Source organism: Tympanuchus pallidicinctus, unplaced genomic scaffold, assembly GCF_026119805.1.
Source record: "Tympanuchus pallidicinctus isolate F22 unplaced genomic scaffold, pur_lepc_1.0 scaffold21, whole genome shotgun sequence".
In the NCBI taxonomy this organism is placed as follows: Eukaryota; Metazoa; Chordata; class Aves; order Galliformes; family Phasianidae; genus Tympanuchus; species Tympanuchus pallidicinctus.
Genome location: NW_026294733.1, coordinates 1078594 through 1150682, shown reverse-complemented (window position 1 = coordinate 1150682; position 72089 = coordinate 1078594). Strand labels below are relative to the sequence as shown.

The 72089-nt window shown below is 41.2% G+C and overlaps 1 protein-coding gene and 1 long non-coding RNA gene across 2 annotated transcripts in view; both read right to left on the bottom strand.

Annotated features, from left to right (window-relative positions):
* Positions 1 to 11341, bottom strand: part of GRIA1 (glutamate ionotropic receptor AMPA type subunit 1) — a 166610-nt gene extending 155269 nt beyond the window's left edge. Inside the window, exon 1 of the mRNA XM_052684646.1 lies at positions 11244 to 11341. The gene's annotated coding sequence lies outside the window, so the exon portion shown is untranslated. The remainder of the gene's footprint in view (positions 1 to 11243) is intronic.
* Positions 11342 to 36496: 25155 nt separating this feature from the next.
* On the bottom strand, positions 36497 to 56253 carry LOC128081454 (uncharacterized). The gene is made up of 4 exons (XR_008207192.1): positions 56141 to 56253; positions 38872 to 38974; positions 37794 to 37941; positions 36497 to 37710 (listed from the first exon to the last, which is right to left on the bottom strand). It is a non-coding gene; the product is annotated as an uncharacterized LOC128081454 (long non-coding RNA).
* Positions 56254 to 72089: the final 15836 nt, after the last annotated feature.

The following is a 72089-nucleotide window of genomic DNA, read 5'->3' as shown; positions in this document are numbered from 1 at the left end:
GAATATAATTCCATTCAAGGCAGAACTTTCCTTCAAGCCCCTTCCTTTTCTTATCTTTTTCTTTTTTACATTTAAAATTCTGCTTTGAATTATTTCTATTTGCTGACTGATCCCGCAGTGCCCAAACACGAAGGCAGCTATGAAAGCATTTCAGGCTGGAAGTGGGTTGGTACACTGAAGGAATAGGCTCAGCTACACTAAGATAACATTTGCTGCCCTGCTGGCAAGCTGATTTAGTTTGCAGTGTTTCTTTATACACTCTCCAGATGTTGCCACTTCATTGCTGAGACCCTTTACAGACTGTTGATAAACAGTTTAGAAATCTCACCACTAAAATCCCCCACTGATCCTAGTATTGATCCTAGTTTCTAATCCACAGCATAAATCTGCCCCTCACCTCACATTTGTTTCCTAAGCAGCAGCAGAAGCACTTACTGATGTAGCCTGACACCAAGCTTCATGTGCCAGGGAAGTGCTCTGAGCAGCTTGGTATATGCTGTGATACTGCTGCCTTCACCCCAATACCTGGGATGATGTTGTGCAGTCAACATCCTGCACTTGCCTTAACTCCTTAGATCTGTCTGTATGAAGTCTTCTGCTACATTAAGCCTAACCAAGGAGAGTACTGAGGAAGCTGCCCTGCTCACCTTGAGTGTTAAGTCCATACTTCAGCAGTCATGACCTCACATGCTGGATTCTGCCTTACACTTATGCTTTATTCATGTTCCCCATGTTCTAACACAGACATTTTGACTTCCCAGCCCAGCTGGATAAGTGGGAGGTTTTTCCCTTTTCTTGTCTAGGTCAAATGTAGAACAGGAGCATCATACCCTGTAACTGGTGAGTCACCAAAGAATACCTTGGCCCAGTTTTCACCTGGTTGCGCAGCTTAAGAAAACATAACATCATTGTTATGTGATGAGATTCTTAGAAGCTCTTTCTACAGTGCCCACAGCCATATTTCTGAATATAGATTTCACTTTCCAAGTTTAGAGATGCAGTCACTGCGGATTGCACAGCTATTACATGTGCAAATACAGTGGATAATGAATGCAGCTTTTAGCACAGAAGGTCTAGTGAAAGCCTATACTCTATACTGAATTCTATTCCACAACATAATTATCCGAGAAGGTTGAACCTGTCAGATGGTAACTTCCATCAGAAGATTTTCTTTCTCCCCCCCAAAATTATTCAGCACCTGCCAGATCCAAATCAGAAATGCTTCCGTTGATGTTAATGGGCATTGGATAGTCTTACGTTACCATCTCAGACATATTTGCGGAGGATTCGCTTCCATCATGCTCGAAAAATGTCAGCAAATATTTAATCAACAATAATAATTTGGATTAAGAGGCAAATGGCAATGAACGCCTACTGAAAACAAGCCAAAATATGAGTATGTGATTTGACACAGACATGGCTGGATTCTGCTGTAAATCTAGCATTGCTGCTTCACTTTGGCAGCTAAAGAAACTAATTTTTGCAAAAAGGAATGGGAAGACGGATAGCTTATTTCTTCCTCCTTCCCTGAGATGGAAATTGCTATTAGATTTCCCTCAGTCACTTTGCTAAGTGTGTTTTCATTGTTGGATATAGCCGGAACATAAGGAAAAAGAAAGAAATGAGAAAGAAAACTCATTTCTGTCATAAGAATAAGCATTAAGTCAAAATAGGAATAATTCTCCTTGCATGCTTTTTAAAATTAACAAAAGGAGAATCTATTCCTAACTTCCATACGTCCCTGTTCATTGCAGGAGAGTTGGGCTAGATGACCTTTAAGGACCTCTTCCAACTCAGTTCTGTGATTCTATGATTTAAACAGCAGAAGTCTAATACCACCTGGTACTACAATGAGTTAACAGGCATCTTCACATACCTTGCCAAACAGTAATGGTCCTTATCTGCATTTAAAACACCCTCCACTTTTGACACTAGAAAGCTATAGGAAATCACTTTTGTATTTCTAAAATGTTTGCCCAAGCAACTCTTCCAGGAAATAATTCTCTGTCCTGCTTATTATACAAAACTCTGTTCCAGAGATAACTGTGAATTATCTTTGATGTCTAGCTGAGAGTTTGCCTGCATTTCAGTGACCAGGGAATGGCTGTAAGGTCTTGAAGATATTTACTGTGTAGGTAAAGCTGTCAAACCAAGTTCCACCAAGTAGCCTCCATGCAGTGTCCTAAGTTAACTAACTTTATGGCTTTGGGATTTAGAAATCCTTTAGTTTTAACAGGAAAATCTTTGCAGTGATAGCTTTAAAGGCAGAGGTTTCATATCTTTGAAGAGATTTCATTCAGAGGATGTTTTCCTTCTTTCCTTTCTACCTGTTAGAGGTTATTTTGCTGTCTGCTGCATCCTATTCATCTGTGAATGAAGACAAAAAAGACCTATCATTCATGTTGATCCAACTGGTTTGTTTTGGTTTTTCCCCCCCCCTCAAGTCCATTACTTCCAATTTATCTGCTCAAAAAGGGAAAGTTCACTTTGCCTGGCATGGAGCACACAGATCACTCAGCCTGTAAAACAAAATAAGAAGCTCCAAAGCTCAGCTTGTCTTCCATCCTCATTAGTTCTTGAGTGCTTAGAAGGTCACCTGAGACAGAAGCTCATATATGGATTTCAAAGCTCAATTAGAAAATACTGTAGTGTTAAAGTTAAGCAGTAGCTGAGAAGAGTCAGAGAATCAGCTGTGAAACACCTTGGAATATAAATTCCTTGGAGCAGAAACCATCTCTTATTGTATAATGGCACAGTGCTAGCCCAATGGGACTCAAATTTGTTGACCTCTAGATATTATGGTAATACATTTAGTTTCTTTAAAGACTCAAAATCAGGTAGACTAAACTCTGCAGAACAAGAAGTGTGCTGCAGTGTGTCCAAACAGCACTCAGCACACTGGGCTCCCCAGTGTCTTATCCATGCAAATGATAGAAGACAAAAAAATTCTCTAGAAACGCCAAAGCAGTGTCAGGAGTTTGCTGCATGCTTCAGGCTATCGTAATTAAGTCAGACCAGGTTATACTGCCAGTGGCAAGAGAGAGAGCCATGCACTGCATCATTTTCAACCTCCTGTAATTATACAGAATGGGTAAACAAACATTGCTTGCAGTGGGGCTAGGAGGAGTTTCTGAGCACAGGCTCAAACACTAGATTTGGAAGCAGAAGCTTGACACCTGTGTCACCCTACCATCCCACTATAAGTGATGGGATAGCAGCAACTGACCTTCCACAGCAAAAAGCCTTGGAAGACCTTTCAGATGTGTCCAAGCCCTATTATTTAGGAATCTATTAGCTAAAGAGCAAAGACTTTCATTTCCATCTAGCATTATTCAAGTGTGAATGATGAAAGACAGATGAAGATGAATAAACCCAAGTTCTACTTTAATAAATTGGGAGTCCAGTGGTAGAGTGAGGGGTATGCCCTCTTCTCAGCAGTAAAAAGGAATAGCCAAAGGACAGAGGTGCCTTCTTTCTCCTCCTTTAATTCATTTTCAAACATTCGGAGTTTAGCTTCCCCAGCTGCTGATACTGTAAAAATGTTGCTTGGCAACATGGTAACAGGGGAAAAAAAATTCTTCAAAAACATTAGGAGTTTTTGTCCTTAGAAATGTACTAGTTCAGCACATCCAACCTCCTACAGATCCATTTTAGAGGAAAAGAGGCAAAAAGACTCCCCCCCCCTTCCCCTCCCCACCCATGAACTAGTTCCAGCAGCCTTTAAAGCAAAGCATTTAATCTGGACAGGAAAAGGTGTGCCCTGAGATGCTCTAGGGGCACAGGCAGATCCCTACATGGGAATGACAGGCAAGGGAATGGAAAAAGGCACTCAGCATTCACCTGACATCTCACACAAGATGCCTGCAGACAAAGCAAAGTCGCAACTGCACATGGAGGCATTGCACTTTGAGTTCTGCCGTCATTTAGGGTGCAATCATTAAGCTTATCTGTTCTCCACCTCCAAGAACCAGATGCTCGCTAGCGCTGTCTAGTGGGGACACAACCAATATCCTTGAAGAAGTGGCAGCACCTAGGCAGAAAAGCAGCAGATCCAAGGACTTCACTAACCATAAGCCAGAGTAGAGCCTTGCATTCAGATAAGATGTTTTTGGTCATTCAAGGAAGAGTAAGTGATAAAAGTTCCTACAAACAACACAGAACACAAGTACCAGTGTTTTTAAAGCAAAATCCCGAAGGGCATCTACCTTTATCTAGCTAGAGGTAACAGAAATGGAACACAGAGGTGTTGTGCGACAGCACAGGCTCTTCAGCATTGTATGGCACCCTTTCTGATTATTTTAATGCTGAGATTAGTAATCTAGAGGATGGATCTCAAATAAGATCAGAGTGTAAAAAGGTGTGCCAAATTTGAGCTGTACCTATTGATTCTCACAGTTATCAAAGCAGAAATACACAAGAACAAACAAAAAGATCCTAGAATAAATCCAACACAGCACAACATACGCCTCTAAGCATAAATACCATACAAGTAAGGAAAGTAATGGGTGCCATATTAGAGTAATATAGATAATGAATGGAAAGCCAAGGAAAGGCTGAGAAGAGTCAGGCCAAGTCAGTCTAAACTTGGGAAGTCTTTAAGTAATGGGCACAGACAAAAGTCTTCCAGAAGAGATCACTGGAACTCTGCTAACTCAAAGTCTTGCTGCAATGCCAATTTAATTAACATGCTTAACTGCTTGGAGATGTCTAAGATTATTCACTGGATTGGCAGCCCTTCCTCATTGCTAATTGCGTTACTTTGCAGTGAAAGGAGATGAATGAGTACAGTAGCCCCATCTTTTCCTGCTAAAGGAGGAGAAGAACAGCAAAGTAATTTGACTTTGACATACTGTCTTGCTTTCACAGGTTTCGTTTATATAAATAAGCATGTGTGAGCTACTGAGAGCTAACAAGCTGGATGGCAGCATAACAAAGTCCTCCAGTGGCTGCTCACAGCACAGTGAGTTGGCAACACTCGGTGCAGCCATCCGGCACAGAAATGCTCAGCTTACCTTCCACAGCACTACACATTCACTCAGCATCATGCATGCTCCATGCCTGGAAGCAGTATTTTGTGTGTAAACAGTTTCTGGAGACTCCTATTAAACAGAAAGCCCCCCCGAATGAATTACTGCCTTGCACACTCTTGTTTGACCATCTCGGACAACAGAAGGGGACAGCAGTCAGATGGCAATATTGCTGGTATGGACAGAGCCTGAGGTTAAAACACAGTACATGAAGGATGACAATATTATTCCTAAAGAGCCTGGTACTCCCAGATTAGCTCATCCCCTGCTTATATTGAGGCTGGAGCAGCCAGAAGGGAGATTATCAGTAGCATAAGAAGGCACTGAATGTTTTGGGTCCTTCGGGTCCTGCAAGCTTTGAAGGAAGGCCTCCAGCTATGCCAAGGGACAAGCTTGCAGTTTCTTTGACTGTGGAAAGGGTGAGTTTGGACTGCAGGGCTGCCTTAAGGCTCTTCTGTAAGTACAGTCTAAATATAAACTTGCACCCATGGAGTCATTGGAACTTCCAATGCTGACTTCAACCTTAACATTTAATCTTGCAATGACATTTAAAGCCAACAGTGATTGCCAGTGTCTCCTAGAGATGCACACACGTCTAAAGGCATCCAATTCCTTGAATCTAATTGCAGTGGAAAGCAGCTTCAATACTTATGCATACAGAGAAGGAGAGATAAGCAGCAGCCAAGAAGCTGCTGACCCCTTTCTACATCTCACCAACACCCATTCTGTATGCAGGAGGAGATATACTCTGTGCCCCAGCTGTCTGGTAATTACATACTGGGACACACTTTCCACTGCACAAGTTGCCCGGTGCCCAGGGAAGTCCATACTTATATTTAACTAACTGAAACCCAGAACAACTGTGGAAGAGTTTTAATCACATCCATCCCCAACAGGTTCAGAATTTTTATTTAAAATACCAGTACAGAAAAGCTTGGTTTTTTTAATTAGCATTTCAGCATGAAGTTAACAACACTTATTAGAATGATATCCACAGGACATATACTGCAAACCCCATAACTCTCACACAGCATCACTGTCCTTTTAATTGAGGCTAGGAGATCATAGGCACAGTTCAGAGACAACAGGAGCATGGCTCTAAGTGAGACCTGACTGGATATTTACAGTCTGTATTACCATTATAATATTGTTTTATGACAAAAAAAGAAAAAAAACAAAGCTGAAAGCATTGAAGGAAGTAGTCTGTATTTTAGTGCTCTGTTAGTCAGCATATAAATCACATTCAAAAAAACTCAGTTCCAGAAAAGCTCACGTTTTCTTTTTTTAATTTCCCATAGGAATTGGCTTATCAAATTGCTCAGTGGTTTACTCTTAAGTCTGAATAAGAAATTATTCTCTTTAGTTATTCATCCTATTGAATGATAATAATACCTAATATTTCTTATTCTTTTCAAAGTGTAAAGCTCATTACAATTAGCAGAGGAACATCACCACAAAAACAAAGCAAGCTATCCTGATGTTCCAGATCAGGGAAACAGCCACTCAGAGGCACTGATTCTATGTTACTTCCCATGGGGCTTTCACAGTTTGCATAGACAAGGAGACAAACCCCCCCAACCCCCACCAACTACATCCATGCAGCACCGAAGCTGTGGCATTGTGGCTGCCTACAGGAGAGCAGAACTTGCCTCTGGGGAGAGTCCAGAAACCAATGTGTTCACAACACATCACAATTAACCCTGAATGCTTTCTTCTGCCGAAGTAACAGCCACAGTACTTTTTTTTTTTCTTTAAAGTTAAGTTTGTAGGTTCCACTATTAAAGATTAATGCTCAGACTACCACTGAATTAAGTCAGTCCTGCTCCCTTGCCACCCATTGCTCACTTCTGACAATGCATTTCCAACATGCTAATTCCTGTATTTGTGCTAATGCTACAGAATGAACTGTCATAATGATCTAGATTGGGGAATGGATGCAGAATAAAACAAGCCCATTTTCTCTTAAAACAACAACAGTTTCAATGCTACTGCACAAAAATACATCACTGTTGAGTACACAGAAGTGATTTCTAATTAAGCATCAATACAATAATGTAGATGTGTGCAAGTTGATATTGCCTTGAAAGCTTTGACCAGGTTAAGCAATGGCCCATTACTGGCTTTTGTCCTTGAAGGTGCCGTGGTTAGATTACACCTTTGCTTCATATAGGACATACACAGTACAAACAGTACATAGACTGATCAAGAGACACAACCAAAAACTATCCAAAAGATCTCACCCTTAAGCTTCATTCTATTTTCTGATTCATCCATGAATGCCATTCTCACCCAGTGACTCACTCATGCTAGCAGTACAAGATCACTACTAAGAACTCAGATTACCTGTAGTGTCACCTACCTAGTGCCAGGGAAACATCATGAACTTGTACACAGTAGTACTCATCATTTGCTCACTATTTCTGCTAGAAATCCTTAACCTTAGAACACTTTCCCTTACTAACTGCAGTATTTCCTATTGTTCTTGGAATAGAAAAGCTCACATTCCAAAAACTTGCATTCAAATGAGGTATGGGTAGTGGGCAAAACTCTTAGAAATGCATTTGGAAGTTGCAAGCAGTGACCTCTCTCTCCATCTCATGACAGCCTGGGCATAATGTGCAAATAGAGCTAAACATTTTCTACGAAGATATGGAAAAATTATAGAAATAAAAAGGACTTGAAGCAATACCAGTTAAGTGCAGCTTCTTTTAAAGCACAGTCAACAGAATCTCCCATCAATTTCAGACCTACTAATGGATGCTGCTAAGTATTTCATGACAGGATACTTAAAGAATAAATATCCGCAAAAATAGTGGTCTGTGTTTAAAAGGCTTACATACTCTGAGCAGACAAAATATTAAGTAGTGACTAACTTGTGTGATTAGTGTCACATACCACCCAATCATTGGGATATTCATTCTTCTGGCCTCATCTGAATAAATCAAAGATATTTCTGTACTGCCATCTGCTTTGCTTCTTATTTTGCTGCTGCTGTTCAAGCATTGCACCAAGATAGAAGGGATACTCCAGGTATAGCACAGATGTCTTGATGCAGTTTCAGAAGTACATTAGAAAAATATCCTGTGTTATCAAACAACACCCAGTGAACCCTATACCACACCTGCTTTCTACCCAAGAACTATACTCATTACTGAACGCAAAAGTGTCTGTTCCAGCTTTGAGTTTTTCTCCTTTTCTTTTGTATAGAGTTAGTGTTCAATTTCAGAGAATATACTAGGGCAATGTAAGGCATAGCATTTGTGAACTCTGGCTTCTCTTTTATTACACTTGGAGAGACTGGGAAACCCTCTTCAGAAATCCTTTGTTTGCTGGGGCAGGGCTTCACAGCAAACAGGAGAAAAAAAGGCAGGGAAACAAAAGAGATCTTGGTAGAGGCTAAGATTGCAAGTCACAGTCAGTTCTCAGCTCAAACAGTTCTGAAGTTCCTTCCATTTACTGTCATAACGTAGCACAAGAAGATCTCCCTGGGAAGCTCTGGGGTTTTATTACACCTGTCTACCACTACAGCACATGCAAAACCCAGCAGAGAACGATGCTCTCATCATCCCACTGTGGAGTGGGATATGCAAAGACTTTGCCTAAGTGATAATACTGGGACATGAAAGAAGTGCTTCCAGGAGTTCCAAAAAAGCACTTATGCAAAGCAGAAATAGAGAAACCCTCTGACAGCTGATGCTGCAGTGACAAGGAACAGATTATAGCTGCAGATAAAACCCCCTTGCCAATTGCTGCTGACAGCAATCAGGGCCAAGTTCAAATAGCCAGGAGGACTCCCACAATGAACAATGCCATACCACAGAACTCAGAGAAGGGAAGATTTTCCCCCTACTACCCTGCTTAAGTGACAGGGGAAAAAAGTCAGTGTCCAAATTGAGGAATATTTAGGCAGTAAATAAATAAAGCATCAGCTTGTCACATTTGCATGTCCAATGGGTTGTCACAAGTCTCCCCAGCAACCATTCTGAGCATTCACTCTCTGTGAACAGTCATCACTTCAGGAAGAATCCAGCATCACCTACTGACCACCCCACAGGTCGAGCACCTGATATAGCCCAGGAACATTCCTCAGTTTCTCTACAGTAACTCAAAGGAACAGACCTGCAGAATCCACTCTACTTCAGCAACACTGTTAGTGAAAGCACCTCTCTTCATGTCATTTTTCTGCAGAGACCTTTTAAGTTGTCGATTCATTGCCATCTGTCAAAGAAGCCACTCTGTGGCATCACCCAGAAAAGCAACTCAGCATCACAGAAGTCTCAGTGGAAGGAGCCAACTCAACCAGAGCTCTGAGAAGCAAGATTTACTCCGTTAGATACACCCCCTCCACCTCCTCATTTCCAAGCTGGACTCTGCTAATGAAACAGTTACTCAGCTGGGCCTCCAATGAGGATTTTTTTTCAGTTTGTGTCAGCATGAGGACTTATTTGGAGGCAAATTTCATGGTGAATAGAGAAGTAAGAATAGTCACTGATTCCATGGTAAAAATGCATTTTGCTGATATTTCTTATTTTAACTAACATACTGGAATAAAGTAGTGGCTGCTCTAAGCTGTATCTACCAGCTAAGTAGTGGGCATGACAAATTGTTCCTAATCAAAACCACATGGTGACATTATCAAGGCATCAAGCTGGTGCTTAGCAAGCCCTACTAACAAGAATCAGCACCGCTGTAACACAGAACCATGGTTTCAAGATTGCTCAGCTTGCTCCTTAATTCAACATGCACTCACAGGGTCCCACAGGAAGCTTCACTCATACAATACTGCAATATGACAACATCAAAACCTTAAGTGCAATCATGACCCAGAAAGAGATGGTTTACACACACCTGAGGGAACCGTGGGTTGGACACAAAGCCCCCCCATGACGAACAAATGAGAAAAAAACAGGCTTGTACTCAACAGATGCAAATCAGCATTGAAGCAGGTTTTCACAGTCACAAACAGCATTAAAAACTTAGTTGTAGTTTCGAAAATTTTCCACCAGAATGACAAAAAACAGGCTTGGAGCCAAAGAACAAAGCTCTTACCATCAAGCCCTAATAAAGAACAAAGACTATCTATTTCATCTAAAGCACTGTATAGAAAGGAATTTCAGCAGCTATTAACTGACTGGTAACATTATAGTTTGAGAGACACATTATAGTGCTCTACAATTATTGCCAACTCATACTAAATTATTGGCTTCTAAAACAGAGATATAAACAGCACTTAAGAGACAAAAGCCCGTCAGCATCAAGCTAATCCTAGGCCAATAACCTCCCTGCCTATGGAACAGTCCACTGGAACCCACGTCCACTCCCCAGCAGCAGCCTTTCCAGATCACTACACCATTCAGTTAGCAGTACAAGGAATCAAGGTCTCAGGTGGGTGGGCTGACAGTGGTTTGACAGTGCATCATTCAAAGGTGATTTTCAACTATTCCTGAGGAATATTTACATTCACACACCATCACCAATTGCATTATCACAGCTCAGTTGAAGAACAAAAAGTCCTACAGGGATAGGAATGGGCAGCTGAGCTGGGAGCACTACTGCCAGTGTGCCATGAAGACATAGCTATCTTTTAAGCAAGAAGCTAGCAGAGCACAGTGCTAGGTCATTCTCACCTCTTGAGCTATTAACTGGACAGCCTGAAAGCTTTCTACAGGGAAACCCAGAGCCTGAAGGAGAACCAGCCTTTACCCCACCTCTTCTCAGGGACCTGCAGAGGAGTCAGAACAAACCACTTTGTTTTGTACCAGGCACTACAGCTTGCCTGGTAGCTAGCAAGATTTCAGCCAACAGGAATTCTAGGTTGGTCTGATAAAAGACAACAAAGGAGTTAGTTTTTTGCAACAGTGCCAGAGAACCACAGGATAGCTCATGCCTTATCACTGCAGGAGGCTAAGCAAAATGGAATAAAACAGCCAGAGCAGATGACAAACAAAACAGCAAAACCAAATCACTGAGAGCACTCCCATGCCACTCTGAGGTCAAAGCAGAAGCCAAATCATCGCACACTTGGTACCTCCCCACCTCGTGGGAGAGCCCAGCTGCTCACTCCCCTTTGCACAGCCTACAGAGGGGCCTCAGAAACACTAAAGTTCACTTCTTTGCTGAGAACCAGTGAGTAGGGGCTTGTTTAAGCTTGCCATCACACCAGGACAATGTTATTCATCAGTAGAACCCTTAGATTTAGTAATAATTGAGTCTTACCTTGCAGCTTTCAGCAGAGTTGACTTTACACCACGCAGGGTCAAGACAAGCTGGAGCAGGACTCAGCACCTAACAAAGCTCAGGCAAGTACTGCCCTGCTCAACCTCTCTTGGGGCCTTTTAAAGCTTCCCCAGAACCTCCCACACCACCAATCAACTTCCCACCACCTGTGCTGGGCTGCTGGAGGAGGGATGCTGAGCTTAACTCTTTGACACAGGCCCAATGCATGTCCAGGGCAGTGCTTTGCTCTGCCACCTCAGGACAGGTCTTGGTCTTTTTGGTGGCCCAGGGGGCAAAGTCATCTTCAGCCCAGGAAGCTGCTGGAAGAAAATGTAATACATGCAGAAAACACAATGCTCCTTTTTTTTTTCCTCTTTTTTTTTTTCCTTGGCACCAGAGCCATAATAACCCCAGTATCTCAGCTCTGTGAACATCTCTTCAGTGCACAGCTCGGCCCTCAGCGCGCAGCGAGGCAGTGGCTGTTAATCACAGCTTCCCTCCTCCCTGCCCAGGAGGGAAGGTTAAATGCCAGCAAGACCTTATCTCACGCCAAGCAGCCATTTTGGGTCTCCGTGAGGGGTGTTAGCAACGAAGTGATGGATAAGGGAGTGTTTCTCCTTGGCAAGGCTCTCCATCATGTTAAATGAAGGCTTGACGGGCTTTGCAGCATGCAGCCTGCTCTGCAAAATGCTCTCAGCAATGAGGGAGCAGCAGCTCCAGTTCCAGGGTCATGGTTTCATGTTGGCAATAGCTAAAACAGCACAAGGGCTTAGAGACAGGTGCAAGGTGGGTAGGATCCTTATCAGTGAGACAAATACATTCAGTGGTTGGGAAGGCTGTATTTTTGCTAGTTTCTGAATTCTTTCAAGAGTTTAGAGTGGGCAAGACAATGCTGGTGAGCTGTGCAATTAAAATATTCTTTTTAATATTCATGACACAAAGCTGTTGAACTAGGAAGTTGATTATTATTCTGTGGGAACAGAGACAGTTTGGACAGCTAGATTGGTACCGTTAGAAAGAAAACAAAAACACAGCAAAACAGAAACCCCACCGCTAAGAAACAAAGACAAGCTTTTGCTAGGTCAGCTCCTGTGCTTTACTTGGGGAAAACAGAAACCTCTGTTCATTTAGTTTTCATTCCTTGGTTCTTGAGAAGGCATTTGGGAGGAAATTATGGACACTTCTACTTCGAGGAAGTTCCATTATCAAATTGCTCAACTCATACAGGAAATTTTGCGCATACAGTCCCTCAGGATCTCCTTTTGTTTCTTGTGTGCTGAGGGAGAGTTCAGCAATCAGCTCATCTGCATTGTGGTGAGATGATCAAACAAAATTGTTTCTCATACCTTAGGTCATGTGGAGATTCCAAGCTTGGAAGGACTATTTTGGTTCATTGAACTTTGATCATAACTATATACTGAAGATGATGGATTTACATCCAAGATCTGCTTAGACTCAGGCAAATTCATTCATTTTGGAGATGTTAAGGAAAGTCTGGGCCTCCAGCTGATGTCTGCTCCCACTGAGTATTGCTGTTTTAGGAATCGGCACAACAGAAAGGTAAGAGAACTGCATTTGTCATCCACTCTCTTTCAGTGCTAAGGCTCCTTGCAAAAAGTGTCATCAGATTTCACATCTGAGGGTGGTTTTTTTTTTCCCACGGTTATGAAATTAATCAATTTTTCATTGCTACACAGGGGTCAATGTGGAAAAGTGTCAGGAAAGTGTCTAGCAAGACATGTCTGAATTCTCCAGAGCATTTGAAATGCTGTACTTACGCAGACTAACACAGCAGTGCTATGTGTTATATGTGAGAACATTCCCGTTATCCTGGGAGTGGAGAGATGCTAACAACTGACCTCAGAGGGTAAAGAGCAGATGGGCACGTGAATGAATAGCTCTCACACCCTCAGCAGTGAAAGTCTGCTCTTCCCTCCTCCTCCTGCTGGTCTTTGAAATCAGCTCACTTTCTCTACTGATGCAGTCCGATATATCTCGGCTGAGTTTTATTAGGCATTGTGAGATGGCAGTATTTCAAGAATGGTGACCTAATTGCATGGGAATGGAGGCTACAGTGTTCTTACCAACCTCTTGCACAGCCTAACCTGACACAGTCATCGTTGCTTGTGGCATTAGAACAAAATTCTCAACATATTTTTAGCAGAGCATTTCAAAATGTCCAGTGCTACCGTAAAAACATTTTACACAGGTCCTTTCTTTTATATGCCCAACAGGTTTAAGGGAAGGAAGAGAGAACAGCATCTGCCAGCTCCCTCTGGAACCACATTGCACTGGGACACTCCTGAAAGAATCAGAACAGCATATATTCCTCCCTTTGCTCATTTATCTTCTTTAGTTACTGCTTACATAGAAATTCAGAGGTTGCTTGAGTGCAGCATTTCTTGCAGGGGGCTGCCAGTGCAGTAATGAAGTGGATGTCCTGTTCAGCCAGCCTTCAGTTATTGTCCTCTCTGTCCCCAGTCATCGCAGCTGGTCAGTCTCACAGGAATTGTTTCTCCAGCACATCTGCTGGTTTTGTTTCTTTTTGACCTGGAGCCCAGTTGCACAATCACCAGAGTCAGGTTTACACAGCACTGTTTTGGATTAGCACATTTTCTGCCAAAATAATAATAATAATAATAATAATAATAATAATAATAATAATAATAAAATACAAAACCCGACAGGTGGCTGTAGGAGGCAGAAGGACAGCTGGACTCTAGCACTGCAGCTGAGCAGTTTGGTAGGATTTGCCAGCTGCTGTGCCGCAGCCCAGTGGGACCAGCAGCACCTGCACACCCAGCTGGCTGCACCAGCAACTGCAGAGGGAAGCAGAATGCACAAGGTGCAGTGAGGAACTGAAATGATAGACAGGGAAAGAGAAAGGAATGTGGCTAGACAGGAGAACTGTGATGCTCCTGTGTTCCCAACCAGGCCATTGTGGTTTGCAGCCTGACAGAGGTTTGTGGTGTGTGCACTCCATAGTGGCCATATATATTCAGCACAGAACTGAGCCTCAGCTGTGAGACTCCTTGTAGGGTTTTGGACCTGGATATGTAGGATGTAGGCTAATGTGGACACCCAGCTCTTATGTGGCTCAGAAAATCCAGAGCAAGCTGGACAAAATAATGAAACCATGCAGATGTAACTTTAATATCAGGGCAGGAGTATGTGATTTAGAGCAGGCAGGAGAAAAGCATGCAAAAAGCTACGCAGTAGACAGAGCAATGAGTAAAGTTTCTGACTGAACCTCAGAGGGCAGAAGCTGCAATAACAGTGAGCTCTCCCAACTGGCCATGCTTCCCTAGCTCTCTGCAGAAAGGCAGTGATGTGTTGAGCTACTTACACAGATGTCGTTCCACCTAATTTTCCTTTCTTTGCACATTTCTACTTTTCAAGCATAACTTGCACATCATAGAAGCTGAATGTATGCTCAGTTTCACTCCCAGCCACAGCCTGAAAAAAAATTGATGTTACATCAGAATTTATCTGGAGTACCACAGTGAAGAGTGGCTTGCAATTTTCAGGCCTAATCAAAGTATGTTTTTTCTTAAGAACTTTATTTTTAGTTATTTTGCAAACCTCGGAGCAATCACCGCTTATTCTCAGTGTTAGAGAGTGTTAAAATTGTTCTGGTAAAATAAGAAATCTACTCAGAATTCTACTGTGCCTTGAAATGATAAAAGCTCTGTTAAATACTGGAAAAGTTTGTTTCTTTTCCCACAGCTTCTCAATTTTATGCACTTCCCATTTCAGGAGGCCCCATGGGCAAGAGTTATGAAGTCACCATTCCTCAAGGTGCCTTCAGCTCATCTGAAATGGAAATCCTATGGGAAGGGCTGTGCCTGAAGTATGCCCAGCTAGGAACACTGACGGTTGCACTAGATGATCTTAGAGGTCTTTTCCAACCTTAATGATTCTATGATTCCATTTTAGTTGAACAATGAGACTACTTAAAGGTGCTTATCCAAACTGAATCTGGAAAATTGTAGGTAGTCTTAACATGTTCTTGAAGCCTTCCATTACAATGACATAAACATGACACAGTGCATACTGTTGCCATCTTCCTGTTTGATTGATGATTAAAAGAAGCATCAAAGCTGCGTGACAGTTTTTGAACGTTGATTTTTGTAGGAACTTTTAGGGAAAACTCAATGTTTATGGAGAAAAATGCACTGAAAGTGGATGTGCATTGTGACATTCTCTGAAATAATATAGCAATCCATTTTTCCTCCAACGATCGACAACAGCCAGAGTGAATGCAATATGTGCAGAGCAGTATTGTGAAGGTGCAAAATTGTTATTTTAGGTGGTCTCATAGCAGCTAATTCCTGTCTTGCTGCAATCAGCAGCTCTGTTGAACTTGATTGCCTCAAAAATTAGATTTAAGCCAATATCTGTGAGAAAGTGTGCTCTGTGTCTCAGCTGGAAGAAAGTGGCAAATGGTGGGAGGACATGGAGCAGGGGTATTGCATTGAGAGAATCAATAGCTCATTGAGGACGTCTGTGGGCTCTGAGATGATGCAGTGGCACAGGATGAACAGCTGCTGGATGTCACTGGACCCTGGAGGACCCTGGAGGACTGCTGGTTTGTCCCAGATGCCTGCCAGCCCAAGTCAGCCTTCTGGGCTGGGTCTGCATGTATGGATGAGGGAGGGCAGAAGTGAGGATGGCTCAGTCCCTGCTGCTTTCTTGTTTCTTGTTTTGTTTTTGTTATTCATTCATGTCATTGCCATGTTCTTTTGTCCTCCACACTAATTTGTTATTCTATTATCTGTGGAGGTGGCTTTACAACACAATTAAGGAAGATAAATCAACTTTTCCAACTTGCCTGGGTTGTATTTGTTATGCTAACTGTCTTTTGAGAACTTTTATTTAATTAATATGGAACACTAGGATGCCATTTTAGGAGGTGCTCTGCCTCAGATCCACTGAACTGTTTACTGATCTCCCACTTGCCTGCATTTGTGGTACATTTTGATACTTCACATTTTACATTTGTGTCACTACCAAAATAATGATGAAATGAAGAAAGGAGGAAAAAGCCTCAGATTCTCTTTTCTTCTTTTTCTTTTTTTTCCCCCAAAATAATTGATATTTTCAAGATGGCATCCCTTTTATTTTTAACAGAAGAGAGGAAACTTCCTAGGTACAAATAACAATAGAATGATCCTTGAATGTTTCTTTGTGCTCAGGACTAATTTGCTCTGTTTATGGCATTACTATTCTTTACTGGGACATTGCTATCTTTCTTTTTATTTTCAGATATGTTCTACGTTCTTTCTATAAAAATGACAGATTGAACTGATTGTTGCTGCACCCAATAAGTGCCATTCCCATAATCAGGGTATTATTTGTGCTGGAAGACTTGTAGGAAATCACTGAAAACCATACTGAAATCAGTGAAAAGTCATGCTGAAATATGTGAGACTATAAAACCAAGATCCTTGACTAATCCATGAGAATACACAGACAAATATTTTCTTTCTTCTTTCTCATAGCCAATACAGGGATAACATTGCAGTACATTAAGAAATGTCCACTTTTGGGTGAGGGAATGATAGTCCTCCATTTGACAGCACCTCTGGGATTGGTGCCTAATTGTTGGTCCTCCTGTTTCTGGGACAGCTCAGGCTTCCCCACACTCATCCTCTGTAGCATTGCATGCAGAGACCCAGAGCAAAATCTCATCCTGAGTGGAGATGTGAGCAGAGACCGGCACAGCTGCAGGTGATAGGTTCTGACCACTGCCGGGCCTCTGTGACCTGAAAGACTCTTCGCTCCTTTCTTAATCACCCCTGCATCTTTAATAGGCATCCTCAAAGCAGTTTTCATGGGAAGTCAGGGCATCGAGCCAACACTATTAAGAATGTAAATACAGTAGTGTTTCTTTTCCACTGCTTTCTAATTGCCTTTGCCCTCTGAGAAGACAGCTGATGCGAAGAGGGACCCGTTACTATGAAACCAGCCGGGTCTAAATTTAGGCTAATAAACCTTTTCAGAGACCCCATTTCATAACACAATGATGCAAAAAGAAGAGTTCATCCAAGAGTTAGGAGCTTAGCTAATATTTGCCCTTCCTGGAAACGATCATACTGGGTTACATTCTGTTCCCATATAGGTATTAATTAAGAGTAACAGCATTAGGGGGGGAAATCTACATATTTACTGGTGTAAATCTATATTGGGGGAAAATCCTGATCCCTAGTGAGAATATTCAGTAGTTAAATATACAGCTGTGGAAACCAAGAGAGCTCTTATAGGAGCTCCACAGAAATGGATTTCTTCCTTCTGCCCTGCTGGAGTGGGACACACATGTCCTCAGCTCCTATTGCCAAAGATTGTCTGCTTATTTACTGTATAACAAAACCAACTGAGAAGATATATGCCTTGAACACCAATAAATAAACAAAGACCTTGAATCTGCAAAACTTTATATAATAAACCAGTAATCTCCAAAAAGAGAAAGTTCCCTGAGCTCAAGTGACATTTATACGCCTCTCTCTGCTCCACCAAGCTCACAGTGTAGGTAATTAAATATCCAGCTTGAGGGGGAGGAAAGTTTCCAATAAACAACTTCAGGGTCATTTCTTTCTCCATAGTCTAAGCATTTAAATAAAGAAATATTTAAGTAAACCTCTGCTGCAATATACAGTTACCAGCTATAAAAATAAATAAACACGCAGGGGCATGGAGGAGCTCTGCTCTCTGACATTCTGTCAGTCCGCACTGGTACTTGCTCCTTCACCTTCAGACCTTCTTTTCCTCTTTGACTTCCTGCTTGATCTTCTCTGCAAACTGCATTTGACATTTTGCATGAAGGATGTATTATGAAAAATACATTTCGTTGTATTAAAATATTCTAGAAAGCCCGTTTCAGTTCTTTTTGAATTCATAGGTACTTGCGGCAGTACACTGAGTAAAGGTTCCCTCTAGGTAGGTATGAAGACCCTTAAAATTCATGAGCTTTTTTCTGAGGCAGGACTCAGATGCACATCCATCATTATTTCAATATTTTATTGCTTCCCTCCCTGTGCTTTTTTGTTTCATTTTTACTTTTGAGTTGTTGTTTGTTCTTGAAATCTCTGAATCGTCAACCCAATACTGCTAAATGAGCTGTTCACCCAAATCAAAATTGTTGGCCATCTGGAATCCTGTTTTTATATTAAAACAAAAATGCACATGTTGGGTACAGGAATAACAACCCTGATTCCCCAGCCTGGACTACAGTGAGGCAGAAAAAGGCACACTGACGTGTATCAAAGGTGACTTAGAAAGGTTGCTGTCTGCATTAGTGATGAGGCTGTGATGACCACTTCCTCTGAGCTGCCTTCCCATCTCCAGTTAGCAGATGCCTTTCTGTATGAATGCAGCAGCCACTGAAGGAATTTTGTATTCTGAAGGAATGTTCAAGCATTGGAACAGGCTGCTCAGTGTTGGAGTTATCATCCCCCAGAGATGTTCAAGGAATGTGGAGGGGTGGTACTTGGTTAGTGGGCATGGTGGGGTGGGTTGGCAGTTGGACCAGATGATCTTAGAGATCTTTTCCAACCTGAGTGATTCTACACTTGTACGATTCGATGATTCTTCACCCCTTGCCAGTAACTCTACTCCTCACCAAGCAGAGGCAATGAGTCCACAAGACAATAAGTTTTTACCCGACACTCACTGCTACTAGCATGGAAATTACATAAATCAGTTCTCACGCAAGCAAATCCTTTGCTGCATCCTCTGCTTCTGAAGATTTTCATAATAAACATTCTCCCAAGGCCACTCTGAATTTGCTAAAGCAAAATCTTTCATTAGAGAGCTGAACTGAAGGTCTGAGATGATAATAATAATTGGACACTATTTACAGCAAAAGGATGAGGACTGCTATAGTCTTGTCTCTGGTATGTTCTTCATTGCTTACTACCAGAACACAGCTGACAGGGGAAAAAACGACATTTTCCTGTAAGAGTTTATTTTGTGCTGCAGTGCAACCAATATATGCATTTTCCTAGTTAAAAGGGATTCTCTTTTTTTTTTCTTTTCCCTTTAATACTCAGAAATGAAAGGGAACTGCATTAGAAATGATCTGTAATTACAAGATAATACAACAACCTCATTTTCTTCTAGTCTGAAGTTAAGGAGTCCGTCCCATCATTTATTTTTGGCCACATATAAAGCTACCAGAAATAAAAAAAAGTGAAGCTCAAAGAACCCCAGTACTCGATGGCAAAGTTACAGCCCCAAAAGATGCTTGTTTCTCTGCATAAGTCAACATTATATTTACATGTGTTCTTAAATGCTTCTTGTATTAATATTTATTATGGTTGCTTCCTTCAGCACTTCCTAATGAGTCAAGAAGGCACTTGTGTTAGCACTGGAAAAGGCTATCCATTGCACCAATTATGTTGTTTTCAATAAACAGTTTCAACCCAGCTCTGGAAAGCTACAGACAACAGCAAGGAGATCCTCATGCACAGAACAAGTGCAGAAATGGCTTCATGGATTTCTCCTTCTTACAGATGTGAAATGTCTCTCTCTGTGTGCTGCCTGGTGTGACTGCACTTGGAAACACAGCTCTGCATGTCCAGAGAGTCCCTGGAGCCACACTTAAAACATGTCAGAAGCAGTTTCTTGTTTATCTGAATGTCTGTATCTGTAAAAAGGTTGCTGTCTTATTCAGATACACCAATCTGAGTGTTTTGCTTCCTACTCTTGTTCCCTATTTATTTTTCAGGTAACAAGGTGTGTATGACCTCGGTAAAAAAATTCTTGCTTTAACAGAGTCTTCTGAGACAGCTGCTGAAACAGAGCTGAAATATTCGGGTTGTATTTCTGGAGCTCTCTTCTTGTTGCTGTAATTTTCTGCACGTCTTCCTCTCCTGCACACATCCCGATCCCCACCCTGATCTCTCACAGTCTGTGCAATGCACTCCAGCTGAGTGCCCTCCTGGCCTATTCTCCTGCCATACATCACTTGTCTGGAACAAAACTCAGTTTCCAGCACAAAAGTAATAGAAAAGGGAGGCAGGAGTGAGAGACAAAGACTCTGAATGCTGCTATGAATCTTCCACCTCGTGCCTGCACATAGCTCAAGCTGTAGCATGTCCTCCTGACTGGTCTGGCAGTGGAGTAAGAAACTATACAGTAGTTTATCTCCTTCTGCTCATTCAATTGCAGGGTCTATTATTTCATGTTTTGATCACGTGAAAGGATGCTTGCTGCTGAACTGCTGCTTCCCCTGCCACCAGGCTGCACAGGCAAAGAGAAATCAAGACTATGGAGTGGGTAAAGAGCAGCTTTGAGCTGTATGTCCATCACTGTGGCAAGCCAGTGCTTAGGCAAAAGGGATGTATGCACCAGAGGAAGAAGACTGTCAGCTGCTCACTTCCAGGCAAGAATGGGAAAATGATTCAGAGCCATACTTTGCCTCTTGGATGGAGGGATGTGCAGAGTAGTCTGATCCTGAGGGAGTAGTGGTACCACCTAGCTCTGCTGCAGCACCCTAAGCCCACTTTTCTGAGGAAAAAGAACCTCTTTATTCTACCTTGCAAAATTTCACAGATAATTAAGTTAATTCTCCATTTTCCCTTGTATACTGCCAGAAATGAAGAAGGTGACCTTGCCTCCAGTACAAACCTTTGGAGTGACATCCTCCGTCCTGTTGCACAGAATAAAGGGCAATGTGCAACGTTAAGCTTACCTTCAGTCTCTACATTTCCATTATTTCTCCAGAAGAAACAAATTTTGTTCCGAAGAAAAAACTTCCAGTGGCAGTCAGCGCAAAGGACACTTGACTAAGTGTCAAGCACACTGCACAGAAAGGCTTAAGAATGCATTAATAAAAAACTGCAGTGAGATATTTATAAATTTAGTGAAAAAAAATCTACCTGCACAGTGAGTTTTGGACGGATCTATGGCTTTGTCTAATGCAAAGTCAGCTGCAGCTGTAGCCCACCTGATGCTATGGAGTTCTAGGAACCAATTTACGGCTGGGCAGGACAGACAGAAGAATTGCAGCATCATTTCTTCCGTTCAGTTATTAAATAGTTCATAATGAAGAATGAATGTCAATGGCCAAGGAGTGAAAATATTCAATTTGTGATTCTATTGCATCTGGGGACAGTTGGCAGTTTCCTTTAACTCCTGTTTGTGGGAGCGAGGAGGAAATCTGTGGCCTGATAGAGAAAGAAAATTGTTTCAAAACACTGCCTTGTTGAGCTGTGCACCAGAGACATGGAGCATTTCCCTAAGTTCATTCACTTTCACACTGCTTGTGACTACTCTTACTGCAAGGTGACAGTGCCATTGCAAATTTTCTTTGTTTGATGTCCAAACAGATCTCCATCCATGAGTGGCACATTTCCGCTGTTAAACATGTCAAGCAGTGCCTTTGGACAAGCAGTCTCAGCTGAGGCTGAACATGTGCTAGTTGTCTAGCATGACTTAGTGACCAAGGTGAGTAACAGAGGTAGCTGCGATATCTGTTCACATGGTTGTATGAGCAGCTCAAGTGTAGGTGCAGGTTGTGAGTTAGCTGTGTCAGGAAGGCAGGAACAGTGCAGTCCTTACACCCTAGCAAATGTGCTAACTTTTTGTTTTTGCATGTAGCAGGCAGTAACAGTGATAGGAATACATCAGACATTAAAGACAAATGTCACTGAACTTGTATCTAACAGTATAGAGTGCACTAGTATTGGGATGGGGCATTGGGTCTCACTATTCTGAAAGGGGAAATTCTAGACGGGAAGCAGCATTCATCACTTCTTTGTCTGCATATATCTGCCCTTTAGTCCAGTTCCCCATGCAATAGGAGTCTGAGAAACTCTGCTACACCTCTGTAGTGAATGCATTTTCTTTTCCCATCTGCTACACTGATATGTGAAAAATGAAAATCTCTAATCTGCTGCCACTGTGTGAATAGAATCCTGCTCAGGGCATTAGCTCTGTCTTGTCAAGGACCACAACGTGCTGTTAAAACAAAAAGATGCCTCCAGCTTTGGGACAAAGGAGCAATGAGAACTGAACGTCACCCATTTGTGTCATGTGTGCTCTAAGGGAGAGGCCCAGGGGAGTGGATGTAACTGAAATGTCACCCTCTGATGTGTGCTGATATGGGAGAGGATACAGTCATGAGAAAGATTTGCTTTAAAACCTCCTCTGTTTAAATTCAAGCCTTGTTTTGTTTTGTTTTTCTTTTTTTTCTTTTTTTTTTTTTTTTTAAGCACAAGCAGCTCTGCAGCAGCTAAGAAAAAAATTTGAACCTGCCCCTTTTTATTTATAGTGAGTCTCCTGTGCATCTCTTTGTGTGCAACAGGGGTGTGTGGTTGTGAGGACACTTAAGTGCCATACCTTCATGATTAATGACCCTTTCCCCTCCAGTTCTGCCAGAGCCAACAGCTCAGGAAAGTTAAGTTCAGATGCATAAAACCAGAATTCCCAACTGTGGTGGTATTTAAGGGTTTCCCAAAGCCCCAGCTCTCAGACTCCAGTGGAGCAATAAGTTTCTCATTGCCTTTCTTTCATGAATTTCCAGCACTATGACTTTAGAGATCCACAGGGAAGTAAGAGTTGTCCCTGGGCATTAATATAAAGGAAGTTCAGATGTGTTTTTCCCTTCTGAGGATTCTCCATCTGCAAAGCCAATTCCAGGGCCCTGATGCACTTAGTTTCATGATTTGGGAATATTTGGGTAGGAAGAGGTGGAATGATACCTGCACTGAGAAGGTGCAAAATACCGGAGTTTCCTCCAGTGGCATTCCTTGTTTTCCTCTGAAGGAGCTTTGTTGGTGTTGCAGCTGCTGGGTGGCAGATGTGGATTTACTGGGGCAAAGCTCCCCCTTCCCCTCTGTCTGTGCAAGCTGGGGCTGTGTGGCTGCACAGATTTCCCATTAAATACATGGCAGCGGATGCGTTATGGGTGATGCCCATTTGTTTGCTGGCAGCCCTGGCTGCAGATGCAGTAATTAATCACTGTGTGACAGGGTGGCAGTGCCCCTCATTGACTTCGGGGTGATTAAGAAGGGCTCGCTTTCTCCTTGCCTTGACAAAGAAAAGCAGTGAGCTGAGAAGGGCTGCTTGCTTTGGAAATGCTGCTTTGGAACTGCAAAAATCCTGCGATTCCAATGTCTTGAATTTCAAACGCCCTTTTCCACACAGTAGTATCACCACGTACTTTGCAAACTATCAAGCTAGGAATCAGGGAATGTACATCCTCCGCTCTTCTGTTCTTTTGTCACCTGCCACCCCCTCAAAGCTCTGTCCTGTGTACGCAGACAGCAAGCCCTGTGTGTTGTATGCGATCAGAGGATCCCTGCTGGGCCTCCCTGTTGGGGAGCCTGTGTGGGGTGGCAAATTTTTTTTTTCTGGGAGATGTGCTGGGCCAGAATACTTGCAGCTCCCAAAGGTATTAAAAATACAGTTGCAACTGTGGGATTTTGGTATTTCCAAGAGCTAATCTAGTGCTGAAGGCGAAGAAGGACAGGAAACTGGTTTCTGTGGCATGCATTTAAAATCAGTTCCTTGAATGCCTCTGTTTGGGCAAGTCTCCCACCCAGCTAAATGAGAGAATTTTCTGGATAAGAATGTTGGCATTTGGCTATAAGCTGCTATTAAGAGATAGAGTGGTTTTCACTCATGAATATGCATGTGGCTATACTGAAATGTGCATACTATCAGCATACAACTTCTGCGGCTCCCTTCCAGGTTTAATACTGGGGAACCGAGGCAGCTGGTCACCTCTCACCAGCAGCACTGACCCAGGAGCTGTGTGAGCACACCTGTGCCAGCTGCTATTATTCCTGTTCTATTTCACATGGGAAAGAAACATTTCTCTTTCTAGTGGTCACTTCCTTTTACCTGCTTGAATGGGAAATTTGGATGGCTTTTTCATTTTCTGTTCTTTTGTATATCTTAGCATAATTATTTATTAACATCATTATCATTACTAAAATAAGTAAAAAGAGAAGTGATCAGACAGATTCCGCTGAGGGCTACTAAATATGATAGTGGTGAAGCAACTAACCTGCAGATGAAGTACAGAGTGGAGGACATCATTCTCTACCTCCCTTCCCAGTAATCACCTGTTGACGAGGTTGGCTGTTAGAGGTGGTCTGCCAGGCTGAGAGATGCACAAGTCCTGTGTGCAGAGCAGGTATTGGCTGGAAGCAGGTTGTCAGGAGACATGAACTGGTCCCGTTGGCTCAGTTCTTTGCCAGGCTCTCTATTTGATTGTTCCTAAATCAAAAACAAATATGAAATGAGCTGAGTACCATACAGACCAATGGAGTGGAAAGAAACTAAAAAGCAAATCAAGTCTCAGAGTGTGGCAAACAGGGCTATATATCTAAAGAAGAGCTGTAAGAAAGCAGGGGACTGACTCTTTAGCAGGGTCTGTTGTGATGGGACTAGAACAAGGGGAAATGGTTTCCAACTAAAAGAGGGGAGATTTAGACTGGATGTAAGGAAGAAGTGTCTTACTGTAAGGGTGGTGAGGCAGTGGCACAAGTTGCCCAGAGAGGTGGTGGTGCCCCATCCCTGCAGACAGCCACGATCAGGCTGGGGGGGCTCTGAACAACTGATGGAGCTGTGGGTGTCCCTGTTCAGTGCAAGGGAGTTGGACCAGATGGACTTTATAGATCAATTCTATGATTCTATGATCAAGCATAAATCCGGGCTTATATCCAACATCAGTGTCACATGCTCACAACATCAGCAGTCACACAAGCAGTCTGTTCAAAGCAGCCACATATAAAATACACGCAGGCCTTCACCTAGGCAGGGGCAATGGGAACGATACATGGTATGCTTGTGTGGGTTTTTTTTTTGGAGTATTTGCAAACAGTAATATTTATTTAGCTTTATTCTCTTGCCGACTAAATGCATTGCTCTTTAAGCTCAGTCTATTATCCCTTTGATTTGTTTCTTAACTCTGATTTCATTTGGTATCCATAACTCTTGGCCTACAATGTTTTGCTTGTTTTTTTAAGGTGTATTTCTTCCCTGCTTTTGTCCTGGTTTCATTGCTGCCAGTGCATTGCTTAGAACCTGAGCTCAGCCTCGATGAAGACAAAAGAGACTGACACTGCTCGTGCCCCAGGGTTCAACAGACATTTACAAAAGCTTCACACTGTTGGCTTTCTTTCAGTCCTCTTAGTGTTTAAGAAGATTTCAGGTTGTTCTCCAATGAAAAAAAATAACAAAGACATCAAGATGTCCATGGCAGAACACACCTGGAAGAGCAAACTCTCATCACCTCATGAGAACTCCCTCTCATAGGTGTAATCATGCTCTTAATGCTGGCAAATGCTCCAGGGCTCCAATCCTCTCCCAAAGGCTTTTTTTTTTTTCCTTCTCTTTTTTGCTCCATTCATTTCTTGAGAAGGTCCCTATTTCCCACACTCCTGCCATCTCTGCACAAGAAGAAAGTATCCACTCCTCCTCTGAAAATGAACATCTGTTTCCCAATGATTTATTGCCCACCTGCAGTTTAACTGCTTTCTTAATTTGAACTGGTTGATCAGCTTTTCCAAACTCGAGAAAAAGAAGACTTCTTTAAAAAAAAATCTCAGAAAAAAAGCTGTTTATGGAACTGATTTCTCTCCGTTCTGATAGAGCACAGAGTATCCCAGGGTGAATTTCTCATGAGATGTTCTCCTGCTGTGAAATGCATGCTGCAGGCTGGAGATAGCACTTCCCAAAGAGGGAGGAACGAGCTCCGGGGACATTAAAACAGTAACAGGCAACTCTGATGCTGCTTGGAAAAAGTTCTTAGATTTATATTCTGATTCAGCAAGTACTATCTCAGTACTCTGATGAAGGCAGAGCATCCGGGTGGGATTTGGGGGTGATTTTGTTTGCTTGCTTGCCTGCTTTTTAAAATGAAATTTCATAGTGAATCATGAAACCTGTAAAAATGAAAAGAATGCACATCTTTTCTTCCCCTGAAAGTCTTGCAATCTGTAAGACGGGGAAATTCCAAATTCTTTTATCCTCACACTTCTGACAACGTTCACGTGTACTAATATTATATGATCAGTTGAAAGAATTACAGGATGTTTTGCAGTCTGCTTCATGAGCAATGTTTGGCACTGTGGACTCTGCATTTCATATCCTCATCTGAGCAATGCAAGTTTTAAGCAGGTTGCTTCTTTGTCAAGTCTGCTTGATACCACTGCATGAGAGAGAGAGTACACCTTTCTCATCTTATTATATCATATTTTGACTCAGCAGCTTTCTTCCCTCATCCTGACATGATGATAAGCACAACCCTTTGCACCATCACATGTCTGTTGGCAGGGCACTGGGCCATGTTCCAGCACGACCCTCGGAAATTCCTCTTCATTTCTCCTTATGCTTTTCCTAATGTTCTTATTTATTTACAGAGAATTATTTTTCTCTTTGCTTACTGTGATTTGTTCTTTGTATGGTTACCAGCTTATGTTTCTTCTTCCATTTTTCCTAAAATGTGATCATACATGGAAGTGGTACAAAGTCCAGGTACCTCCTCCAGCACCAGGTGTACAACTCTCTGAACGTGGCAAGTTCACTGCCTCTTCATGAGCCTGTCTTTGCCTCAGAGCGATGCTCTGTTTGGTCCCACACGTTTGCTGTTGCTGTGTATCAAATGAACTTCTCCTCGGGGGCTCTCCCATAAATCTGTCATTCCAGATTGTCACCTGCTTGAATACATCAGCACAGCACAGCAAGAGCCCTGCTTTCAGAAGGAGGACTACAAATCATGGCAAGCTTTAGATCCTGGACTTGGCTTTGTAAGAATCCAAATTTTTCACATCCATACTGAGCCTACGACCACTCCTTGCTGTCCTCCATGGCACATGTACTCCTTAGTAGATGTCCACAAAAGGGAATATAAAACCCTGTAATACAACCCAGAATAGCACAGGAGGAGAAAGCCAAGAAGAGAGAACACATGCACCTCCTCACATCTGTTATATTTCAAAATGTTTTCCTTTCAGAGCTTCCTCTTTTTCCCTCAGATCTACTATTTGCTGTAACAAGGCACTAATCCAATTCTCAGATGCTATGTCCAGGAGCAACTAAACATATTACCATATAATAGTAAAAGTGAGGTCTTGCTGAATGTGGATCAAAATCCTTTCTTAGTAATCATCTGGAGCTGAGCACCTCATTTTCAAGTTTTTTTGGTTAGCTCTGCAGGCAGCAAAACTTGACTTTCAATTTTGTCCTTCAGAGATATCTGAAAAAGATTCATGAAAGTATAAACTCAGGTAAACCCTTCTGCTTTCAATTCATCTTAAAAAGCGCTTTCAGCTGATAGAAATTAGACCATCTTCTCAAGCAAAATAACCAAAGTATATCCCTTTTTCTGACAGTGGCATAAGGTTTTCCTAAAATGCAAATGCCATCTAAAAAATGAAATCCTCCTCCCATGCATTCCTTAACAATGTTTATTTTTTTAAAAGGCATCCAAAAAAAAAAAAAAAAGGAAGACCAGATCTGATCTCACAGCGCATCAGCGTTTTGCATCCTTATCTCCTGTAATTGCTCAGATCTCCAGATTTCAGCGACACTTGAGAAAATGTGACCTTTTCATTTTCTGTTGTGATTACTGAATCAATCAGCTGGGGTAACCTTAAATGAGAAGCCATCGCTGTTTTTTTTTAGCAGGACCCTCCTGCTGTTCGGGAGTTATCAGCATCTTCCAACTGCTATGCCATGGTTTCGGAAATGTTTTTTCTTTGGCAATTTCATCTGAACTTTTGGGGCTTCGCTGATGAAAAGATGACTCATTTACAAGCATCTTACAGGATAGCAGCAGTTCTGTTCTTAATCAGCTTTGAGCAAGGAGAGCCAGGGAAATTTTAAATACTGTGTTTTCATTATACTGTTAGGTTTTATTCATGAGATTCTCGTTGACCTTTCCAGCAAGCTACACAGCTACCATGTCAGAATTTCCAACAAACTGATCAAGTTTTAGTAAAACTTTGATGACTCTTTCTCCAAACTAAATCCTCTTTGGCTTCAAGTGGGTTTGGAATGAAATACAAGTGATCTTTATTCCCTATGTGTACTTGGCTCCTTTAAAACAAAACAGTATTTGGGTAACATTTCCATTTTCCTTCCTGTGATCTTCCTTCTCTTGGAGTCTGGGACGTAGACATATTTCCCTGTGTAACAGACAAACTAGGAAATGCATCTGTTATATTTATCTAGGCTGACCAGAGGCCTCTTGGCAGCTGGCAGATTGAAAGTTCTTCATCTGCACAGTGGGACCCACACCAGGTGGTCCGGTGCACACTGTCCATTTACTGCTGGTGTATATGATGCCTTAATTGGATTTAATTCATCCCCAGGGATTCCAGAAGGATCAGCTGCTTCTGACAAATGAAAAAAGATATCCAAAGCCAAATATCCCAGACTAACACTCTTCTGGGGCTGACCTTACCAGGCTTTTTATTTTTTTTTCTCTCTGTAAGGAAATTAAAAGGATCAGGGTGGCAGTAACAGTCATTGAAAGTGACAATTGATCTCCTGGTGATCAGGAAAAGTTCTGCTAATGGTAATCTGTGCCTTGTATCTGTGGGCACTGTACCAAAGTCACAGACCAGATTGACAACTGCTCTCTGGGAATTTGTTGGAAATATTTCAAATATAAAGGATAGAATGAGTATGAAAGAACGCACTTCATTTAAATTCAAACTGGTACTTGCACAACCTTTGTGAAATCGTCCCCCTTCAAAAAGAAGAAGTGAGATGTTGCCCAATTATTTAAAATAATGCTAATATTAGTAGTGTCCAAGAAGGTTACATTCACAAAACAAAGCATTTATCCATCTGATCCACCTATTCATCTGAAGAATACTGGAAAAGGCTGCCATGGCGCCTACTTTACGTGTGCATGCATATTGGCAATTCATCTATCAGCCCTGCTTCAGCAGGGAGCACACATTCTGTCCTTGCCTGTTGAAGAAATTCTGCCTCATGATTTCATTTGGTGCTCCCAAGCTTCTCTAAAAGGGAAGAGAGAATAATCATTCTTTATTCACCTTTTTCCTGCCAGCCAGCATTTTACATAGCTCTATCACATCTTCCTCCAGTCAAGTCTCCAGCAGACTTCTAGTCTATTAAATCTCTCCTAGTAAAGGAACCATTTTCTGTCTTCAGCTGCCTTTGTTGCCCTTCTCTGTATCTTCACTAGTTTTTCTATCTCACTTTGATGCAGTGACCTGCAATTCATGCAGCATGTAAGAGGGGGACAAATCTTGGTCTCTTTCAGGGGCACAGCACTGCTTTCCCTGCTGCTCTTGCTTGCTTTAATACCTTACTTTCTATTTACTTTTTCAGGCTGCCGCAGGGCAATGAACAGATGTTTTTGTTGAGCAATCTGCAGCAACTCTATGATCTCTTTGCAGAATGATAATGGCTAATTTAGAGCTTATCATTGTATATGTGTACTTAGAGTTGTTTTCCCTGTGTGCATTACTTTGCATTTATCAACACTGAATTTAATCTGCCAGTTTATTGCTCCCTCGGAATCCTAAGATCAGTTTTGCTTTTTATTACCCTGAATAATTTTATATCATCAGCAGAACTCAAGATCCTCCTTAGGGCTAATATTATTTAATATTTTCATTAATATCTGCAAACAAAGTTTCAGTTTTCAAATTTAATTTGCTAATAGCACAAAGTTTAGAAACTTTCTTCACAGAGGAAGATGCTCAGCAAATTAAGAACTAGATGACTTTGGGCACTGGCATAACGGAAAAGAAAGAAATGTAATAGTGTAAACTGCAGAGCAACTCTTATTTGTTGCAACATATGAATGCATTATATGCATTTAAGAGTATATAACAACAGTTCCTGTTGTCTTGTGTGAGTTCAGCAGAGGTGAAAAACGATCTGAAATGTGAATCAAACTGCAAGTGGACTCTGAGCCACTGATGTTATGCAGCTGTAGTAAATCCAAACCTCATCTTTGGAGATAGCAGAACGTGTGTATCCAGCAGTGATAAAGAAGTGTCAGTGTTATTGTATGAGGTGCTGGATTCCTACCTCTGCTCACCCACATTCAATGAAGATTCATTCAAGTTGAAGATGTGCAGGTCAGATAGCTTGTGGACTGGGAAATTTGTCTACAAGAAGTAATTCAAAGTGGAAAAGTGATTTCCCTTTGTGAATGAATTGAGAAAAAGAACTCTGTAAGCCACTGGCATAGGAACAAAGCAGCACAAATAGATTATGAATAGATTTTAACTGGAAATTAATTGGAGCTTTTAAACTATCAAATGGGTGAGAAGCAATTTTAAAAGAGAACCTGAAGTCTTTGTGAAGGAGTTACATTACATGATTATACTGTACAGCAGCAGACTGGCTTTGCTGGCTAGGAAACTATTGTCACAGCAGTGATGGATTCCTCTCCTTCAGCATCATGCCAGCAATGTTTCATCTCTTTATCACTACAGGAAGATGACTCAAAGGTGTCTTCTTACTGCTACAAATTCCACTGACTCCAGCAAGCAGCAGAGGATGTGCCCTCCTCTCAAGGAAGCACTGAGTAATGCTGCCACGAAGCTCACGGCCATGATGTCAGCAGTTGGCAACTAATTAAGCTAGCATGACTTTCAAGAAGCTATTCCTCGTTAACGTTTCTGCATATGGATGTAGACTTAAACAGCACTACTGAGTGCTGTAGCCCTCTAAGACAGAACACACACTAAACACGAACAGCTATCCTTACTGGCTATTAGAAGGCCTTGTAGAGTACGGTACCATTTCAAGCCCTGTATACATTTTTAGACCTCATTTCTGAGCTATGTTTTCCCACAGCAGCAGCCTGCTTATGCCAGCCACAGAACTAAGAGTTTTATCTTCCAGACATGTGACAATCAGGAACAAAAGTCAACTATTTTGTTTTGAAAACATATATATTGCTCTTAACTCTTCAGCCCACAATTGTTCTATTCCTTTTGAGACTTATTATTATAGAGAATAAAATCACTGCTGTTTGATCCCACTATCTCCTATTTGTATTTTACTTTATTTATTTATTTCTAATGCAGAGCTCCTTCACTTGCACTGACAGATTTCTTGCCTTTCCATATGGCACTTTGCAAAAAGCAGAGGAAATACAGAGTACACTAGTATAATGACAAAAACAATTGAGAGATCTGATTATAAAATACTCCAAGGGAAAGTGTGCTCGGAAGAAGAGTGGTGGTAATGCAGAGATCATAACATATTCAAAACAAAACCTATTATACATTTTTTTTTTATTACCTTTCATGAGTATGAAGGGTTCTATTGCTTTCTATCAGCTGACATGAAGAAGGCAAAATCTACTTGAAATCATACTTCCACTAAAATGATTCTTCTTACCTCAGATGTGACCATTAGTGTGATTCTAGTTCAAATAAGCTGTACTGGAAAGTAAAATAGGAAGTAGCACAGGTTTTTATTTTGTTTTGGGGTTTTTGTTTTGTTATGTTTTTTGCTTGTTTTGCTCTCTCTGTTTCTGTGTCACAGCATGTTGAGCATAGGGCCTTCATCAGAACCTTCGAGCCCCAGGGCTTACTAAGATAACATTACTCTGTTGTCTAGCTGTGCATATAAACCATTCACGTGCTCACTTCCCATGTTCTGCCAACAGTACAGATAATAGAGTGGTACTGTTTCAACAGACTTTATGTATAACCTGAGGCAGGGATTAGAGTAGGGTGTCTTTGTCCTCTTACTGTAAATCTTCCAGCAGAAGTTGCTGTCACATTTCACATTCCATTTATTTTCATAACAGTTCATGGGAGATTACTAAATGAACAATAAATGTTTCAATTAAACACACAGATTGTTATCTAGGTCAATAAATCGCTTTCAAGCCTTGGTAATGTCTGCTAGTGATGTAACAAACCTGCAACCACTATTGTGTATGCTTTGGATATACATTATTGTTTATTAACTGTCTATAAACCATTTGCTGATAAATTACTGCTAAAATAAAACGTGCTGAGATTTCTTTCAATTGAAAGTGCCTGATACTGGTAACAGTTTTGCACTACTGAATGCTGCAGGTAAATCAGAAAGAAAATGGCTGTGGAGTATCTTAGACTTGAGAGAGTAATAGACATTTGTATTAATCTAACAAATCTTTATGGAGCTATGGTGGAATAAAGAACTTGTTCCATTATCTGCAAAGAGGATAAGCACCAGAGGAGAACAATTCATCACACCTATCTTAGCACAGGATTAATTTTCCTCTGTACTGAATATAAATTGCCCTGGAAAAAAAATAGAGTTTTGACAGAACTGGATATGAGCACCATATCTGGCCAGAACATTGGCTGACTGATGGTAAACAATGGGTAACGATAAATTGTTGAGGCATCATATTGTCAGTTGTAGCTAAAAAAGATAGCAGAAGAATCTGTCTTAAGCCTGCTCTTATTTAACATCACCTTTAGTGATCGGGAAGAAGGCACGAGAAGCATATTAGTTAAATAGGCAGATGGTGCTGCTTTGGAAGTCAATCAAATTTTAGAGATGACAGAAATATTGCAAAATATCTGTAGAAGTCAGAAAAAGAGAAGAGGGACAAAAACAGAAACATTTTGAGTTAATGGAGATTAAAGTACTGAGGGAAAAACATGCCAGAGCACAGACAGTGTAATGGACACTCTAATGGAGAAGGAGCAGTGACAGCAAGAAGAAACGGCCTCAAAACAGTACAGCTTTCCCCAGCTAATGATGTTGAGGCATCTGTGATCATGAAAAATGTAAGTAATATACTCTGCTACGTACATTTTTCCCACAAAACATCATTGTCATCACCACCTTGTAAGCATATTTTGTATTTCTCTCAATCCTGGATGAAGACTTAAGGCAGTCTGTTGTATTTGCTGCCAAAATGGTCAGCCAGGGCCAGCCTGCAGCCCCACTGCCAGCACTAATTATTGGCACACCTCCACCTCTACCCCTGCTTGGTAAAAGCAAGGAGTTACCTTTGACTCAGATGTTTGTGCATACTCACATGGAGTGCATTTGCCCTTGCACCTCAGCGAGCACTCAGCTCACCAGAGGAGCTGGTGGGTAAATAAAGCACCTGCCAATACTCTTAATGAACAGAGATTTAAATCTCCACAGCTGAAAGGAATGCTAATCAACACTCTCAGCCCTGGCAGCTACAGTCATGGGAGTAGCTGATGGACATCCTGACAGTCTCACAGGATGGGAACCCACCACAGATACGTTCAAACAGTACTTTGAGAGTGTTTGTGACACACTGTTGTCCAGTTAACCGTTTACTGAGAGTTACTTATTTCAGAGAAAAAGAGTTGGCAGTAATGAAGAGACCTTTTAAATAATCCCCATGATCTCTGCAGTGATCAGGGAAGAAGCTAGCAAAGTGATTGCAGTAACTATGCAAGGAATGAGTAACAGATGGATGTAACGGCGGTACAACACTGACAATGGAAAAATACCAAAGATTTCAGAAGTGCTGGAAAGTTTCCTGTGTGCTTCCTTAAATGTATGTATTGCCTGGTTCCAAATGTTTTTGAGTCTGGGAACAAATACAGTCATTCTTATAGGAGGCAGCACTAATACTCACACTACTATTCCCAACTGAAAAACAAAAGGTTCAAATATTTCCCATTAATGGCATCTACACAAGAAAAAAAATGAAAGAAAGTTTGTGAAGTCTCCCAATGGAGCACCAATTGCATTCAGTTATGGGAAAGGTAAAGAAAACACATAAATATAAATAAATACAAATCAAATTCTTAATCAGGGAGTTGATGCAGCATTTTCCATCCCCTGCAATCAAGTCTGTAATTGCTTCACCTGGAGCTGAAATGTCAGCTCTCCAGAGAGGAGGAAGACTACTGCTTTTTCAGTAGATGATAATGTCTTTGATAACAGAAAGTCATGTTGGATTTTTTAGTTTCCTTGCAAGGCATATTAGAGAATTTTCAGGCTGATAAGTGGTCTGTTGTAACTGGCCTTGAATGCTGAAAAAAAGTTTTAAAAGGTGTATGAGAAGTGAATTGAGAGCCAACTACCAGTGCTTTTCATTATCATAACAAACGCTATGTCCTGTTCTGGAACTTGCTTAAACTACCACCTGTCTCACTAAGTCTAGCATCAGAGAATGAACTGTGTATTGTTTCAGACAATCTGTGGTTCTACCAGCTGTGAGAGGAGGAAAGATACTTCCACCATCCAAATACCCTATGAAACCCTGTTACACATTAAGTGCTGTTAGGATACTGCATGCACATCTTTGCAAGTGGAAATCCTAGAATATTTTCCATTATCTGTAATGCATACTTCTTTGCTCTGGGTCAAATCCCACTGCTTGAATACATATTTATTGTAGTTTCACTGCAGTCAGCGTCCTACATATGACTCATGTCACGATGATCAGGATGGACAGACTTCTCAAAAACGGCGCTGCAGAGACCTTCTCCACTGTCTCTGGCAAGAAAGCAATGAAGCATGATCGGAGAAGTACCTCTAGCACAAAAGAAAGAAGATCATATATGGAAAGACAAAATCCCCATGCATAGGGACATCAGTCACTCTATCTCAGCAGAGTAAATAGGTTCTGTACCCGCACTCTTCTTCTGACAGCCTCTAAGTACAGATATAACCTATAATAGCTCTGATAGCAGGATCACTAAGATGGAAAGGTGCATGTGAGGAAAAGACATGCACATTTTTGAGGTGCAGGGCTAATTTAGTAACTTTGAAGTTGTTTGACTAAAAGCAAATAGCATTCTTAATGTCAAATCAGCTCACTAAATAATAATCAATACGGTCATCAAGCATGGAAAATCAGCTTAAACAAATGGTGTGACTGTCTAATTGGCAAGCATTTGCTCGTGGCTCAGCATTCAGTAGCAAAACTGTAGTTTTTTCAAATTATTTTTCCTTGATGCTAATTCCAAAAACAATGTACTGGCACATTATATACGTATAAATGCATGCTCCTAATTTCACATGAAGGGAGTCTGTGGCATACCTAGGAAGACATATATGCCTAGGAAGACATATATGAATTCATATGAATTGCACATATGCAAACTACAATTTACGGTGCGCTTCTGCAGAACTACCCCAGGCTGTCTTTTGTGTGTGGAGCAGAATCCTGGCACAAGCAAAACGGCAAAAATCAAACCGAAACAAACATTTCCTCAATGAGTCAAACTGCTGTTAGTGGAAGACTGAGCATCCACAGGTAAAATAGAGAATAAACAATGACAGATCTTAGATGGGCTCTGCCACTTGCAAGAGAACAGGTAGCAAAGAGATTGAATCTTAAAGCCATTATTTAGGAATACCTCAGGACAGCCTGCCTAGAGGTGTTTAGGATGACAGAAATAAGCAACCTGGATACACACACTGTTTCCTAATGAGGAATTTAGTGGAGCTATTATATGGTATTACAGAATACTGCACAAAAAGCAACTCCAAAGCAGGAAGTAGCGCTCCTTTTGCACCCAGGGCAGTAGCAGTGATGGTCAGATCAACAACCACAACCCCAAATGCGCTGGAGGAATCAGTTACCACTGCCCTCATTCAGTGCCCGTGCAGGGCACATCAATGGTTGAATGAAGCCCACAGAATGGATGTGTTTTCTTTCTTTGTGCTCCTTATGACCTTCCATTTTAAGCTACCTTATTTTTGTTGTTCCCACTTCTCTAACAAATCATTCTGTCAGCAAAGGCAGTGCTTCTTTCTTCCAGGCCGGTTTATAAGAACTGGATAACCTTCATGAAGGAATGTAGGAAGCCTGGTTTATTATGGACACGTGTCTTCTAGACTGTCTAATGTCTAAGAAGATGTAAATGCCAAATTACACTTTTTCTTACATCGTTGTCTCTTGTAGATTGTTTGATGTCTGGTAGGAGTTGAAACGGCAGTTTCACTCCGCTAATAGCATCTCTTCACTGTCGCTGACAAGCTACTTTCAAAAGACTTGTAAAAACTTGATATATTTAAGAATTTTCCCAGCTGTCAAATTTGGTTTATGCTGGACAGCAAGATCAAGAGTCATTAAGAGAGGAGAGGCTTAGATATGAACAGACATAAGCATACATACACAAACCACTGCACAAGATAAAATCCATGGAGCCTCTGTTGGAACAAAAACACTTTGATGTGTTTCAGATGACTGTAGGTTTGCTGGTCTGAACGAGGAGTAAGGAGTGGGAACAGATGAATACTACATAAATAAAGATCCAACTCTCATATGTTTGTGAAGATCAAAGTAAAAAATGAGTACAGTGACATAATTGTCAAAGAATTTAATGATCATAGAGCTGTCTCACAAACAAGAGAATGTACACAGATAAGGCACTTGTCTAAATCTAAATCATTCTCACACTGTCAGATATCATTTAAAGCTTGCAAAAGACTCCACCTCCTCTACTAATCATTTTGTTTACAGAATGGCTGCTGTTGATTTTGCCAGTAACATCTTATGAGGACAAGTTATTGGCTGAGAGACAAGCCACTAAAACGGACAAGAGAAACCTATTTTTTTCTGATTTTCTCTAAATTTAAGAGTACAGCCAGACATCAAACTATCCATCAACATAATGCTCAAGATCATTAGCATGCACATATTTCTTTCATTGCATTAAGACGCATCAAACAAAGATGACATATAATGAAGGGGACTTTTCTATAATTGGTCACTATACTGTGCTCCTACACTGAATATGACAAGGTGGAAACAGTTGCAGTCTGAAAGTAAGAACAAGATACAGGCCTTTATTTGCCTAGAGATAGAAGGCTATTAGTAATAATTGCTAATTACAGCTCAGTAAACCTAATGGATAATCAATCATTCTGCTGCAAGATGGAAAAGTACATTGTACATTAATAAAGTAACATAACTTCACCCTTCTGCTTTTGCCACGCAGCTTGCTTTGATCTCTGCTAAATTGAATCATTACCTTGTTAAACTGAAACCAACTAATTTTCCCAACTGTCTTTTATGAACAGAAAGAAAATCATCCTGCTGCCATGGAGAACTATGAATGTGTGGCAGGGAGAATCACAAAACAGATGCTCCTGGAAGCTATGCTAAGGCATGTGGAAAAGAGGAATGTGACATGGCATAACCAGCACAGCTTCACCAAGAGCAAGTCTTCTCTGGCCAACATGCTGGCCTTCTGTGATGGCATAACTACATCAATGGACAAGAAAGAGCTATTGATGCCATCTAACTGACCTCAGAAAGGCCCTTACCACAACATCTCTCCAAATTAGAAAGATATCGATTTGATGGGTAGACTGATGGATGAGGATCTGACTGCAAGATTGTACCCAGAATGTGGCGGTCAGTGGCTCAGTGTCCAGATGTAGATTAGTGACAAATGGTGTCCCTCCAGAGTCTGTACTGGGATTGATACACTTTAATATCTTCATCAATGGCATCGACAGTGGGATTGAGTGCAACCTCAGCAGGTTTGCTGAATGAGTGATGTAGTCAACATACCTGGGGGACAGGATGCCATCCAGGAGGACCTAGACAGGTTTGAGCAGTGGGCCAAGGAGAACCTTATAGGGTTCAATAAATACTTCATTAGGAAACGTCTTATGCTAGGAATCCTTGAGAATATCATGCTTCAGGCAGGCTCCTTTACAGAAAAAAAACTGAGAGGATGCTTGCCACTTTGCTGAATGTCCCCTGGCTCCTTCATCCTTGCAGAGCTGTTGTTTCCATGACCTGAGTTTTGAACAAAAGTAGTACTGAAGCAGCAGCTTTTTTCCCCCAAGAAAATAAATGGGATCTAGCGGGGTTTTGAAATTGAAAAATTCCTGGTTGTCATACAAAACCAGCTTTCAAACAGCATGAGTGGGTCAGAGGGAGACCATCTTCTCTAATTTAAGCAGAGAAAAGAAAATCAATTTCTTTCTCTATACCCACAGAGCCTGCCCTCTCACCTCTTAAAGAACTTGGCTCAGTCTTCACCCCTGGGGGAGGCAGGACTTGTTTTACTGTATTTACTCACACCCATGTTGAGCCAACCATTTAGAAATACAGTGCCTCATTGCCTGGATATATTCTTCCTTTAGAATAATAAACTTCTGCTGGAAAAAGCTGGGCTTGTGTGATTTATTTCAGATCACTGCAGCTTGTTGGACAGCAGCTTGCTGACTGGTGTTCCCCAGAGTTGGAAGCATCTCGGAATCTCTGTCTCCAGCGTTGTAGTGGCTGGCCAGGAAATGTTAGATGCTCTGCTAAGTGTGACAAGAGTTCTCCACAGAGCTGCTGGGGAAGAGGCTGCACAGCTGACAGCAGAACCACTCAGACCACTTCAGAGGCTTTGCAAACAGCAGGGGAGAGCAGCTCATGTCTTCTGCTCACTGCCTGGAACAGATTAATTCACAAAACTTTCCCTGGCTTGCACTTTACCTGCATAGAGGCTGCTGTGAACCTAAACCCATAGGATGGCATTCAGCATGTAATAGTGCTCTTCGCAGGGCACTGGGAACCCCAGTGATCAATCCCTATGGAAGGAGCTTACATCTGCTTCCCTAAGATAGAGCAGGTACATCCCCAGTTCCTCATTTTAGACTTGTTTTTACCCAGGGAACTGAGCTGCCAGTGTACCAGGTCATTTGCCACCCTAGAGACACCAGGAGGATGATTTACCTTTGTAACATTGCCAGATCTTTAAATTAGCAGGAAGAAATTCCTTTCTAAGAGCACCCTAGCTGAAGTCATCCTCCATAACTGTATCTTCAAGTAGATATTTCTGTCCCAGGAGGGAAAGCAGAAAGTCAAGGCTACTCAGGGGCAAACTGAACTCTCAGCAATTTTTACACCCAATGCTCTAGTCAAAAAAAGAAAAAGACATCTACACTTCATTGTTAATTGGTTAATCAGATCATTCATCAAAAACAATCAAGACAAATTGATTACAAACCAATGGAGCCAAGGACATATTTGTTCCTCCATATTCTTGTACTCCGTATCCTGTGAGGTTGCTGATGCTGGGTCCCACCGGCCCTTGCTGCTGCATCTTCTTTCCCTGCTTTCCAGGAGCTCTGGGACCTTTGTTTGTGTTTACCCCTAGCAGTCACTCCGGTAGGATGAAGTCAGAGTCTACTACATTGTCTTCAGCAACCCTGGCTTACAGGAGCCATTTTAGAATGAACTGCAAATACAAAGACTTTTCTTCTGCTGGGAAGTGCTTGTGCACTGTGAGTTTGAAGGCAGCTGTATTCAGAGCAGAGTCGGTGGCTAAATTTTATACACAGATTCATTCCATTGGACAAATCTCTGTTTTGGTTCAGTGCATTCATAGCACACCCTTCCAAGGGGCCTCTAAGTGGATCCTGTGTATTTACTTCGGATTCAATAAAGGTAACTTAAGCAGTTATCTCCATTGCATTGTGATATACAAGGTAATAAAGAGCTGAAACAATTGATTAAATGCCATAGCAAAGCCATTTATAGAGCGCATACCACAAAAAAGGAGAGACATCCTATTACCAAGCATGCTCTACAAGTGGCTTCTTTTCAGCACTTTCTCCAAACATAAAACAACAGTCAGGTGAAAGAAATGACCTCCTCTGCTCAGAGGGAAGCGTTTGGAAACTGGTGCTGCTGGAAAGTAATCAGAGCGACACCACAAAGCATTCATAAGAATGAAAGAGAAAGCAGCTTCCTCCTGGGGGGCTTTTGAGCTTTGTAAACCAACTTCTTAATCTCATCGCAGCGGGAGCCCAGCCTGAATGTCCCAGAAAAGGTTCCAGGACAGGGGGAAGGCAGGGAGCAGATCCATGGTTGAATTGTCTCTCTGGATATTCATATCTTTGAAGTCAAAGCCATAAGCACCTGAAAAAAAAATGTTGGCTCCCCTGCTTTGTTCATAACCTTTTATTCCTGCTATGCCACTGAAACTCCATAAAGAGTTCAGAGGACAAAGCCCTGAAACCAAGGGTGATTTCAGGTAACACCACACTCTAATGACAGATTGGAGACAAGACCTTAAATGAACCATTAAATAAAGTGAATCCGCCTTCTCCAGCTTAAAAAAAAAAAAAAAACAGAACTCATCCAGCTTTCATGCCCTATCATCCTTCTCTTATTAACAGAGTCCAAGGACACAATCTATCACAATTTGCATCTTCTATTTGTGGAAAAAACAGATTCTAAGGGGCCATGGCACCAGGAGCATGTAGCCCCATAGCTGCTACCACACCTCATTTCTAGGAGCACATTGCTCATGCTGTAGTACTCCAGGAGATGACAACAGCCCCCTCAAACTCAATCTCCACCTTCTCTTTTAGCCTGACTTCAGGAAATACACTCTCATTCCTCGCTTCAGCAATTCGACATTGCATAATAATTCCCTTTTCCCATCTCTGCAAATACAAGTTAGCATTCTGGCTACAGGAGAACGAGGAGCCTATCAGCAGCACAGAGACATGGCAAAGACACAGAGATACCGAGCTCTGTTTTTATTAGCAGTAGAGTGGGTGAGTTTGTGGGTGGGTAAGAGATTAAGTATAAATGATGGAGAAAGCTGAAAACAAACTCATTTTGACCGCTTCCCAGAGTTCTCTGATCTGAAAGGTCAAAGGCTGAAAATTGTTTTGCAGCAGGTTAAAAACAAAATCTTTCTTCTACCAGAAGTTCCTTCTATGTATTAATATTATTTTTCATCTGCCCAGTATCCCACCTGAAGCCAACGCGTATTCCTGAGCTCAGCAAGCAAAATAGAATGAAGAAATCTCATTGTAGTTCAGGAAAAGTTAGTTTTTGCAAACAACAACAACAACAACAAACATTTTTTATTTTTGTTTGTTTATAAAAATTTTGGAAAGAGGAAAACAAAACAGGAAACTCAATTTAAAATAAGAAAAAGAAAACAAGGAACTTGTTTTTGGAATCTCCTCCTTTCAGCCTCTTAGTCAAAAAAAAAAGAGGAGAAATAAAGTGGAAAATAAGGAGAATCTCACACCTCCAAATGCCCAAAAAACATTAATAAAAAAGTGTTAGGCAAATGAAAACACATCTTTAAAAAATAAAAAAATAAAAAAATCTGTGAACCAAAACCAAAACGCAGAGCTGCTCCTTTTGGAGAGTGGGTGGAATTCTGCTCTTTCCAGGTTCAGCCTGGGCAAAATACTTAATCAGCGTAGAAAGTTAGAAGCAAGATGCAATCCAGTTTTTCTGTGTTCTTCCTTGAGGCATGGACAGTCTTTTCACATCTCAGGCCAAAACAATTTGCTGCATCAATTTATAACTACCTACCCTAGTATTCGCCCAGGGAAGAAGAGAATTGTGACAGGACAGTTCCATCCTGTTTTGGTATAAGAGTAATTAAAACCTTGATTCTACATGCTGCCAACTGATTTTTTGTGGTGAGCACCCCTGTGGGAAATCAATAGCTACTCCATATCCTGACAAAATTCTCATGTGCTGTACATTTATACTGGAGTATACTCTACATAACTGGTCTGTTAAATATATGAGATATTGACTTCAAACCTGCATGCCACTCCAAAAAAAAAATGGCAGGGACCTTCTTGATAGCGGATCTAGCAGTACAACAGCATCTTCCTGGCCAGTTTTGCCTCATCTGCCTTCTTGAAAGTAGAAGAGGGAAAGAAATGAAGCTTTTGTCATGGTGAAGAACTTGCCTTATTTTCTTTGAAAGAGTTTTCTTGTCCAAATGAAGAAAACAACAATAATGCTTGAAATAGTGATGGCTTGGCTCAAGCTCAAACACTTGACTATTTCCAAATTATTTTTGCCAGGAGATTTGTTTGTAAAAAGAACCAGTGAAAGGTTTTGGTTTTTTTCCCTCCAACTGAAACTTCGTTAACTCCAGCATTTGCAACTGTTACCTTAACTAATTTTGTTGCTTCCTCCATCCTCCTGATTTTGTGGGTTGCAAATGATAGCAAATGTTACTCAGCAGTGCTTTGCTTTAGGTGCTGAAGCTCTGAGCATTAGACAACTATGTAAGAACCAAAGAGTAGACATATGACTCCCCCTTGTGAGTTACGGTCTGGAAAAGAGATTGCTTAATAGTCCAGCAAAAGAATACATGAACTTTTCCCTTGAGGAGAAGCACTAAAGGATGCTAGCTGTGTTTTGCTTGTATTTTGTGATCTAATCAGAATCCTATCCATTATCAGATAAAAAAAAAATCTATTCAGTAATGTATTTATTGGGTTATTTTCAAGTAAAAAGAACAGAATGAATCATCCCATCAGCATAAAGCCCAAAAAGTGGAAAACATCATTTCTGCCTTAGAACAAAAATCAGAAATAGGAGAAAATGAGGTTAGCACTGGTGGATATTTGTTCCTCTCAGGCTGGCTCTGCTGTCCAATCCTGTGCCAGAGGCACGCACAGACAACTATGTGAGAACACTCATTCAGGGACCAATGTACCAATCATACACTGTGACCAACATTTTTGATGCTGCAGCCCCTCCAGTGGTTTGAGGCCATGTGCCACTTCACTTAGGAACAGCACATGCTAAGTAACCCCATGAGACTCTGCATCTCAAGGTCACCTCACTGTGATTTTAAAATATTCAGATGTGTTAAATTGTTGCTGGTGTCTCCAGACCAGCAAATCCTGAATTCTGCACAAAAGCAAAACCTCATTGGTAAGTGATACTGAGTGCCTGCAAAGCCATCTGCTTTCCTCTTTCCCCAACCTGGGGTGCTACAAAGCACTAGATCAGAAGAAGCAAGCAATTTAACCCAAATTTCCTGCTTTCTGAATGAATTTTAGCAGAGCAGTCTTATCTACCACGCAGTGAAGAGGGGGTCATAACCCTGGACATTTCAGCTCCAGAGATCAGGATGCAGTACGTCTCCCCTTCACTCCACACAATGCACCACTCAGCTTCAAGAACCTTCCATACCCTATATGCAGAACAAGGACTTGCCTGAGCAGTGGAACATTTTCCATGGAGGCACTGAAATCCCTCTAGGCTTTAAGGACTCGGGTGCCAGCTGTTCAGGTGTGGGGTGGGAGGCTGTCTAAGGCCTGAGATAGATAGATGGGTAATCTGCAAGAACGTTTGGAAGTGTTATGTCAGGTGCAGCCCAATGGTGAATTGAACAAGTGGGATTTGGATGAACATAATGAGATGCTTGACAGGTAATTTTTGTTCTGTGTTGTGCTATTTCTGCAGTGGCAACTGTCACTGTGAAAACTACCAAGTTTGTTACCATGACATTTGTAATAATTACATCCCACTCTCTGCAGTGAAATGGGGCAGAAATATCGATTGAAATTCTCAGCTTTCATGGGGCTTGGGCCAGTGACAACTCATTTTTAATTTTCAGAACCTTGGGAGGGAAAAATGCATGAATACCTCAAGTCTCCTTTGTCTCAGCCTCAGCTGAGATCCAGGAAAAAAAGACCTGGCACAGACAGCACAAAGAAGGATTAGGGCTAATTTAAATAGGTAGAGAACAACTCATTTGTTAACAGCTGCAACATTATAGCTCTCCAGCAGGCAAATGTATAGCCCCACTGATTTCCGGCTCCGCATGCAACAAGCTGCCATAAGAAAGGTAGAAGCACAAAGGTGCCATGCCAAGCTTCTGCGTTCCCTGACTATCATTAAAATCTGAGCTTTTCTCTTCACAACTGCACAGTTTCTAGTTCCCTCCCTCCCCAAGGTCACATTAGCATCTGTGATAACGTAATTGCTGTGCAGGCATTCCTTGGCAGTGGGTAAGAGATTCGAAGGGAATTACAAATACAGTACAAATATGGCCTTAATAAAACGAGTTCAGATAATGGGATGAGATCTCCTTCTCTATGCCTCTTTATTTCTAGTGGAGTTCTCTTCATTTCCAAGATTGCCCATTTGATTTTGTCCTTACAGCCCTAAGCAGTGCTAATTGCATGGGTGAGAAGAAAATTTGTACCTCCACTTGAGAGACACAGGCTCAAACTATGCCTTTAATTATAGAAATCATTAACATGGTGCAAATATAACCAAGAAGAGAACTTGGCCTGTAGGTCCTCTTAATACCATCAGTGTATACCCCCAAAGCATTCAATGCATATTCCAATTTTGGCATACAAGCCTAAATAGCCAAAATATGAAAGAATTATTCTGGCTTCATAAATACAGACAACTTATTATTTAAAGCACTGCCTTATGCCGTTCATACACATTCCCACAGCTGAACCCAGTTCACCCCATACTTTGTTATTATTCACCAAGCTGTCCTCTGCCGTTACTTTCACTACATCACACACTCCTGGTAACAGAGATACTTCTGCTTTCTCCAGCCAGGAGAGCTCGAGGGAGGGAAGAGTTCGAGGTCAGACAGCGTGGTGTGGAAACTGGCAGGAGACTGGTGCAGAGCAAGTGTCAATCTTAGAAACCACACACGTATGCGAGTGTGCCAGGACTGCGTAAGTGTACACTGTATTATACTTGCAACTCAAAGTGACAAGTAATCTTATATAAGTTCTTTGCTGTCATGCTATAGTTAGGTACTGCATATGGTTAGCAGCTTCTGTTAATACCAGATGTCCTACTATTGTCAGGCTCCAGTAAAACTGTGGGAATATTTCCTGTTGATTATCAACAGCAAAACTGCTGAGACAAGGAGCCTTCCTTGCTGTAGGACAGGTGGAAAGGAAATCCTGCCAGTCTGCCACCAGGGGAAAAAAAATACACAACTTGTTTTTCAAAACCATGTCCATAATTCCCTAATTCTAGAGATTTAACCCAGCCACACAGCAAATCAAGTTTTTCCCTATTCACTGGGAGAAGGTATCCCAAGACAACAGCCTGCAAGAAGAAAGATGTTAACACCAAAAAACAGTGCAGAGGTAAATAGTTGAAAATACCACATGGCATTTCATCGGTCACGATCATCTTACACTGTTATAAACAGACATAACTGAATGATGCTTCTTTTTTAAAGCTGAATAAAGCCAGGATGTTGCTGCCAGTGAATAGCTATTTAAATGACATTCTACAAAGTGACTGCTAGACTTATTCTAGGAGGGAGAAAGCTTTCTGCTCACATTCTCTGTGTGACACTCAACAAACTTGCTTAGATGACAAGATACTGCAAATCTCTCTCTTGTAAACACACTCTTGAAGTCAGTCAATATTTAGAGATATCTCCTATTAAGAAAACCTGCAGGAAGGAGTCAGCAGATGGGATAGGGAGAGGGGGGAGACAGGATGAGACCACTCTGGCTGCTTTTGAAGGAGGGGATGCCCTGGCTGCCTTCCCTGCATGGGAAGCTTCAAAGGCAGCCAAGAAGAGAGCTGCTTCTCTTTAACTCATAGACAAGCTGTTGATATTCAGAGGAACTCTCAACAGAGATAAGCACACTGACCCCTGTGGGAAAAAAAAAAAAAAAAGAAAAAGAAAAAAATCAGGTCAAATTGTCTTCTTACAAATGAAAATAATAATAAAATTGAAAGATTTTTTTTTTAAGGAGATAGAGGGATTTGCTTTATTTCAAAGGAGTTTGGGTCACTACAGCTGAGTTGGCCTAGAAACCCAGAGATGAAAGGCTTTGCATACTATTACCAACTCCCCAGACCCATTCATCCCCACCCTCCACCACTCTTTTTGTTGTAGTAGATCTTCATTAAATTCTGGCTCACAGAAATCTACACCCAGAAACTGGGGAGGGAAACAGAAAGAGGAGGCACATCGAGAGACTGGAGCAACAGAAAAGCAGGAGGCTTCACAGACTGCATGGCCTTTCTTTAAAACCAGATTCTGGTATTATTATTGCATTTTGTGCCAGCCTGTTGGTGAAGTAGCAATAGCACTGGAATGGAAAGATCTTGCATTAGAAAACAACAACAGGCAGGAATTCTGCTTAATTACATTTTCTACAGACCAGTAAGTGCCTATGAAAAGCAGATGCGCAAAGAATTGCTTCTTTCTAACAGCATGGAATGAATTATTATAAACTGTACTTGCAGCTGTAGGCTAAAGAGAATGCTACTCTCTAATTGGCCCTGGACAGTGCCCAGAGCATCCAATATCCCTTTTCCTGTATTTTTGTTTGTAAATTACATTTTATAGTAACAGAAAGGCACTTTGCAGCAGGCACTGCAAAATGATTATTGTCTCTCTCAGGCAGTTAAAAGAACATGGTGCTGAGTCTTATAACAACCCCTGAGGGACTCGCCCACAGACACACAGCCTGTCATGTCCCATTGCACATACACTGTGTTTGGTAGGGTTCTCCCAAATAGGTGGAGCTGTCAAGATTTGAGCTGAGATGCAAAACAGCACCGGTAAAACCTTTCAGTAAGAACTGTCAGTCTTGAAATAGGGTGTGTGGCAGTAGCTCATTTCCAAAATTATGTCTTACTGCAGCATGGAGTCCTGATGCATCCCCTTCCTAGTTCCAGGAAGGGAAATTCTCCATTTCATTATCCTTTGTCTCTCCATCCCCACTTTTGCTTTGAAACCGTACAGGTGGCAATGAAAGCGTGTGACTGCCTCTGAGTCTGCACTGCACGAGGAATTTTGACTGTTTAGAAACAAGAATCAAAGCTGACAGCAGTCTGTTTAAAGCAAAGATGGAAGTGGATCTCACCTCGAAAGTCATGTAAAGATCACAGAATCGTAGAACCATTTGAGTTGGAAGGAACCTTTAAAGGTCATCTGCTCCAACTCCTCTGCATTGAACAGGGACACCTACATCTAACGCAATTTCACTGTGTGAGAGCTACAAAAAAGAGGAAAAAAGACTAACACTGTGTCATCTTCTCCACCTCCTAAAAATTCATCATGCAGGGGATTCCTGCAACTGCTTTTTCTTCAGCTCCATTAACAGAATAACCAATGGCAATAGGATGCCATCTTTTGTGGCAGCCAGCACTGTATGGTGATGATGCATATCTTGCCTTTTTTTTTTTTTTTTTTTTTAGTTCTTTTGCTGACAGCACATAAATATGGAAAATGTAACCATTATGTTGGCACTGGGGATCAGAGTCATTTTCTTCTGCTGCCTGCATCCAGGATGCAACACAACTGGAAGAAAAATACTGTTCCTGCAGCAGAGATGGGACCCTCTTCACCATGCCAAGGCTGTGGCTGACTGATGACAGAGTGGAGACAGTACAAAGCACACATCTGACTATTGCACACATCTTCCATTCACCACCCATTGATCACTAAAGGTTTTAGACAGACTGAGCGTAATCAAGGATGAAAACCAAGAAAACTCAGACTAGGAAAGAGCAAGGATAGACATTTGCCTTAATTTGAGATTGAGGAAAGGTACTCAAGTGCTTTTTTGTAATTATTCATGCATTCTTTTTCCTCAATCCACAGATCACTGATTAGAAGTTCATATTGACTAGGAATAAGATAATTTAAGTAAAAAACCCAAACTGAGGCTGTTCTGCCCACAATACCATGGGTAAAAGAAACCATCTCAAGTCTTCTTCAGCTGCAAAGAGCATGAGAGATGGGGACAGAAGAGAACCCTACAGCAAACTCAGTCAAACCTAAATCCCAGCACTTAAAAAGCGTGCTTTAAGTCATAAATAGCTGAAAGCAGATTTCCTAATAGTGAGTTCTGAGCTGCTCTAAGTTGGGATACCAGCTCCAGCGATAATTACTAAATTAAAATTCAGGTTCCTCTGCACATTGCAAAGCTTCCCTGCATCTTAAGGCTTTCCTTATTCAGCCTGGGAGCTGTTTACAAATACTGAAAGTTGTCTGAAGCCTTTGGCTCTGGCTCCCATTTTTTTGCTAGTACCAGAAATGAGGCCAACGTTCAACCTTCCCAGAGTTCAGCAGCAGTAGTCAAAGCCCATGATAGTTAATTCTTGTTGAAACGTAATTCAGAGGCTCATTCACAAGCAGGACAACACCAGCAATTCAGCTCAGGGTGCATGTACTTGAGTTGTCTGGGGAAACAGCTGCTCAAAAGAAAAAAAAAAAAAAAAAAAAAAAAGATTTGCCATTAAACCTAAGGCTTACTAGGAGTCATCCTGCAGCTAATAGAGAGCAGACTTCCTATAACACAGCCTATCCACACTGCTATTACCTGCCTCTATTTATAACGGCTCTTCAGGCTAAACATTCCTAAAGTGTGCAGAGCCGTTACAGCCTAAGGGACAAATGGATTCAGATGGAGGTTGGAAGCTTATCTGGGCGTAGAAAATTAATTAACAGCATGGTCAAGCTGCTATTGCTCTCTCTGGTCAGGAGAAAGACTTTCCTATAATGAGCTTCACCTTGTACCACTTCTTCGCTGAAGAACACAAAGGAACTTTCATCTGCAGGAAGGGTCCTGCTTGTGATTGCTTGCTCCTAAACCAGACAGGTTGATTAGCTGCATTAAGATGCATGCAAGGCATATAGATTGCTGCAGTAAGATGCATGCAAGGCAAAGATGTAATCCTTCGAGCTGTAATATAGAGGTATATCTGCAACCTAAGGTCCTGATGATGATCCTTGTACAGGTGACTGTTACGGGGTCAGATCTCCTATACCACTCATGTATAGATGTTATTTTGCTTGTTTTTTTTTTAATTATTATTTATTTATTTATTTTGCACTCCTCTCACAGTAAACTTGCTCAAAGTTTTGGGAAAAGTAGTGTCTTGCAAAGGAGAAAGTGAACTACATACTACACAAGAGCCATTATAGCATCTCCCACATTTTGTAGGATTAAAAAAAGATAATTAAAAGTAAAAGGTTTCTGTAAAACTTTATCTCTAGGAAAGCAGAACAATATATTGCTCTTCTAGCCAGTCAATATTTCTGAAATGTTGTTTCTACACTTGTTACCAAAATACTATTCTCTGTCTCTTGCTGGAGCCTATGGGAGAGATGCAAGATCTGTAGATCTGTAGAACTGACAAATGCACATTTTCACAAGACCTCAGCAGTTTGTTATTAATCCTTTCTTTTTGCCAAACACCTTATTTTACCCCATCTGCTGTGTCTAAAACACTGCTGCCTGACTGACCTACCTTTGAATCCACAGTTTTTTCCAACCCGTGCCGCAAGTATCTCACAATGCTGCCAAAAATATTCTAGCTAATATGAGGAAGGGTGAACTGGGAAAGGAACACCAGAGAGCAATCACAATTCCATCCCAGCTTCTTCCGGGAGAAGATGGCTGCTTTGCATGAGCTGGCAGCTGTAGAACAGCTGCACTGCCCTGATCCCGCTTAGCAATGGATGCTAGTGGGGAAAAAAGGCATTTCTGCCTCAGCAAGAGGAAGAAATCTTGCAGATGGCATTTTTCTTCCAGCTTGGGACAAAACAGTTCTGTGAAAAGAGCTATTGGCACAAAAACCACAAGGAATTCAGTGTGGAAAGAACAGAAACCTTATCCTTGAATGATTGCAGCACATTCTTCGTTAAAATTGTGATAATGAAACAAGATAGGACGATAAGTTTTGAGTTTGAGTACAGCACACATTTGCAAAACTTTTAATTCATTTTGAAACAACTTGAGTGTCCACTTAAGGTAATTATTTTTAACTCAGATCTTGGAATCAGTGAATGAACAGAAGTGAACACAACACTTTATCTTTTCCACACCCAGAAAAATAAATGCATCAGAGGCCTTGGGAACACTTGCTTTGTGACTACAGACACAGTGAACATCTCACTGTTCCACCAGTTCTCAACTCAGAGGGAAAGAGATAGAGGAGGTAGCAGCTCTTTACACCTTCCCTCCCCTGACACTCATCTCAGCACTGAGCTCTATTTATTCTGTGACTACATCTCCATAGGAAGGCACATGCTCTATGTCTTTTAATCTATTTTATAGCTATTGCTGTTCTTATTTAGCTTTACACCTCTTCACCCCAGCAAGATTGAAGAAGGCCAGCACAGTCTATCATTACAGAAGCAGAAATACCAGAAAACACTGAGGAGTTTCTGGGTGAAACTGGTTTTTGCATATCAGCCAGCAAGTTGACTGGAAGTGGGACAGATCCCATTATATACGTAGCTTATAGGTCATAGAACATTCAGGAGTTCTACTCGGTGGTACCAACTCTCCCTATAAAAGCCATGTAAATACATAACATCTCAGCAGTATTCCAAAGAGGCAGATTGAATAAGGTGGCTTTAAAATGACATATTTTACAGTTTATCTTGCTGTTTCTGCCCTACTTGTCCTGTCACCAGACAGCAGAACAGCATGCAAATTACAAAGGAAAAAGAAACAACGCACAGAGCCTTGGGAGCCCTACAATCTGGATATGTCAGAGCGAATCCTTGCCCACATCATGCCTTCATTTGGGCTGCAGCAGCATGTTTGCCATCCTTAGTTTCTACCTTCTACATGGGGTAATAAATTGCTGCTTTCCCTCCTCTCACTCCCTATTTTTTATTGTGCTAAACTGGAATTAAATGGGATGCCAAAAAATGTGATTGATGTCTGCAGGTTGAAGGTCCATCCCAGCTCTCCCTTCTGCCACCACAGACAGAAGCCACAGGCTAGTTACATGCAACAGGAGAAGCAAGCAAACCATTTGCTGCTTCCAAACAACCTCTCTCAATGAAAACCGCTGGAGTAACGTAACTGCTCCATTATCCTCCTGACTACTTGCCTAATGTGCTTTGTCCAGGAAAAGGAGATTTCCCGAGAGAGAGATGGGGCATCAATGACTCCCAGCAGCCTCAGATGAGATTCACAGAAATAAATTATAGTCATTTCTAGGGAGAAAATGCCAGGCAAATGCATAGCATCATCATTCTGGTAGACCAAGCGGTCCACTGGGCACAGCTCCTTAGAATTCTCATGCTTCTCTACTCAACACTGTTATCACACTGTTCTCTGCATTCCTCATTTTACATTTTCCCTGGTTCCAGAGGTTGCAGCTGTTTGATGTGTTTTATCTCAGATGTATCTTTGATGTATTTTAAAAACAAACAGAAGCGGCCAGAGGAGAACTAGGATTGGGCAAGCACAGAGGAATGCTGATATATTTGATATCTACTCACATTATTTTGTTTGAAATAATAAAAATAAAATTAGGTTGAATTCATAGACCTTTCCTCTGTTCTTTAAACTAGGATGATTTTTTTTCCTCTAAAGAAGATCCATTACTTCCTTTTGTCACTGAATAAACGTTATCCTAGCAAAAACAAGGGTTGTAGGCTTGACAGTAAAGGGTGCTTTCCCCATAAACTTCCTTCCTACATAAAATCTTCCTGCTGATACACTGTCATTGGGTTTTTCCACTCCCACTATTTAATTTCATCCTTTTTTGTTTCCTTTCTGTCTCCAATTCCCTGTCTTTCACAACCAATGTGCAAACCCTGTAATGAGTACAAGTAACCTTTTACTCAAGGATGCTTGGATAGGACTGTGGTTATAGAGGAGTTTATCCTCTCCTCTGATCAGAATTTAGAGGCTGTTTTTCCACCACTCTCAGAAAAAATACAAGACATGATCATTTCTACAAATAGCTTTTGGAGGGCACAAATGGAATAGAGGCTTCTTTGGGTTGTCATTTCTTGTGTTTTTCTCCCCCCTTGTTCTGAATTGTTTACTTTATCTTAGCCTAAACACAAATCCAACGAAGCTCTTTCAGAGAGTTTCAAGCTCTTTTTTAATTTCTCTCCTTGGGACATTAGGAGAATACAACACAGCAAGAAAAGTTCCTTTCCAAAGAGAAAGAAAACTACTAATTACTCAGACTAGAGAGATTCAGTTCTGGACCCTGAACCTGAAGTTCTTGGGGTCCAGCCCACACAAACAGGCAGGCTCTCCACCATCTACCTCCTGAGCTCCATTTGGTGTCACTGTGGCAGGCAATCCAACCTCCTTCTCCCTATGCCATAAGGCTACAGTGCAATTCCTGTATGATCACTCAAGGCAACAGTGACACAGAACATCTGACACAGCCATCCAGTGAGTGTCTAAATCATTTTTTGGTCGGTACATCTCAGTGCTACAGTTATGTACCTGTCAGCTGGAGGTGGGCAAGAAATCACCCACCTTCTAAGCCAAAAGTATCCTAGCCAGAAATTGTGTGCACAAAGATACAAGCAAGTTAAGATTTATTACCTGAAGGTCTGCAGAGAAAGTGCGTTAGCTAAACTGAACTAAATTCTGTCTAGACGCTCTTATTCAAGGCACCTTTTCTGCCTGCTGTAATCAGTCTGGATGATATATTAGGCAGCATTGCTGTTAATTACTTTGAGAAGCATGTAACCCACAAATCAAAGCTACTTCATGCTTTAACTAAGACGACGTTAGTCTGAATGCAATTTACTTATTTTAAAGTGGTCGTTTATTCCTATTGCTGCTTTGAAACTGAAACTACCTCTGACATGTGATGCATCCAAATGATTTCATGGTGCACGTATACAAAAAAGGCCGGACCACATCTATATATTTAGAACTACTGTGAGTTTTAGGCGTAGTGCTTCCATTTCACTGCTCATCTAGCATATGGCAAGAATTGATAACTCTGGCACAAGGCATAGTTGAAAGCATCTACTGCGCAAATCTTTGCTCATTCTTCCGCTACTATATCACAGTCATGACCAATAAAAGCCCCACAGTCTCCAATGCAGGGCTTGGATATGAGTCTTCTGGATGAGATGTAACAAATTCCACACAGAAAATTCATCTCCATACTGCAGATACTCTTCGCCATACCCCTGATTTACTCAGTGCGAAGCAAGAACATGTGGAGACAGAAATCCAAATCAGATCTGAGCCTAAGGAGCTCCAGCACAAGATCAGGCAGTGGCTGCTGGGTGCCTCTTGACTTTTTTTCTGTTACCAAGTTATGTATGCTTTTCTGGAGGACTTTGTGGTATCATAGTAAACAGCCACGAGCACTTTGTCAGTGTAGGCAGACTGTTGGCTGGATGCAGAGAATACTCACTAATGGCTCCTACTGCGTATAGCACAACCTGCTATATGTTATGAATGAAAGAGCTAATGAGTGTGGATGGAGATTGGCACACCAGCCCCATCAGCTTAATGACATTTTGAGATGTGAATCTGTTCTCAAAATCTTCTAAAGCGTCACAAGGAAACAAACATACCAAATATGAGATGAGCCATTCCTATTATCCTCCTGCTCGTCCTCAGAAGTTTCAGAAGGTGACAAAGGCACCTTTCACAAAGTTTCTGAAGTCGAATAGGATGAAGAATGGAAAACTCCAGGAACTACTTTCTTAAATACTTGAACAAATACAGTCCAGCTATGCCCATCCTCTCATCTGTTAGCTCTCTGCAAACACTCCAGCAATTGAGTTTTACTAGCAGGAATGTTTGTGGAGAGCTAATTTCAAAGTACCAGACATATCTGCAAATACTCAGTTTTAAGTTTGCTTATGCATGTAGCTGTCACTGAAATATTTGCATATTCATCCAAATAAAGAGGTGGGAAAATACTACGCAACTCATCCGTCCAGACAAAACTGATGAACCCAAGGTCCATTGTAGGTAAAGGATTTTAGAATAACAGAATTCTGAGATGAATGAGGCTGCATACAACTGGACTGAAGTGTGTTGAGTGCACTGTCGTGCTGGAGTCTGCAGGTAAAGGTCACTCAATGGTTGGAAATTACCTGTTCCCTCCAGGCAAACATCTGGAGCACTGGGGACATTTGGTCTGCTGTACTGCAGCAGTGAGGTTGAACACTGGACAAACTGCTGATTGCAAATCTTTCTCCCTAACGCTTCTAATAAATGAATAATCTTAGCAGACTTAAAGAGAAGAAGGCAGGGGACAATAAATTCAATGAAATAGATTGTGAATACTTAATTGCATGAGAAATTGAAAGGAGTTTATGGAAGTTTCTAACATCAGTGACACCAAAGTGCTGCAGAGCAGATCTATGTAAAACTCTACATCTAATGAGCATAAAGTTATCTGTCATCTGATTAATTGCAACAAAGAAGAGAGTTGAAGCCAGAGGCTGAACACCTCTTCCACATAGAAGCCTCTCAGAATCAAGCTCAGGTCTTTGGACCCAATCAGATATAACTGTGTGATTTTATCTTATTACTTAATTTTGTTAAACTGTCAAGGAACTCAAATAAAAGCAGGAGAGAAATACAGAAAAAATGCCCCTTAATAAATTACAGGGCAAAAAAAAAAAAAAATAGAAGGGAGCTTATTAAGATTTCAATAGACTGAACAGGATTACATGATCACATAAATTCACAAAAATTGAATATAAAAATATCTGTTAAACATCGCAGGCTGCGTGCCAGATTGAGGAAATCACCAGTGTTTCTCATTGTCAGCTACAGAGCTAGAGGAAACTCCTGTTTGTCCTCCTCTGGGTAAATACAAGAACTAAACACTGCTGTTAGACTAAAATAATAGCAGCATTCAACTAACTAATGTGTTTAGTCAACAAATCAATAATTAAAGGTCACGTTTCATCCAGGCAATCAATGTCAAAGCAGTTTGAATGGTTCTTTTTGTTCGGAAGAACATATTTCTGTTACAAGTTTGCATGCAATTGTGTTAATTATATTTCCCATGGGAAGAAATGTAGAACTTAAACATTCTGACAGCATCAAAATATTCAAGTTTTATATTTGTCCTAACATTCTTTGTTTGAATTTTGGGATTGCATGAAAGGGCATTTTGCAAATATACAATATATTACCAATAAGAAGGCAATTATATAATTAAAAAACAATTTTACTTTTATTACAGTAGAGTGCTTTGATAGCCCCACCACAATATTTTTCACTTCAAGACACCGTCTCAAGCTGTCTTTCCCCTTAGATTCACCCAGCACACGGCTCACATGGCTGATTGCACACAGCATCATGTTATCTTTCCTAGCTAGAGGCCTCAATCATTTCCTGAGTTGGGTGGCAGACCTTCTCATAAATTTTGAGCATAGTATCATTCTTCCCCAGGTACAGCATAAAATCTTTCTGAGGAAGCAGCCTTATTCATGGTAATGCTCTGTTGTGATGGCACAATGCTCTTCACACACACAGCACAGCTCAGGTGCAGTACAAGCCAGGATAGCACGACAACCAGCTGTAAGCACAAAGCATCTATGACAAACATCAACAGCACCTGCTCCTGCAAGAGGACTTGGGCTTTAAAAGGCTATAGATATTATAGTAAGCCCTAGAAGGGCACCAAAACTTGGCTGCACACCTGCAGAGGCATAACTATGAGTATCCTAATACAGAAGAAGGGACTGCAGTCACTGGGGTGCCATGAGACTTTCCCTTCCATCTTCTTCTTTGCTGCCTTTGAGATTTTTCCACTAATGTGTCATCAGAGATGAGCAGCCCATGGATCTCTACAGACCATGCTGGTTTCACAGCAGTGAGTCTGCTGCAACACGCTGTGTCTGAAACTCAAACTCTTTAGACTAAATGCATCCCTGATATTGAATAGTTTCCTGCTCTGTGTAAAGAGATTACTCCAAGAAAGAAGCAGTTAGCATATACCATGAGGCCACTACACACATGGCTGGGTTCTTCACTATAGGGTGGCTGCTCTGAGCATTTTGCTACAGAAGAAAAGAGTCGTGGCTTAAGAGTTTTTCCTACTTCTATTCATCAATAAATATTCATGTTGCAGCAGAGTTGAATGCCAAACAATTAAATACATTATTTTATCATTTGAAAAGAAACACAAAAGGAAATTAAGGCAAAACAAACTTGCTTTATAAATTCAAATGAATTCTGCAAATAATTTGGGGGTCTTCATCAATTCACTGTTGAATAGATGTGAATAAATAAAGGTTACTTACATACACAACTCAGCTAGATAACAGAAAAAAAAAAAAAAAAAAAAAAAAACAACCAAAAAAAACCCCCAATCATCCAAAACTCTTAAGCATTCCAAAAAGCCATGTGCAATGTTATAATGCAAGGGGAATTGCAGTAAAAGCAGCATAGTAGCAAAGACCTAGGCTACTGCATACACTCAGTGCAGCAGCCAGAAAAACAAAATGACCACTTACTTTTAGAAGGCCTCAGGCATGTAGGGATCTCCAGTAAAAGCCTCTCACCTCCACTGCCAACCCTTATATGAGGCCTGGGAAGGGGCAGATCCTGGCACAACCCCTTCTGGGCACTCAGGAGCATTGCATTGCATTGCATACACCTGAGCTCCCCTGGGCTGGCCCTGCCTTCCCACCTGGTGCTCAATCACTGCCTCAAGCCATGACTTAGCATTACCACCACACCATGGTAGCATCTAAATGTGAATGGAGATCCTCAAAATTGGGCCTGGGAGTAGGCTGATTGCAGGAAGCAAAGATGAATTAAGGAAGAACAAAATGGATCCTTTTCAGTTCTGTCTGACTTATTTGCCTTTAAGTACCTGATTTCAGAACAATCAATGATCTTTTTCAAAGAAACTCTGGAGTTCAAACTGTGTGGGAGAATGCGTATATGTGTGTGCATGTGAGCAGATGATGGAAGTTACAAAATTCACCAGATTCAGCAGTCTCTAGCATTAGCCATGTCTAATTGGAAACATTTCATTCATCTTTGATCTTAATAGCTTTTTGAAAGTGGCAGCCCCAGTGCCTGCTGTCAGAGCACGGGCTTTACAGTCCAGGATTGAGTAGGATAAATCTGTCTTGGCTGCCTTTGAATTTAAATATCTCTGACTTAATAACAGCAGCCCCATCCACCCACTTCCTTGTTCCTCTCTAGCCCCAGTGTCCCTCTTGAATCCCAGCAACTTAAGAAGAATAGAAGTGGAAAAGAGGAATAGGGAATGCACATTTTTAATTATTTAAAAACAAAATACAATCATAAACATTTTAAAACTTCATTTAAAAAAAAATGCAACATTTAGCCCCAGAGCAATAATTCTAAGATCAGTGTATTCAGGGAAATGCAAAATCTTGAACATTAGGATATTCTCTTCCTATTTTCTCTCTTCTAATAATAGTCAAATGTACTCAAATCTCCAAGGATGTTCATCTGTATAAAGAATTATGCAGACCACCTCCCCCCCCATGGAAACTTATTATTTTGAACATTTGGATTCAGCTGCTCATCTGTTTTCTTAGACTATTACAAGTAGCCCAGCTGGATTTATCACTGCGTTGGAACTGATGGGATACGCCTGAATGCAGCATCTTCCTTCCAAGGCGGAAAGTTTAGGTTCAGCTTACCCACCCTTAGGGAGTTTCTTTTTTCTTGCTGAAAGATGCAACAAGAATGACTTGAAAAACACAGAACAGCAACAATAACCTTCAAATCCCCCAGAAATCAGACACTTTGATCCGAGTGCCCAGACTGTTAAGAAGATGATCCCGCGGAACTAAAGGCACAAAAGAAACATTTATGAAATGAAATGTTTGCTTTCCAAAACTGACAAAGGAAGGCAAGGCTGATCTTTCAGCTTCTAGCAAGGACATCCAAGCTTCTAAGGTAATACTAATTATTTAGGGCTTCTGTAACTCTTTACATCACAGTGTGCGTACAGAAATCTTGATTAATAGCTAGCCTACATCCCAGCAAACCAGAGTTTTAACCTATGTTTATTACAAAAACATCATGATTTCAGCATTTCAGTGCAGCACTGATACTTTGGCAGAATTTTGCTGATTCGAAGCAAACCATACATCTATTTCTAAAAGCTCACGTTCTGCATATTGACACGCTACACCTCGATAGGGTTTAATCTGTACACATTTTTCATCGGAATGACTGATGTGAGGGACCCTGTTATATCCTTATTTCATAGAGTACACTTAAGCTGTTTGTTTATAAAGTTATCCTGTCAGTAGCTGTGGTTACATTTTTCATGGGTAATGTAACAGTAACCACTCCAAATTATTATGCTGATGTTAAAAATGAAAAACCCTGTTTTGTGAATTTCCTGGAAGAAGACAACATTAGAATTTGTAGCTCGCAGTAAAGAAATGTCCTCTGAGAAACAGGAAAATAAGATCTTAGTTTTTCTTCAGGGTAAGAAGATAGATATTTTACAGAGTTTAATATTATTTTATCCAAGCAGTGGAGTGATGAATGAGGAATGCATCTCTCCAGTCTTTGCCTTTTCATTTCAAACTCCTTATATAGTGCTTTTGACAGGAATAGAAATAGGTACTCTGAAAATACGTTAGCTGTAGTACCTAATATTCAGTTTTACTACCTAAAATGGACATCCGAGGGCCTGGAGCACAGGAGAAGGAATGCATTTCATGAAACACACAGGTGCCTTAAAAAAGGCTAAAAAGAGAAGCTGCTAACAGCAATGGAGAATATAATAGAATTCAGTTTAATACACCACCTTTCCAATTCCAGGTATCCCAAAGAGCCTTGCAAAGCAATATGTTAGGAAAAGGTAAGCAGTGGCATAGCAATTCCATATATAAATACTGTGGTTATGATTTAGTTTAGCAATAGCTCATGCTATTTAGACATTAAGGAATAGATTTAGCCTAGTTTTCCACCAGCTACCTTCTAGGCTTGGGATCTCTTGGGGGAGAAACTCAAGCCACAGAAGACAGATGCACTCAATAAAGAAACCCCATTTTCCACAATGAATATGATCCAAGGAGTTACAGGATATAGCTGGGGAGAGAATGTCCCACGTTTTCAAATTTGAATCAACTCATGGTTGCGAGAAACAAATGAGATCTCTGAGGATAATTGGAACTGAAAGATTACGTGTGCCTGATGGGCAGGCGGCATCCGCAGAAGCGGTTTCCTCCCTGGTCCTTAATAGACCCCTTATTTCGAGAGGTAATGGAGACATTCTGTTAGCTTTCATCTCCATGAATAATAATTCTAAATTTAGTCTTGACTGTATGGAGGCTTGCGGAGTTGATAAATTGCTTGTCAAATCTCTGGTGAAAACGAAAGGCAGATAGAAGGGAGTGAGGACTGTACTTAGTGGGGCCTGCTGCTCAGCCATTGCTGCCGCCCGGAGCACAGAGCAGAGCCCTGCTTCGCATTGCCGTCTCCACCACTATGATTTGCTTCACGCAGGGTGAAAGTTCTCTTTCCTGGAAAGGGATGATTGCAGGCTTTCCCATAGGAACAAGCCATCTGCAGGTTGTTCTTCCTCTTTGCCACAAGATCAGACATTTGTACGTGCTTCCTGCTCTTCCTCCATTCTGAGGGGATTACCCCCTCAGCTTCTCCAAGGGTGATCTGCTAACTTAGTGACATATGGTTAAAGCACAACACTGCCAAGTATGCAGAAAAGCCATACTCTGTGAGGCTTTCTCCCTGAACAGAAGGAAGTTGCAGGGAAGACACTATTAGACTGGATGTCTTTGCATCCTTTTTGAGACAAAAATCTAAATAAAGGAGAGAAGCTTAGACCTAGAGACTTGTGGGTGCACCTCTACGTGTGTAACCCACGCAGACCTGTTCCCAATCACTTGGCCACATCCTCAGTGCATTCCTGCCTGGGATGGGTGACTTTCGTGGGCTCCAGTGACTGCCACTGTTTTTAGGTTACGTGTAAGGATCGCTGCATCTCAATCATTAGAGCCTCAGAACACCCTGTCTTCTGCTCTGCTGCGACACTACAGTATAACTGCAAGTGACTTATTTCAAAAGTCTGAGGGTTTGAGAAGCATTCAGAAATCCTGACTTTTCCTGAGGCAGCAGAAGACTCTCAGGGCTCCATCACTTAACTCCTCCCTCTAATTAGCGCTTCTGTCAGCTTAGCTTCCACAGTATTTCAAGTCCCCTCCACAATCCCAAGATCACTGGAAAGTTAAAAGCAGCAAAGGTGTGTTTGTCCCCTTAATTTATGTAGAAAAAAATTGTAGCTTCTCTGCAACCTGATAAGGGAGATAAGAGCGAGAGGTTAGAAAGAAATTGAGGGCACCCTCTGCCTTTTCCAGTCTGCTGCACTGAGGAGCTGGAACCCATTACCCGGCACACCTAAAATATCTCACAGTCCCACACAGATTAATTTTAGGTTGGTCGGCTCATTGCTTTTACACCTTGTGTGCAGGTGTAAAATTTGATTTCCAGCATTTAAATTTAAACAGTCCGTAGGATTCTGTAGTGGTGTTGGTGGGCACACAGGATTGTCAACAAGCACTCAGACTACTTTTATTTCCAATCCAAACACAGCATCCTTTCTGACTCCCTCCCCTTAATCAATTCAAACAAAAAGCTTCATATGTTACAATTTTTTTGCAAATGGCAGGCTGCCAATATTGTGTGGGGATTTGATTTCTATTTCAAACTCCAAAAGGGAACTCCTGAGATGGCAGAGAAGAGGATGAATTAAAAGAACAGAGATGTAGGATGGAGTATATCAAGCTGGTTGGAGGACGCTGATTGTATTTCATGACAAATCTGGAGGCTTTGTGTAATTGTAAATATTGAAAAGACTTTGAATATAATAGCTAAACTGAACAGTGATAGTGGTAGTACTTCTTAACAGGAGAACGTGAGCACATCTGGAAAAATGATGTGCCAACCCAGATAACGCTAACCCAGAAACTGCAACTTCTGTAATCCCAGACCTGAGCCTGAACCACAGAGCTCCCTGACTGAAAACTCCTCCTTTTCTTTTTATATGCACACTGATGTACATAAGAAAAATCTCACGATCTTCTGAGACGAGTCCTTTGACATCAAGCTCTTCTCTTTTAGGGAAGGTGTTAATTGCAAGCCATCATCAACTGTGGCTCCAGGGAAATCATCTGCAGCTGAAGGCTAATGTGTGCCAGGCTTAAAAACTGAGTGTGCTTATGCCTCTCTCCTATAGTATTTGGAGGTTCTTTTTTTCTTCTTTTCTCCCTTTGAGTAGAAATCAGCATGAAAACTCAAAGAAGACTTTATCATGGGTTAGGAAAAACAGTTCTGTGTCTTATGTGCTCTGTCCTGCACTTATTTACACAGATTTTAGCAAGGGTTGTGTTACAAGAAATGCAGAAAGTACAGATCTCTGCCCTGTCATGATGGAACAGGCATCAATAAAGCAAAAAAAAAAAAAAGTTTCTTGTACCTTATCCAGCTGCAAGGCAGCCTGTGACTTCTGTGCAGGGAAAGTTGCATGGCAGGTCATCTGTAAGCTGCCTGAAACACAAATCCTAGCTGTATTTGTTTACATCTTCCTGCAGGACCTGTGGCTTGTACCAAAGCATGTGGGGAGATTTCCTGTCTGGGTGTTGCATGATAAGGAGCATGCAGGTCTCCTCACACTGCTGTCACTGCAGTTTACTGCAGTTTTCAACTGATCTGGGATTTAGTAGAAAAGAGTAATTAAGGCAGGATGAGTTCAGTAGAGTAAATTATTCCTCTCTCTTGCTGTGACCTGGTGTTACCCCTACCCAAGGTATTAAAAAATCAGAAACCCCCCAGGACTCCTTCAGGTTTTGCAAATACCTGCAGTATATCTGTTACTTAAATTTAGGAATGACTACAGTAAAAAAGTACTCCAGCTCCTGAACAGAAGCAGCAGGAACACAGGCACCATCCCTTCAACTTGCTGTGCTCAAAGGACGGCAACAGACCTTATTTCCTGAGCTTTCCATCATCTGTCCTTCCACGCCTCTACTGCTGTGCCTGCTAATGCCTATAATCACTAACCGTGAAAACAAAACAGCACCCATTTGCCTCCACAGTGCCCAAAGTCTGTTTGGACTCTAGCCAACATGAGCAGCAATTCAGTGGACATGCAACGCTGGCTTGAGTGTGCATTCACGAGTGCACGTTAATGCAATTACAAGAGCAAATGAAGCTCCTTCCCCCTAAATATGTTCAGCCCTGCAATCCTAAATCAACAATCCAGTAAATCTGGAAAAACAAAGGGTTTACTTAATAGCAAGATGCAGCTTTCTTTCTTTTATTACTCTGTTTCTTCAACTGTGTATGTGATGCTAAATGGCTTTAAACAGCCATTTAGCCACCCACAGAGAGAAACTAGGTTTACAAATTTTCTCGTTGCATAGTTTTGCTATGTGTCCTCCCTAGAGTATTGGCATTTTATTTGTTTTCCTGCTTAGAGAAATGGATGGATCCAATTTGCAACCCCAACAAAACTGAATAGCAGTTAATTCTCCCCTGCTCCTCACCCCCCTGATTTTACAGCCTGGTTTGATGGAGATAAAAAAAAAAAAAAAAAATCTGTGAGAGCCAGAAGGTGCAACATACAGAAGACAAATACCAGAGGCCTCCTTTTATTGTAATCTTGGGGAAAAAAAAGGATGCATTTCTGGTGAGTCAAGTTAAATAAATGAGAATGACAAGAGCAATGAAAGGCCAAAGAAACGTGACCCTGAAGAAAGACCAGATGAGCTGGTTTTAGCCTGAAGAAAGGACAAAAAGGTGTGTTGTAACAGTGGTTTTCCTTTAAAGAAGGGAACAACAGCCCCGTGTCCAAACCATGCCAAGCAGCAAATGATGGGTTTACACTGCTGCAGGACAGATCTGGGGCAGAGATGAGGAGAAAAGGAACTGCAGTGGTGAGAATAACGGTGGCAGAAAATTGGGCTTTACCTGGAGAACAGAGACACTGAGGAAAGCAAGGAGCCCCCACAGCAGCCACTCTGAGAGGGAATTCACACATCTGCCAGGCACAGGAGTGATTCTGAGTGTTTTGCACTGGGGGAAGCTTCTAATGTTGCCTTCTTGCTTTGGTAGAAATTTCTTACCAAAATTTTCTGGTTTTTGTCTTCTTGGGAAGCAGCTGAGAGCCTGTGCATGCTTGGTGGATGCAGCTTCACTCTCCTTCACAGATGTCTTGCACGCAACCCCTTTTTTTTTCCTCTCCCTTTGCGCTGACACTTTCTGTCTCTGCTGTTCATCATCCAGAGCTAAAAATTCAAGGGTTGGTTTGATTATCTTATTACCATGGTGACTGGGATGACTTTTCTGCCCATGTGCGCATGGCAAGATGCTACAAACCTTTACTTCAGTGCAAACCAGGAGAATTGTTATCTGCATTTTTCTCTTCATAACTCAGGGCCATCTCAATGCAGTAGCTGGAACTGCTGCACAGTGCAGTTATCTGCTAAGCACCAGGTTTTCAGAGAGCCTGGATCTGCATGGACTTCTTTTGTTTACCAGATGGAAAGCAAGATTTCAGTTTGAATTAATGTTTCCTAAATGCCAAAACAGCATAAATCCGAGAAGATGGATATATCCTAGTACTTAGGGTCCTGCAAAGGAAAATACATTGTCCTATATAGGAACATTAAAGCCAAATATGGCTAAGTATTTTGGTGATGTTCAGCAGAAATAGAAATAAATAGGTAACATAAAACATGAAAAAAGGAATGACAGAAACATTAAAGAAACAAGTATCAGAACTGGCATAAGATCAGGGAGATTGGTAGGATTTGGGAAAAAATCTTCGAGCAGAGCTTAGAGCAAAGGGTTTAGAATCTGACTATCTCCATTTTATTATTGCTAATGGAATCTCCCATGTCCAAATGAATGACTAATTTAAGTCTTACTTAAATATGCCTTGAGTCATTTCAATGCATTTAAGCCTTAATTAATCTTCCCTAACTCTTTTTGTCACTTCCTTTGAAAGGAAGATGAGTTTAATTAAAGAAACTGTCAACTTCATCTTAGTCTTAAAAATTTTTCTCTTAAATTTGAAGGGTCTGGGCTCTCTTACTGTCCAAGATCTAGCAGATTAAACACTCCTGTATCTTAAGGACATGTCAGTCCACCACTTGGATTACTTGCATTGTGCTTAGCTACAACTTTTGGACTCACTTCAAGGCTTTGTTATAATAAGAAATATAAGAAATATTAAGGTTTTAATTAAAACTGCATTCAGGAAAGATCTTTCATTTAACACATGATTTTTTTTAATTATTACTATTTTTTTTTTAATTTTCACTTTTTTATTCTTTCAGACCCAGCCATGGAGTGTAGACATTTACTTCAGATGGATTTGATCTAGATTATATGTCCTTCCTCCAAATAACAAGGATAGCTGATAGCTGTTCTTGAACATGGAGGCTCACATAGAAGCTCCCTTCTTTTCTGACATAACACTACAGCAGTAATTCAGTTTTCTGCTGCTTGTGTCATACACAAATTCATGTAACTGAACACCTGTGGGTATGATCCAGCAGGGAAGAGTCCCCAGCAGGTGCACAATGATCCATCCCTGAACAGAGGCACGGAACCAAGCAAGGAAGCACAGCACAGTGCTGCATCTGCCCCTGTGGTTTTGATGCTGCGTGAGTTTCTGAGTTCTGGACCTTCAGCCTCCCCAGCTTCTCACATCTGAAAACTGCTGAATAGCTGCATAGGCTTGAAGTTGTGGTTTCACCAGTGCATTCTGGAAATTTGCTGGTTCTCCTGCAGTGCCTGCAATCTCACCATGTCACTTTGATTGAAAGGACAAAAGTGCACTGTCACAGAGGATGGTATATGTGTTTTTACCACCTGTCAGACCAAGGTGCTTCAAGAGGTGATGCCCTGGAACAGGATGCCCAAGGACGTGGTGGAGTCACCATCCCAGGAGGTTTTCAAGAACAGGGGAGATGTCGCACTGAGTGACATCGTTTAGTGTTGTGCTGCTGATGGTTTGATGGCTGGACTGGATGACCTTAGTGGTCATTCTAACCTTAACAATTCTATGAAGAGAAGCAGCTGTAAAGAGAAATCTCCTTTTACATTAGCAGCTTGTTTCATCCAGCTGAGAGAAATGCATCAGGGGAGAAGAATCAAACAAACTCAGGGAGAAAGTTAGGAGATCTATGGAAAAGGACAGGTGAGAGGTGTTGGATGTTACTGACCACGTGATTGGGAATTCCCTTCCACTATCTGCCTTTAGAGCTTGGGAAGTCCCCTGCACCCACAATTCATGCTCCTGGAGGAAATTGAGGGATGAACCCCTGGCTTCACAGGGCCGCCTCTTCCATGCGTGTGGGCTCATTTCTTCCTATGTCAGCTGGATACATTTGTCATTTCCAGCTCCAGCCAAACAAATTCCAATCCACTCTTGTTTACTTTAGATTGCTTTGTCTTTAATGTAGCATACAAGGATTTTATGTGCTTCTGTTTCATCAATGTAATTCTTTTGTTGCTATGGCAATCAGCTTCAATTTTCTTTCGTTCTGGCAATTGTATTTTTATAGTCTCCTGCTCTCAAAGAGATAAGCTGCCTTGTATATCACACAGACACTAAGTATTGCCTCTATATAGACGCAGACAACCTTTGCTTTAAGACTTCGCTGCTGTTATTTGCAACAGTAGTTTACTGTTGCTGATGTCATTTTTTTTCCTTTTTTGTGGGCTCTGTTTCAAATAGGCCGTTGGCTCAAATTTACTGATTTGTGCTACTGCTGTGGGAATGCAACAGTGTAAGAAGTGCTCTCCTGCTGGCATTTGGTGGCTGCAGAGGGTACACATACAAAGCCTGGGCTTGAAAATACAGATGAGCACAGTGGACTCAACAGAGCAAGAGCCAGCCCAAATTCTCTGCAGCCTTGTTTTGGCTATAGAGAAAATAACAATAAAATGTATAAGGTATTGAAGAAAATAATGCCACAAATTTACCTTCTTCAAGGTAAGCATCTTCAAGTCAGGTTTTCCAAAATAAGGAAAGTGGGTACTCCATCACTTTGGATCACAGAAAGAAACATTGCATCGGATGTTCAAGGCCACATGATGGGAGTCTCGTGATGGGAGGCAAGATGTGAGGGCAGAAGGGCTGCTGGGCAAGCATTGCCATGAGAGGAGGCCAGCCTCCAGGACAGACATGTCCAGCACCATGGGATGGACCTGATGCTCCTCTAGCATGCTAGATAATCTACAGTCACTGTCTCTAGATGGCCAAAAATCCCATGCATTTAAAATATTATCCTCTGTTTAAGCATATGTATACCAAGACTTACTAGAGAGAAATCCAAATTTGAGAGATAAAATGGCACGCCAAGGTCACATGGGGAAAATGTTGCAGGGATAGAAATTAAGCTGAGATTTCCCAAGTTCCAGCTGTCCCTAGTCAAATATACAAATGGCTAATCAGCACATTCTTTGCAACCTGCTGACGTGTTTGAAAAATCTGTGCATATTTTTTTCTCCCCTTAAAAAGCTTGTGCCATTCATTGTTAAGCTCTGGAAACACTCCATACTAAAGTTATCAAGTCTGTCATCTCCTCAACATTGTGAAACCAGCCTCCTCACTATCCTCTCCACCAGGCAGAGAGTGGAATAGGAGACAGAAGTAAGGGAGTCATTCTGCCAATATGCTCAACTACGTATTACATTTGTTAGGCCATATGGCTTGCTGTTCGTCCCTAATGAACATTAGGTAGCACTTAAAATTGGATAACGTATTAAGGAGCAGAAACTGAGAAATCACACCCACTTGTCTCTGCAGCTTTCCTGTAGCAGCACATCAAAGCTCTTCCCTGCTGGCAGCCAAGGTCCTACACACACACACACACACAAACCACTGAAGAATTCACGGCATGACAAAGTGGACACAGGAATCAACACTGGCTGGATTGTTCCCATTCCCAGCAATTTAGAGTGGCAGGGTTTTATTATTTGATAAGCTGCTCTCCTATTATGCAAGAAGTTGTTCATTCATTGGAGTGAGGTCCATTGTAAATGACATGGAAAAAATTTTTTTTTCTTCTACAAAAAAACCTCGCAACCCAAATGCAGGGAATAAATCATGCAGACCCTGGGGAGATGATTTGCCTCAAACAATCAGGCTCCCTAGGATCGCCAGTCAGAAGCAGTTAGCATACAACTGCCGCTGCTGCGTGCCTGCTCCAGAAGAATACTCCCCGTTGCTTTGGGAGATAAAGGGCTGCACCAGATGGCAAATAATGAGAAATGGAGTGCTGAAAAGCTGACTGAAGATCTGATGAGTGGATGATATTTTATTTCTTTGAGTTATTATCATTTATTTTTATTTTTTTTTAATTTGGTTTTATGCTTTTCAAAGAAACTTCATTCTTCAGTGTCCTTCCTAGGATGGAGGAGATGTAATCCACTTCCTCAGACAGGATCTTTTCTGGAATTTCCTATCCATTGCTAATCATCACTTATTTTCTTAACTTAAAATTGGGCAAATGAATGGCCACCATTTCAGTGATGTTCATCTTCATTTTACTGATTTAATCACAAATGAGCTTCCAGCTGTACAAGCTAGATAATAACAAACATCTGAGATATTATAAACTCTCCCTTCTCCTTTCCCTCAAAATTATTCCTGTAAGTGGCTTCAGAAAAGGAAACATTTCCTGTCATTTTTATTTATTTTAATACAAATTCATGTAAAAAACTAAGGTGACACTAACCTGTACAGTGTGCCTTTCTGTGCTGGGATGAACTACTAAACCACGGCCTTAAAAATGCAGCTAAAACCAATGCACGTCGGGTAACATTTGTGCCTGAACATCTGAACCCACGGGGAACAACTTTAATTCTGAATCACAAAGAAATCAATATTTCAACTGAAGTTGTTTTTTGTTGCTGTTGTTTTTTCTCTCTTGATTCTCTTCCTAGGTAGAAATATGTCAGTTTTGGAACACTTTTTTCCCTGACAGAAAAATAAAGTTAGTGGCGAAGAGAACGTCTCCATGAAAGTTCTCATGGAAGGATCAAAAATATCCAAAACTTCCCGATATCTCCCATCCCAAGACTTGGCCTAACATCACCACCACCATACTGAAAATAAGACAGCCAAACTTGAAGTTTCACTAGTACTGTGTTTCTATTACCCAGAGTTCAGTTTCAAGTGCAAGCACCATCATTTCTCTTTTATGATTTGTTTCCAAGGTGTTTGCTTTGTCTCCTTCCCTTCCCCCCCAAAGAATGGTTTAAGAGATTTTACTTATAATGAAACATTACTCAATGTCACGTTAAGCTTTCAGCCAATCACACTGGTAATGTTTTAAGCTTGGTTTCTCATCCCAGTTATTGCACTACATTGATCTGTGTGAACCAAATACATTGCTTTAGTATTGCTCTCTCTCAATTCCCTGCAGAAAAGCTTCACATTTTAAAACAATTTCCAATGGCCTCAGGAAAGTAATGGATTTATAATAGTCTGAGTATGAGTGCACACAATCATTTAATAAGCATATAACTATAAGCACGACTCATGACGATGGTAGGTTTTGAAGCAACGTGCTGACATGTATGCTACCTGCAGTAGGTAATGGAAGAAGAGAACTATAATCACATACAGCTCATGCAGCCTTTTCTCTTGCCATGATTATTGTCAGATAGATACCGGACTTCTCTATAGATCTTAGTTAAATAAGACTGTTCTCTCTCCCATTTTTAAAGCAAAACAACTGTCATCCACAGAACACCACAGTGACAATATCATGCAAACCCAAGAGCCCCTGAACTGTGACACAAGGTCCTTTTATTTTCACTGCTCCTTGTCTGGATGTAAATAACTCATCTGAAGCTCTCTGCTCCGCCCGTTGCCTCATCTGTCTGCCAGGCACATCCCTGTAACTACCAAGGCATCCACATCAGCAGGCAAGTCAACAGAAACAGCTAAGAACACTACAGGACACCCCAAACCATTCTCTGGTGATGTTCTGCTCACCTCATTGACTACAACAGGTAGTTTAGAGCAGTTACACTATTTTCTTGGGTGTCTCAGCAATTCCTTAGAGCAAAGTGACATAGACATAGGGATTTGGAAGCAACAGCTCAACCCATTTACCATAGTTCACCCCAAGCCAATATCCTTACTGAGCTCCACTCTACAATCACTGCCCTGCACACGCCCCAGTACCAGAAACCATGTATTAATAGTTAAAAAGGGAGTCCTCTGGGAAAAGGTAAGATCTACACCATTCAAAACAAATGTCTTGTCCACAGTGGCAAAGAGATGCATTTGACAGACGTTCAGGTCCATTAGGGATGATAAGAAGAGCATGGTAGAGGGAAAAGGAAAAGAAATCCACAGAGTGAACAACAAATCTATATGTGGCACCAAGGAATCTGGCAGCAGGGTGGAAGATAACTCTCAGACATGTTGAGCAGCAGATGTTTGGATGCGCTTCAGTTTATGCTAGTGTGGAAATCTCACTCAAGCATTTAGGTCTGGCTTCAATGCTTGAGTCAAAGGAGCTCTAATCCTAATTACTTCTTAACAGAGCCAGAAAAACATGCAACTTCAGCTGATCTCAGAAATCACCTGTGAAAACAGCAGCAACTGAGTTACGCTTATGGCAATTTCACTACTCCTGATCTTGCCCAGAATTAATCTGAATGCAAGCATATCTGTATTTAGGAAAAAAAAAAAAAAAGAAAGAAAAGAAAAAGAGAGACTGGATGCAACAGGTACTAACACTCCTTGAGACAAACAGTCTCCTCCCATTAAAAAAAAAAAAGGGAATTTGAGAAATTTCAGCTGGCAAACCTGCACAGCAAAATGCCAGCGGTGTCTGAGCAATGTCCAGAAGAAATCTCTCACAAACTGGGTGGGCAATCATTTGCCAAAAGGTCCCATGGAAAGATTTATAAACTTGACTGAAAACATGACAGTTTTTCTTTGCACTCTTCTGGCTCTTCTTGTTTTCTTCAACCTTTTTTTTTTTTTTTTTTAACATTTTCCAACTAGAACAGGCAAACCTCCAAACTGAATGTTTCTTCGTTTAAATTTCCCTGGAGCAAAGGAATCATGAGACTCCTCCTTGACAAAAAATCCAACTCCTTCAGTGGTAACAATTCTTCTGCACGTCTTGGTTTGAGATCCAACTGAAACATTTTAAGTGTTAATAGCACTAAACTTCAAGGATTCTCTCTCAGTTGGCAGTGAAGTATTATGTCCCCTGGTTAATTCATTCATAACATCAGTATGTCTGAAACAGGAACAGGGAGAAGCACAATCACTTGTGGCAGAATTTGGCTGACGTGAGATTCATCTGTGCTTTTTCATTCTTTTACAGTAGGTTACATTGTGGCAGAAGAAAGAAGGAAGGAAGGAAGTAAAGGAGGAAAGCAAGTTTTTTTTTATATATTCTCACTGAAATATTTTCCAAAGAAAAGTAGTCAACATTTCTAAGTAGTTCTTGAAAGAGCAGCAGCTGTATCAGATATCCGCTCTCTCAGCAATGACGTCAGTTTGTTGTTGTTGTTTATTTTCTATCTCCTACTGAATTAGAATTTTCCTGTACTTGCTTTAGCCATCCAGACTTTAACCCTGCCAAGGTTTATATTGAAATCTAGGGGAGGAAGTGTTGCTTGACTCCCTTAGGATTTGATGGGGATTTTGTTTTTGAAACAAACACAGTCGGCAAAAAGCTTCAAATTATTTTCTGGTTCCATCATTAGCATTGTGACTCTTCCATCGTAAGCTGAATTTTACCCAGAAGTAGCACTTCCTCCTCTGCTGATGCACTGACATTACAGCGCTTTGTCAAAGCAGTTAAGAAGTGATGTGTTCCTGCGTAGGCAATGATAGCACAGGGATAATTTTTAAATGAAAAAATGAAGAGCAAGTAATCTGTCATAAATGAAGTTCTCAGTGAATACAAGGAAACATTCATCCTGGATTTCTCTCTTGGGTCTACCACCTGCCTTGGGAAAAGAGGAAAACAGGGAGATTTGCGTTAGGGGTCTGGTTCCTATCAAAAGAAGTGGATCAGAAAAGTAAGTTCAGGTGCAGCAATACTTTTCAGTACTAACTTCAATGGGTTTTTCCCCACACAAACAAAATGTAAGCCTCTGCTCTGCTGCTTTCCAGACTGCCATTTGGCCAGACACCCAGCAGCCCAGCACAGCATATCTTACCTTGCTTTCATCTCTCTGTGCTTGTTTCACCATTCATTTAGTCACACTTTCCAACTAAAATGACAAGGATGGTTGAATACTTCCATGCATATAAATGTTTCCCAGTTGACAGATAGCAATAAATACACAGATAATGAAGAACTTGTAAACATATCCACTGTGCAAGTATCCATCTTTGACATCACAAGCTGTTTGGCTGCAGCCTCTCTACTGTGTGCAGCAACGCCATGGGGCAGCTGAGTTTGAGTTGCATGGGCCTCATGGGAATACATTTTTCTGATGAGACATGAGTGGGGCCTCCCAAAGCCTCTGCCTGGTTTCTGGATTTTTGAGTGAGCACCTGGTGAATACCACAAAATGTCTCCCAGCACTCAAGTCTTTCATCTCGCTCTGCATCGGTTAGTAGCTGGAAAGAGAAGATGGAGATTTTGTCACGGTAGCCAGAGCACAGACAGGATTCTGAGCAGCCAAAAGGGCGGATGTTATCTGTGAGAGTGCTCTGCTTCCTAATCCTTTAGTACTTATTTGCAGCTCCACGGTATCCAATAATTATTGTCTTGGAACCTATCCAAGAGCACTTTGCTGCAAGTAAAATTCAGCTAAACACATTCTACAGAGCGCAGCCTCCCTGTTGGATGAATATCTCTCGTTGCATCAGGTCTCTGGCAGAAATTCTGAACTCCAAATTCTTGTTCCTAACAAATTCTCTCCAACATTGGCTTGAAAATTTTTTGGCTTGAAAATTATCATTCCACCAACCTTCCTGCAGGACAGCTCATTTGCAAGAAGAGAGGGATTTCAGAAAGGATGCATGAAAATGAGACTCACCTCAGTCTTGATTCCAAAAAGAACTTAAGCACTGGCTTAGAGTTTTCAGGAGGATTTAAATGTGCTTTCAATGTTCTCCTGATCTAGAAGTATCTTATTTCAAAAACTTGTTTGTAAAAACTTTACATTGCCTCTTCTGCAGTTCTTATTGCTCTTCATAACTGCAAGGAAAAGAATGGGAGGAAGTAGGGAACACTGGGACATAGAATTTTATAAAGAAAACATAAATAAATCATATTGTCCTGCGAAATTAAAAAACACTATTGCTAAATAATAAATAAATACTAAATAATACATTATTTTTTTAAAAAAGGTTAACAGCTGATTTCTGTAGGGAAGCCATGAATTAAACATCATGCAAAACAATTAAACTCTGGGAAATAGAATTTCTGATATAGCGGTCAACAA